The sequence below is a fragment of the Eschrichtius robustus genome, chromosome X (assembly GCF_028021215.1).
Source record: "Eschrichtius robustus isolate mEscRob2 chromosome X, mEscRob2.pri, whole genome shotgun sequence".
Taxonomy (NCBI): Eukaryota; Metazoa; Chordata; class Mammalia; order Artiodactyla; family Eschrichtiidae; genus Eschrichtius; species Eschrichtius robustus.
In genome coordinates this window covers 129849262-129921350 of record NC_090845.1, presented here as the reverse complement: position 1 = coordinate 129921350, position 72089 = coordinate 129849262, and the positions used below count along the sequence as shown (strand labels likewise).

The following is a 72089-nucleotide window of genomic DNA, read 5'->3' as shown; positions in this document are numbered from 1 at the left end:
ATAACATCATGAATCCTCTGGTGCTTGAATGGGAAAAATAGAAGTCACAGTTGATTCAGAGAAAGATCTGATCCATGTTTACCGCCTCCTCCACTCACTCTTGCAGGACATCTTTCTGGTGGCTTTTCTTTGTTTACATTGAGTTGAATTTCGTCTGTCACGCAAACATGCTTCCAAACCTCTCATCCAATTTTACCACCTCATCCACAAGGCGGGAGAGTGGAGAATTTGTTGTCCCCTATCTGGGATTGGCATGGGACACCAAAGTGTCTAGAAAAGTCCCCAATCCTTCAGGGTTTCTGAGGGTGGCTAAAGAGAATAAAATGCCAATCTTGGTGCCTTAAAACAACAAAGGTTTATTGCTTGCTTACACTACCTGCCCGCCACAGGTTGGCAGGGGCACTCTGCTCACTGTCATCACTGAGACCTGGCCTGACAGAGGTGCCACTGCCTTGTCATGCCACCATCTCCACTTGAGCTTCCAAATTGCCGTGGCAGGGAGGCGAGCGCCGAGAATCACAGGGCCCTGGTCTTCAACGCTTGGGCCCAGAAAGGACACCTAGCCATTCTCTTTCCACCTCAATGGCCAAAGGAAGTTACAGGGCCATGCAGCACTCGAGAGAAGCACGTGCCCGGAAGGAAGCGAGAACCAGGAAATTTGGTGACGCCTAGAAACGTCTAACAGCAGCATCATTACAAACGTTACATGCGTCCTCCTTACAGGCCTGAGGTAAGTGTCAATATCTCCATTTTTAGGGGAAACTGAGGTTCAGAGAGATAGACTGTGTGACCTTTTTGAGGCTGCAGGTGGTATTTAAGCTGGGGTCTGAACCTGTATGTCCATTGGCTGGCAGTCCAGTGCTGCCCCTCCTCCCACACACACCTGGCAGGTGAGTCTGGCCCTTCTGCGAATCACTACTGTATCACCTACGCTACACTGTAGTACCCAATGCCCTTTCCAGAACCCTGTGCTTTGGCACTTCTGATGCCCCTGTCCTGGCAAAAGTGGGAAAAGAGTATTTTGGCAAACTCCTGTTCACCCCTTGCGATCCAATTCTAACCACATCTCTCCATGAAACTTCTCCTGACTTCCTCCTGCAGAATTCATTGTCCCAGGCTCAGCTGCCCTCAGCTCGGATCCCTAGCAGGACACTCATCACAAGCGTTTATTATTATTATCTGTTAACCTTCTTATTTCTTCCATTAGACTGTGGCTCCTTGAACAAGGGAACCATGTCCCATTTCTCTCTGTATTCCCAGGACAGGAGCAGAATAGCTTAAATACAACCAACATTGGTTATACATACATGCCAGACACGGGTCTAAGTGCTTTACATACACTCACTAATTTCACTCTCATACCATTTCTTTTTTTTTTTTTTTTAATAAATTTATTTATTTATTTATTTTTGGCTGAGTTGGGTCTTCGCTGTTGCGCGCGGGCTTTCTCTAGTTGCCATGAGTGGGGGCTACTCTTCGTTGCGGAGCACAGGCTCTAGGTGTGCGGGCTTCAGTAGTTGTGGCACGTGGGCTCAGTAGTTGTGGCTCGTGGGCTCTAGAGCACAGGCTCAGTAGTTGTGGCGCACAGGCTTAGTTGCTCCGTGGCATATGGGACCTTCCTGGACCAGGGCTCCAACCCGTGTCCCCTACATTGGCAGGCGGATTCTTAACCACTGCGCTACCAGGGAAGTCCTCTCATACCATTTCTATAAGGTAGGTACTATTATTAACATCATCTGTTTTTTATGGATGAGGAAATTTAATGTATAGAGTTTAAAAAACTTGCCCAAAGGCTCATAAGTAGTAAAGAGCTGTGCTGAGATTAGGACTCAGGGAGTGTAAGCCCAGAGCCTAAGCCTGCTTACCAACTATGCTACTGCTCAAAACTTCTTCCAGCTCATATCTCAGCCCTTTGCTCCTGAACACTTCATGTGTTTTGTTGTTGTTGTTTTTTTTTAAAGAACATTCTCTTGGGCTTCCCTGGTGGCGCAGTTGTTAAGAATCCACCCGCCAATGCAGGGAACATGGGTTCGAGCCCTGGTCCGGGAAGATCCCACATGCCGTAGAGCAACTAAACCCATGCGCCACAACTACTGAGCCTGCGCTGTAGAGCCCGCGAGCCACAACTACTGAGCCCACGTGCCACAACTACTGAAGCCCGCACACCTAGAGCCTGTGCTTCGCAACAAGCGGAGCCACCCCAATGAGAAGCCCGCGCACCACAACGAAGAGTAGCCCCCGCTCGCTGTAAGTAGAGAAAGCCTGTGCGCAGCAACAAAGACCCAATGCAGCCAAAAATAAATAAATAAAATAAATTTATTTAAAAAAAAGTTCTTAAAAAAGAACATTTTCTTACGTAATCATAGTACAATTCTCAAAACTGGGAAATTAGCATTGTCCTACTATGTAATCTACTTTATTCATAGCCAAATTTTCCAATAATGTCCCTTATAACAAAAGACAACAAGATTTTCTGGTTCAAGAGCCAATCCCTGATCACATATTGCATTTAACTGTCATGTCTTCTTAGTATCATTTGATTGCAAACAGTTCCTCAGTATTTGTGTTTCATGACCTTGATAGTTGTGACGAGCACAAGCCATTTATTCTGTAAAATGTCCATTTTGTAAGCTTGTCTGATGTTTCCACATGATTAGATTCAGCTTATTAATTTTTTTAGCTGGAACACTACTGAAGTGTGTTGTGCCCTTGTGCATCATATGAGGAAGCACATATCTATCTGTCCTTGTAATTACCTTTCATGCTAATTTTTCTGTCTGCCAATGTCTTTTTCTTGTGTATCTCCAGCATCAAATGCCAAAGTCTGCCTGACTCATGGTATATGCTTAATAAACATTAGTTGAATGAATAAATCTCCCTTCCTCTAAAAGAAAGCTATAGGGGTTTCCCTGGTGGCACAGTGGTTAAGAATCCGCCTGCCAATGCAGGGGACACGGGTTCGAGCCCTGGTCCGGGAAGATCCCATGTGCCGTGAAGCAACTAAGCCTGTGCGCCACAACTACTGAGCCTGCACTCTACAGCCCAGGAGCCACAACTACTGAGCCCACATGCCACAACTACTGAAGCCCATGCACCAAGAGCCCGTGCTCCGCAACAAGACAAGCCACTGCGATGAGAAACCCGCGCACCGCAACGAAGAGTAGGCCCCGCTCGCCACAACTAGAGAAAGCCTGTGCGCAGCAACAAAGAAAGACCCAATGCAGCCAAAATTAAATAAATTAAATAAATTAAAAAAAGAAAGCTATAACTCAAGCCAAAAATCTGTGACTCATAATGCTAGTTTCTTCACTCTCCTTTTCCCCCACAAGTAATAATCACTAAGTCCCACTGATTCTATGTCCTAAATATCATAGTAATCCCACCTTTCTCCATTCTCACTGCCATTGCACTGGTTCATTATTCTAACATCCTAGCCTCCCTGCCTCCAGTCCTGACCCCTTTCATCTATCTTTGGAAGGTGAGTTAAAGAAAACACCACTATATCATGGAGAATGGGCACAATAATAGGTTTAATTGGGATAATTTACAAGCCCAAGTGTTAGTAAGATGAGGTAGGTGGTTTTGAGTTCTGTCAGTATCCCACAGTGAGACCTTTGGAGACGGAAATTGATTGGCTTTTTCAGTGGGGTTTCTGAAGTTGGTGAGGATGGCAAAGAAGACGTTGTGAAACAAGGAGGGTCCTAAATAAGAGTACAAAGTTCATCATGAAAACTAGAGTTTTCTGAAACCTCTAGTCATGGACTCCAGACCAAGCCATGAGAAAAAGATCCCAGGGCTTAGATGGTGAGTGGTTTAGAGCCCTGTGGCCAGCTCCTACAGCTTGCAGTGAGGTATTCAGCCAGAAGTTGGCCACAGTACACACTGCCTAGTCAGTAAATAACCCAAAGCTACGCAGATATCCAACACAATCAGAGGTAAGGAGGCAAGAGTATCTTTGGTAGTGAAACTCCCAGCTATCTCTTTGGTAATCTCCCAGGTGAGCCTTAGAAACACCTCTTGATGGGGGAAAATGCATGTAAAATGGTGACGAACTGCGTCCATAATGCCCCCAAGGACAGCCTACTGATTGCACCAGAGGCTGGGCATATATAGCCTGTGCCCACTGGATCTTTGATTACCGAAGAGTTGTGTCGCTACCTGCATGAAGAGGGTCACCCTGTGTCCAAGTGAGAGGCAGTGGAGGCAAGGGAGGCTGTCTTAGCACACAGAAGATCTAGTCCTGGAAGTCGGTGGGAAGCACATAATGTTGCTTTGAGTTGGGTCCAAGTTGGATCCTCTGCATCCATTTAGCATGGACATCACAGGATATGGACACATGAGTGTAGAAGGCAAAGGCAAACAGTGGCTGAGGCCACTGCCTGGTAGAAGTGATACCTGAGGCATTGTTTGATAGTGGGATGCTGATAAGATTCCCTCACAGACAACTGAAGTTGGGGGTGACATATCTAGCTTTGTGATAGTTGGCATTATGGTCACTGCCCCAGACAGGTACAGTCTGTCCATATCTGGATTAGGAAAACGGAGAAGTTATTCACTCCTCAGGGCTCTCCTTGCTTCACAGGCTTGGATCTGTCTGTGCCTCACCAGCTGGGGCCCGTGAGCTACCCTCAGGAATGAACTAGACCTGATTTTCTATCCTGGAATGAAAAGCTGTACAGAGACCTGGGCTAACAATTCCTTTACCCAAGGCAGTCTGTTCAGATTAAGGAAGATGGCTTCAGGACAAAGGCGACTTTGTTCATCAGCATAAAAATCACAGAAGTATCCCCCAACTTTCAGAGGAGGTGTGTGGCAAACCCAACGTCAGAGTTGTCTGCCCAGTGGGAAAGGACACCAGATGCCATTCCGAATTTGTGTTTATCTACATTTCTGTGATCCATGCAGTAAAATCTTCTTAGATACTCAGCATGGTCAGTGCAGGTCCAAAAAAGGCGGGAAATTATTATTATGTAGTATGGCAGCCAGGCAAGTGTGCCACTCCAGTCCGTTGTGGAGAGCACGATTGCCTGACAGCCCCCTGGTGATGCCCTGCAGGATCCACCACTGTGTTTGTGCCAAGGCCGTATTTCCTATAGACTACTTGCAGTCAGTAATTGAGCACGGTGGAGGTACTAATGCAGATTCGGCTCAAGAACTCCCCATCTGCCTGCGATACTTGGAACTGCATTATAGTCTAAGATCATTCTTACCCAATTCTCCTTACTTCCTCTTCCTTCATAGATGTCAGATCTGCATCATGGTCTGAAATCTCTATTGACCTTCTCTGGCATGTGGCAAAGGTAGTCCGTCAGAGCCTTCACTCTATGTGTGCTATGTGATTGGAGGAGGTGGGCGGCAACCCTATACCTAGAGAGTGCGTCCAGACTATGGAGGGGCAGGGGGACTGTGAAGTATATCTGCCAGTGTGAGCCAGTCCTGTCTTTTGCGGTATGACCAAGCTAACCCTGAATTACATGCTTGTGTAGCTGCCACCAAATGCAGGCTCTGGGGGTGCCAGTAGCTTCTTTGTATGTCAAATGACAACCCTTCATGGTGCTTTTGTTACTGTGGTGGGTCTGGATATGGATCCCGTAGGTCAATATGGCTATGATGGCTCACAGGCCCAGATGAGTTTCTCATTGCAGATGCTTTGCTTTTCTCAGGATGTGCTCTTTTCTAGGAGACAAGTGCATATGTGACTTATTAACTGAGCTTGTGGGTGAGTTGTATTTGTTTCTATAGGGTATGACTTCAATAGTCCTGTGTGGCTTAGCGACCTGACTAAAGAGTGAGGCGGTTGGCAGCAGCCCCTGGGTCTATGTAAAGGGATATTTCATTCATTGAGGAGTGGAATGCTTTATTACCAAAAAAGCACTGCACTTCCACCCAATGTGCAGAGCAGCCAGTGCCAGGGGTTGTCAGCATTTATCATCACATAACAAATGGCTTAGCAGTATTCCACTGAACTTGCTCACCTATCAGTGAAACAGGCTTCCTTGTTTGGTACCAAGTCTCAAAGTTGAGGCCCACTCGAGCCAGTAGCTCAGGCAAAGCAGGCAATAGGGCCATCTCAGTACCTACTGGCTGGGCAGCCACGTGTTCTTGCAGTTGGCTTGACCCCCAGTTGGATGTACCATTTCCATTTCGCATTTTTTTTGGCTTGTTGCACTTTGTCAATTATTAAGCTATTGTATCTCAGTTCCAAACCATCCTTCTACACTCTACTCTATGAGGCTGGGGCTGGGATTCTGCGCACCACATTTCTCCTTTGCCAGTGCTGCCTATTAGGGTCTGCCAATAAGAGGCTCTAGAAGGAGACTGGAAGACCATGGTTCTTCACTCTGGCAGGAAGAGTTTGCTCCAGTAGCAGCTGCTGAATCCAGTTTCCAGATTCCGACCCCCTCCCCACCCCTCTCAGAACCAGCATTATCACGTCTCCTCAGTGCTCTAAGCCCAGCCACATGGGGGTCTGCCTGCATGTTATCAAGGTACCTGTACCGACCGATAGTGCCCCTTCGCTTGAGATCCGGGTTTTAACTCTGTGGCCCTCGTTTTTGAGCCTTTGGGTTCTCACCATCCCAGCCTCCTCCCTTTGTTCTCCCAGGCCTCAGGATGGTAAATGCTTCCTGCAGAACCCACCTCTGTGGAAACTTAATGCTCCTGTTTTGCATTTTCAGTCCTTTAAGATCTGTTTAACTAATCCCTGTATTAAATTCTCTGTTAAAATCACTGGTGTGATTTCTGTTTTCCCAACTGGACCATCACTGAGACATCCATCTGATGGAACTGATTTCAGTAACAACCCCACTAGCAGGTTGGGAATGTTGGATCTGAGAGTCACACTTTTCCCTTCAGTGAGATAATCTGTCCCCAACAGGGCCAATAATTGTCATTCAAAACGCATGTACCATCCAGTAGTGGTGAGATGACCCACCCCCAATATTGGCAGAGTCTTCTTTTCAAGAGACATCAGATGGGAGACTGGTCACAGATAATTAAAACTCCAAGGGAATCAGAATGAGTTGGGGGCGGGGTGGAGCCGGTATTGTTTCATTGCTTCTGTGGCTGCTTACTGCTGGGGTCCCCAGTCGAATCTGGCTACCAGTCTGGTGACTTACAGATTCTTGAGTAACATTTCTATGTGCAGGATGTGCTGCCTCTAATACCCGAAGAGGCCAAACAGGCGATAAGGGCTCCTTCTGTGTAGTTAAGTGTCAGAAAGGTCAGCAGTTTTTCCTTATTAGGTTGTGGAATATCTCTTTGGGCTGCTGCTCAGATAGCCCCCAACTTATGCCCTCCAGTGGCCTGGCTCTGATTTCTATCTTCATTCAAGGCCCTGCCACTTGCGCTTAGAGAGCATGCATAATGGTGAAAAGTTTCCTCTGGGGGCCACTAGGGAGACTGTCATCAATGGAATGGAATGGGCTTTCCCAACGTATTATTGATATATTGCAGTATTGCTGGGGAAGTTCAACATGCCTGAGGTAGGACAGTAAAAGTGAGCTTCCTGCTCTGCCAAGTGAAAACAAAATAATTTTTTTTTCTTCCTGGAGAAATCTAGAGCAAGGAACATGAGCAATGTCTAGGGCAATTCTGTCCAAGAGTAGTATAATGTGAGCCACACGTGTAATTTTAAATTTCCTAGTAATCACTATATTAAAAACAAGGTAAAAAGAGACAGGTATAACTGATTTTACTAACATGGCTCAGTTAACCCAATAGATCCAAAATATTAACATTTCAGCACTTAAATATAAAAAATAGGTATTTTTCATTCTTTTTCTCAAACTAAGTCTTCAAAATCCGTCGTGCATTCTAAATACACTGAGAATTGCACATCTCAATTCAGACTAGCCTTTGATCGCTCAGCAGCTACATGTGGCTAGTGGCTGAAGGCCCGGACAGTGCAGCTGCCGGCCACATACTGAGTGCCAGTAATGGATGCAGTCAGTTCAGTCACCTATTGGTATATCAAGTGCTTTGAGTGACATGGTGGCCACTATTAAAGCCACAGTGATCTGCAATCAGGGGCCACAGACACTGGATTTACTCACTGGCTACACAGGCTGGGAGTTGGAAGGTAGTATGCACTACCACTCCCTCCTGGCAACGGAATAAGCCTTGCGGGTTGTCTTTCTCACCTACTGGTACTTGATACTGTTTCAGCTGCACAATCCTGGCAGGCTTTGAAAATACAAGAGGCTCTGTAGTCACCAGGAGCGATGGCGATGCCCACATCCACCCAGCAGATCAGGGTACTATGCTGGGTTGAGGGAACCCAGCATGTCTGTACCAATCCTGCAGTCTGACAAAGGGACCATGAGCACGGTCCCATCAAAGGGGCCAATGGCATCTGCAGCAATTGTGCCAAGTCTCTGGGTGTAAGTAAAACCAGTCTCAAATCCTGCCAGAGGAACTTACTGTGGACCCATCGGGTCCAAGAACGACAGCTCCTTGGGCTCCAGTGGCTGGTAGGTCTGCAGAATTCTCCCCGCACCTATGTTCCGGAAGACGTGGACTAGGGCACAAACTCAGCAATCCCTCTGAAGAGGGCAGAGGACTGGCCCCCAGGCCGAGTTTGCTTTTGAAGGGACTCAAATCTGGATTGAAGGGCCCTCTAGCACTCGGGCTAGAAAATCAGTCTCCTGGGTAGCACAGAGGCCTGTGGGGCTGGGGAGTCTCATTCTAGCAGCACTAATATGTGCTTAACTGCTTCACCTCCTCCCCTGCACCCTTCTCCAAGGACATAGGAGGAGGCTTTGGAGACCTGCTGTCCAGGTAGTGGGGAAAACTAACGGCCTTCATCACCCAGGATCTCCTTGCGTCAGCTCTCCATAGGGGTCTCCTTGATGCCCGCTCAAAAATCAGTCATTTTTGTTTCCTGCACCCCTATCTTCTCTCTGCAACCTCTTTAGAGTGAGTCGGGTTATCAGCTGACCACCCTCTTGGTTTTTCCCATATCTCTCCTTCCTTAGCAATCCCTTTGTTCAAGGCCCAGAGCCAGAACAGTGCTGCCTGAGGGAGGCTCAGAAGGAAGCCTGGAGTGTTCGCCCCCAGCCTTTTCATTTTTGCTGGGTCCTGGGGCAACTTACAGGGCCCCTTATCTCCTCTTCCTCTTTTGGGTGGGGCCTAAATCAGCACCGAAGGATTATCCTATCCCTCATTCCCTGGTAGAAGGAGCAAAGTTAGGGATGTCCTGCTCATGTAAGATCCCATTGGCTTCTCCAGCGTTCTCTGAATTAAGGTCATTTGCTCGCAAGTTATCCCTGACGCCCAGGATTTTCACACCGTCGGTCTACAGTGCCAACGTGCCTCAAAGCAGCTGCGACCTCAGTAGGGAAGTCTCCTCTTTGTGGCTATGTGTCTGATTTCCCCGAGCATCCGATGCAAGTCCAGGGCAGGCACATGTGCTCTCTCCCCATTGGCTGGACTAGCCAATTCATTTGGCAAAAGGAAATCTGGTGGTAAACCTCAAATGCTGGCCATTCAGTGCCACTTACGTCATGGGTGTAGCTTCTTCATCATGTAAGCCGTTCAAGCCTCATGGGACTGCTGTGACTATTGTTGGGAGTCCAGTTCCCTGTGTTTTGAAGCCCCTCGGTCTGGACCCCAATCCCTCACCCTCTGCCTAATAAGCCCCTGGGTGGTACACTGCACAGTGCCAGGTTTCATGTCTGAGGTTAGGTTGCATCTACTGTTCCAATGGCACTTGAGACCAAGGGCTCTTTTCTGTCAACTTCTTTTCCCTTAGGGCTCACAGGGCTGACTGACTTGTAGGGAGTGCCAAGGGATGGAACAGTCTCTATCTGCCTCACGTGGAGGACTTTCCAGAGCCTCTGTGGCACATGGTATGGCCCTAGACCAAGGCCGAAACAACATGTTCACCAGTGATTTCAGCTCAGCTAGGCCTCTCACCGCTAGCCCTAGGAGGGGTGTTGTGCAGCCCTCGTACGGCTTAGTTGATCCCTTTTGCAGTTTCCCAAAGGCCAGAGCTGGAATAAGTGGAGTTTGCCTCATGTGGGGCACGATCTGTGTGACTCGGTGGGTGAAGGCAAACAGCACACCAGCATGCAAGAGGGAAAGGTTTTAATGAGGGAAAATTACCAGTAAGGGTCAGGAAGAAGACGCACGTGGACGCCCATTCTCTCCCACAGAGACACATGCAAAGGCTGGGGCCCTGTGGGCTGCATCCCCAGGGCTGGGCTCCAGGGGAAGGTGTATCTTCCCTGGGAGTCTACCTTTCCGCAGGGCAACGCTGATGGTGGTGGCCTTGCAGGCAGAGGATCAAACCAGGGCTTAAATGCCAGCTGTCCGGGGCGCTGTCTGGGAACACAGCCTGCTAGCACCTGTGACCTTTGGGAAGCTGGATTTGGACTGTGGGGCAGAGGAACATCCAGGAAGTTGGATGTGGGCCCAGCCCCTCCTGCTAGGTGGTCACCAGGCGACTTGACAGAGGCTCCTGGAGTGGTGGGCAATCCTGTCTGTCCCTCCACACTTATTCAAGTGTAAACCTGATCTCGTTTAAAACCCTTCAAAGGCCCCCGAAAGTCAAACCTCTAACATGGCACCGTAGGCCTTCCTTGGCGGTATCTCTCCTCTCACCTCCCTCACTCTCCACCTCAAATTCTGTGGCCTAGCCACACCGAAGCTTCGGGAAGCTTCCCAAACTGACTTTTTCATGCTTAGATCAATGGCCCCAGCCCTTTTTCTCCTGGCTAACCTCTCCAACCTGTCCTCCGTCTTAGGTAAGGTTTCACTTCACCCGAGAAGCCCTTTACTGACTCCACGCCACCCCGATTTGGGTTGTTTCTATGTGCTCCCACCTCACCCTGGGCATCTTAGTACTTACTGTACCATGTGCTGGAACTGCCCACTGACTCACTGAGCTCTCCCACTCGACGCTGAGCTTCTTGAAGGCCTGAAATATTATCTCTGTATCCCCAAGAAGCCTGTGAAGTGCCTGCTATGTAGTGAATGTTCACTAAATATTTAATGAGAACCAGATGAAATCAGGTGGGTGCTTCGTTAACAATTACTCTGTAGTTTTCTCCATATAAAACATGAATACCTTCTTAATGCATATATGACTTCGGAGTTAGGATACCTTAGCAACCACTCACTTAACCCATGAAGAAACCGGAACCTGGAGAGGTGACATGACTCTTCCAGCAACCACCGAGCTAGTCTACGCCCCGGTCAAGTGTGGGATCTACCTCCTGATTCCTCCCTCTTCACAGCATAACTCCTTAGGTTCCTTTTTATCACGTAGTATCCATGCTGCACTTGCAACTTTTAATGATATATATTCCTTGAGCACTAGTACTCTGTTCTTTGATGTTAATACCTTACAGGTTTTGATCTCCAAGGAAATCTGACAAAGATGCCTTAGTATTTACCAAAAATAACACTGGAATTTTTTTTCTCCTCTTACCATAAGCCATCTATGTTCTGTATGATACTGAATAATGATGATATACCCCAGTTCTCAGGATTGCATGTAACCATCTTCTGTTGACACTTACATCTTCCTTCCAGTTCTGGACCTACTCCTGTAATCAAGTGTATGGTATATAGAAACTGGTGGGAAGACCTTCAGGCACTTAGTTTTGAAGCCTATCTTTAATCACTTAGCAAGTGCAACTTGCAAAGATTTTTAATGCCTCTCCCATTAACATAAAACTCATCAGCATAAAATACAGATTTCTCCGTTTCTTCATGGAAAGTTCTGAGAGAAATGGAAAGAAAATCTCTAAATAGCCCCAAATAAAATTTTTAAACAGCCCTCGATAAACACAACAGAGGGAAAGATGATCAAAATTTAAATACTGGTACACATGAAGCCTTCTGAGCAATCAAGACTAGCATCTGGTAATGGCTATTTCAGAATAACTGCTTATCAGAGGCATCAGAGGGTCATGAGGGAAAGATGCTATTTATGGCCATGAACCAAACTGGCTCAAAAGTGATCAAATCAGTATATTGACTCTAAAAGGCACTATATTCCTAACCACCAGGAACGGGAAGATCACGGTCAGATGGGAGAAATGCCTCTGAGTGAGCCAAGTTGAGTCTCAAGCCTGCTGCCGCCGATAGGTTGTTCACGTGTAGCAAGCACTAAAATGCGAAACCAGGAAAACCCAACAAAGTTACTTGAGGATGGCTGCTACTTACCACCTCTAATGGACTGTGCAAGAGTCCAGAACTAGGCAGAATGGGTAACAGAAATCCAGAAAAGTACCAGAATGAAAAACTAGAAAAGCAGAAAACAAAGATGGATTTTCCTCAAAAAAAACCACTTATGTAGAGAGACTGCCCTGCATCACTGGATCACCTCTCCATTTCTATCCACTTTTCCAGGCTGTGCCAGAGTTCCGTGAAGTTGATCACAATAGCCAATTCAGACACATTCTACCTACAAACCTGTCATGTATTTTATTACTGAGATACTGACATCAAAAAACATTTTTCAAAATAGACATATTTAATATTTTCCAAATGGCAAGGTAAGTTTATGTGTGCTCAGACAGGAGTATGTGTTTAACACGGTTTAGTAGCATCCTATGTAATTAATGTGTTCAAATCCTCTAACTGGGAATATGTAGAATTATTTTCAAATATCTACCTTTCTGCTTTTTAAGGGCACATAAAAGATTATTTGCAAGGCATAATGTATGCTTTGCATGATTAATACCTCCCCCCATCGTTAATTTTTGTTATATTTAGAAATTTAAGACCAGGAGCAAACATCTGTCAGACTAATTTTTTGCTTGTTCATAAGTGCAACTTTTTAATAAAAATTTACATCTAGATAAACAATCTTCAGATTTTTGAAACTTTAATAAGATTTTAAAAACATCATGACTTTGAACTGAAAAACATACACGTTTAGCACACAAATATTGTAATATGAATAAACTCCAACTCCGTTTGAAAACATGTGACTCAAATTACAGTTTTAGAAGTTAGTAATTCACATTTAAGCAAGTTAGCGCCTTGCTGAATTCAGCCTTTGTAAAAAAGAGACTTAGTGCATATTGTAATGGCACAATGTGCTTCTGTACCATTTTGTTGACTTTTTTCACCTTATTAAACAAGAACAAGTTCTTGAAAGTTGGTAGATAACGGCTAACTTCCTATGACATGTGAAATTTCCAATGGTAATACAGTTACATTTTGTAACAGAACGCTTTATAGATTTCTTTTCCTATCTTAAAATTTTAAAAGCAATCATTTGTAAGGATTGCATCAACGTCAATTTAGCAGAGGAAGATCAAACTTTATTGAAACTGCTTGCATACAAAATATATTGCACTATAACCAAACAAATGTCAACATAAAATCCAATCTGTTGTTGCTAATATGTACAGAGAATATTGCCCAAGAGCAGTTACATTACAAGGTCATTCTACCTTGGTTAATTATCTACAGTATTTTAAACCAAACAGCTTACAGATGATGTGTGCAAGGTACCAATTTCTGTTTTCAAATACTATACATTCCCAGAATAAATAACTAGAAATCAACATTAATGTTTGGCAATACTTTTAAAAGACTTTTTAATATTCTTGAAATCATGTGCAGTTTGTTGCCATTTTTATATGCTTATTTGTATGCAAGGAAAAGTAACCGTAAAATGAAAATTCAAAGAAACAAACTCACAGAATACATCAGAGGCAGAACTTCGGTTTGTACGGCTCTGTACAGATTCAGTGGTACCCCTACTTGGAGTTATTTTTTAAGAAAAATATAACATCTTAGAGTGAAGGTCCTTCACATATTTTTCCTCTGTAAATCTCGTTCGTAACAAAAAAAAAAAAAAAAAAACAAAAAAAACCAAAGAGACTCAAACCCAAAATCCAACATGTCAAAAAACTAAAGAAAAAAAGTATCATTTGTTAACCAATCCTAGTCTGCTTTCCAATTCTGCTTATACATTTGGACCTAATATTTCAAAGTTTACAAAACATTTAACCTGCTTCCATTGTTTCTTAGACAAAGTACCTGTACTTCACAGGATTATTATGCACACATGGAAATGACCTTCCTATCTCCCCCAAATAAGCTTGAAATTAAAATATGAAAAACTTCACAAAACTCGGGGAGGACAAAATAAAAACAGCTCTAATTTAAAACTGGTCATCAGGCCAAAGAGCAGGCATATCCTACTAACTTTTGACCAGGAAGATTTGTTCCTAGCTGAAAATGTTTTAGCCTCTCTCAAATGAAAAGACAGTTATTTCTTCTCCTGTCTATATAGAAAAATTACACATCCCTCTCAATAACACTATTTGTCAAACTTCAGTGCAACGAAACAAAAACAAAAACAAGTCCTAATCTTTATACTGCCTAACCTGATGTTTATGTAAGAAAAAAAAATATGGAAAGCATGCATTCTTCTATAAAGTACTAATGTTTGACAGGGTTTGCTACATCTTTTAACATTTAGTGTTTCCAACTTATCTTCCCTGAACTCTGCATCCAAATATAATATTCCTACCTGCCAAGATATAAAAAAGGCACAGATCATACAACTTTTTTTTTGCTAATGAAAATGACAAACGTCACATCACACACATCTCAGGGTCCACTAAAATACTGGAAAAGTGGACCAAAACATAAACTGACACAGGACATGAAATGTCATTGGCCTTCCGTATGAGACTGAAAACAGAAGTGTAATATGATTACCATAAATGCTATTTATTCAGAAAAACTGAAATGTACCAGTGAGTTATCACCCAACGCAGGGTAACGGTCCAAATTAAGAAAGAATACCACTGCTTGGTATTTAAAAAATAAACCAAACGAAAATCCTGTCCTGAAGTGCTAAGTATACTTAATTACTTAAAAGTAATGTTTCAAAATTTTAAGATCTCTTTCTTTGTGCCAATCTGAAAACTGTTGCTTATGGCCAATATGACAAAAAATAAAATTCTTAACAGAATTGGTGTTCATTTCATGCCCTGTGCCACCTTGCCTACTATTTGTCTTTGGCCTAACAAAGTTTCTAATATGGAATAAGAATTACGGAAATGGTATAGGGAATATAACTCCAGAATTACGCCGTTTAGGGTACTCCGTTCACAAGCGGTTGCTGCCCATCCATGCTGTCTGGCTTCTCCTTCTTCTGGTTACGATCTTTACCCGTGCGCAGCCGGTTACCTTCACTGGAGGTATTCTGTAATGTTTTAGTGTGGACACTCCTTTCATTATTGCAGTCAACTCTGATCTAAAACAAGTTACAGTTGTTATATACACAGACCATATCCTACTGTAATCTGTAATTGGCCTGACGAGAAATTTAAGCCCGAAGGGTAAATTCCACATCTTAAAAGGGGGATATAGGGGTGAGAATAGAAGAAGTGCAAGAAATTATGGTCAGGTAGGATCTTTATTTGGTTTATGATTTAAAAACACTCTTCTTCTTTAACTGGAACACACTGGTCATCTCACTGTGTCCAAAGTTAGATAAAAACTCACAATCCTACTGTGTCTTCTTCTAAGTAGAACAAAACAGTGAGAAACAAATAGTTAAAATGAATTACTATTACTGATTGCAAAATATACATGTCTATAATACTAGAGTTCAAAAAAATGGGTTATTCTTCAAAGACTGTGAAACCCAGGAGGAGAGACACAAATTACTGTCTTCCTATTCTGATGTTACCAGAGTAACAACTTAACTAACTTACTTCTTAACTAGCCTTTAGTTGACATCTTTATGTCTATCATGAGTATAATTAAGTTTCCTTACACTGAGGGCTCCCACTGTCTTACATAAAAAAAATACGAGCGTTGGTTTCTAGTAGCTTCAGTAAGGCTACTTACTTGCCTTCAATGAGGCAAGTGAGATGATCATACAACTTGAACTCTGAAGAATAAGAATGGTACAGGGAAATTTGAAGACACTAATGTGTGGAAGAACTGGAATCCCAGGAAGAGTGTAGAGATGAATACAATTTAAAAAATAATATTCTGAGATTTATGTAATATTTCAAGTGCCAACACTGAACACTTAAACACTGCTAACAGACTTCTAGATGCTGTACAAAAGGAAGATAATATTGACAAATGGGCCTAAAACAATTACAAATATTGATCTGCTTCAAGTACAAATGTGACATACAATCCCAAAATGGTTTGCTGTAATTTCAAAGTGCGTTTAAGTGTTGGTCCTGGGTGACTGTTTTAACTGTTGGGTTGTGAAGAGCGGAATTATAAAACTGGTACAGGAACGCCTTACATCTCTGTAAGGCACATGTGTGTGCATTATTTCATCGATCTCTATCTACGTCTAAGGTCTTTTCTATGCTGGTCCTTAAGAACCAGCCAACAGTTAACACCTACTTACAACCGTTATGAATTCTAAGAAATACTCCATCATGGAGTTTCTGCTCTTAAAAATCATCTCTCACTAATCTTGGGTATTGGTCCCAAACCAATAGTCCATAGTCATGAAGGAACCCTAACTACTTGGATTAAGTCTTCAGAATTAAAGAAGCAGCAGAAGAGAACATGGGTTCTGGGAATCAGATACCAGTATTCAAATATCACTCTACCGTACGCCAACTATGTGATTCAATCTTTCTAAACATCAGTTTACTCACCTATAAAACAGAATAATAAAACTTTTTACACCTCAGGGGGCTGCTAAAAGATTAAGTAAGATAAAACACACACAAAGCACTCAGCAAAGGTGTCTGTCTGGACACGCTCAGGGGTAATTTTAAAATTACTTAACAATGGGTTCGGCACAGGTGATTACCACTTGAGATGGGGTTCTCAGACTAGAGGCTGGCTGTAAATAAGCAGCTGACTGATTCAGCATGTACCAGCTGAGTGTCATGCAGTGCCCTGTGTATCATGATCATTACCCTTGAGACAGACACCTTTTTCCCCTTACTTTCCACTCAAAGAGGACACTCTATCCCTGCAACTCAGGGGAGGAGGGACCCACAGGGCTGACGCAAGTCCCTCTGGGTACATTCCTGGATGTTTCTTTTCTTGGGCAGTTGGTGGGGGGGCGGGGGGGGGGGTTGGACCACCAATGTGGTATTGAAGTCACACTGTGGCTGCAAAGTCTTCAGAAATACTGAGACTGCATATTCTCTAGAGAAATCTTCTTTGTATACTTGTCACAAAGGACTAAGACTGCCCACAAATGTAATGTTGAAAGGAAAATATTTCAATATACCAAATTCACAACCTTTGAACATGTTTAAAAATCAAGTAAAATTAACTTATAAATCTCAAACTACTGTAACTCAAACAATTTAGATGAAAAGAGGCACACAGGTTTACCTGGAGGGATCCATCTGCTGTTCTTCCTTTAGCCTCTCTTGGATTACGCGGACGATTATCTGTTCGGGAGTGATCATCGTTTCCTATAGGGACGTTTTTAAAAGGTTTGATGGTCACTGATTCTGACATGCTTATTGGAAGTTCTTTGTTCCCACATCCTCAATTTATTTAGATCCACCACAGAATCTAACACAGAATCAACAACCTAGTGATTCCAGTTACACACTGGCTAATAATCTAGCATGCTACCAAGGAACAGAAAATATTTCTAAGGCATCACAATTCTGCATCCACTGTTACAGGTCAACCTGAGCTAATGATCAGATGTGATGTTTAGAATACCCAAAGAAGTGAAACTAGTTATCAGTGTTTATTCATATATTTATTCTATGTGAACCAGAGGGAAGGCTGTCTAATATTGCCAATTACATGTGCCTTTCCCATGGTGACCAGTACAAAACCAGAGAAATGGGGGTCTTGGTAATACATCATTGAATCAGCAAGGTTCTTCATAGAACTTCAGACAGCTGTTACAATTCACCTTCATTTCTTAACAGATGAAAACCTCTGTACCTTTGAAGCCGCCTCCGCGTCCTCTTCCTCCCTGTCCTCTTCCTCCACCTCCACGCCGTCGCCCGTCTCCTCTGCGCAGGAAGTTCTCCCTCTCTTCCTCTGTTGGAGCTAATGACCAATCACTGAGTTCATCTCTGTGGTCAGATTCTGTTTCAGAAGCATTTGATGCTTCAGAATTAGTTCCTATCGAGAGTTAAAAGTTATATACCGTTGTCCGACTTAAAAAAAAAAGTTAGGTTAACAGAAGCTTCCAGAGATGTTTCAGGGGTAATCCATTACTCTTCCCAATTTATAAGCCCACCAAAGAGTATTATCACCTTCCATTTTGTAAAACAAATTATCTTAAATTCAAAATGAAGGTTTCCACAATATTTGAGGTAATTTTTGTTTCAAACATTTTTGGTTCTCATTAAAAAAAATAAAAGATATTTTATTAGCCATCTAAGTTCAAACCTGAGTATGCCACATCATTTAACAGCTGTGCTCCTTTAAACATCTGTGCTCTCTGGAGGAAAAGTTGTCTACAACAGTTAAATGCAATACCTTGATCAACAAAACCTCTATAAAGAGGGTTCCTTTTAACAAGGTTTGGCCCAGGGACAGAGGGGAATGCATACATTTTGGTCACCTCAGAGAGGGTGGCAAAGGTGGCCACCATGGCTACTACTATCTCAGGGAAGGGTCTCTTGTGTGATCAGGGATTGGACCTAGCTGAATGAGGATACGCTTGCCTGATGCTTGGTCCACAACCTTCCCTCCCACTCCCACTGGAATAATTGATCATTATAAAGGATTTATTGTAATAAACTTGTTATGCCTGAGGAGCTGGGTTAATGATATAAGGGATGGGAGTGGGGAAAAGAGCTCCACGGTGAGGGGGGACTTCAACAGCATAAAGAACAGACTGCTGGGAGAGGGATTAGGGGTTAGGTTCAAGGTTGGCCTTAGGAGTAGGTGTCTCTCTCCCCCACTCCAGAATATCAGCTCTACTACCTCTCTCTCTTCCTCTGTTGGAGCTAATGACCAATTATAGCTTCACCATTATAGCTTCATTCCTGTGGATCTTGAAGGCTTTTCCATCTTAAAGAGTTCCTTTTTGAAATGCAAATATTTGTGAGATGGATTATACCTTATACCATCATTAGCAAGTTACATAGTAGATACACAGTTGAGCAAGAAAGACAGTAGGCACTGGCAGTGGGACAGCGTTCAATGAAAGGTACTGGGAGAGGAGAAAGAAGCACTGAAAGAAGAGCTGAGAAGGCAAAGAGAAACTTCGCCTACTTCTTGACTGTGCCTAGGGCTGACTTTGGCCATGCCACTCAAAATCACCTTACGAGCCACAGGATGCAGACCCCTGATTTACACAGTCCATCCAGCAAGTATGACCAGCACATGCCTGACAAAAAATGAGCCACAGTACACAAATGAAAAAAGTTTTGGCTATACAGTAATAAAATCAGGAAAGGCCTTAGGAAAGTCATCAACATACAAGGGCTTAAGCAGATTTATCCCCAGCCAGAACGTGGACAGAACTCACACCTGCCCTGTGAACTCTATGTGCTATTATCAGGTTTTTACTCTATGTCTCTTGCAACACAATTTGACCCACTGTGAATTGGAAACCATGTAGTGAGAAACTGTTATAATGGGGTTCTAATGAGTATTAGAGATTAGCAGCTATTAAGTCTAGGAACAGATAAAGTTACTGAGTAAAATGCTTAGTTTGTACCTGAAGTATATCCAGGACCGCGTCTGCCGTGCCCCCTATTTCTGTAAGGTCTACTACCTCGACCCATTCCTTGACCATCATCAGTCACATAGCCTTTTTCCTTATCTGTACGATTTGGTGGTGGTCTAGAACTAGCTCCAATCTGTCGCAATTGCTCATCAATTTGTAATCTCTCCAAACGCAACTGGTCTACTTCCTATTTAAAATATACAAGATAACAGTAAAAATAGTTTGACATTTTACTTAATAATACCTTTCTCCTTTTCATCAGATAAAAAGTATACTGGAAATATTTCAATTTCAGTTCTAAATTTATAGTAAACACTGTTACACAGAATTATCAGGAAATTGAATGGTCTCCTTAAAAATAAAATTACTATAGATAACATATTATTGATGTCCAGAATTAGAGATATAACAAAAATACTGAGCATTAAAATTATACTGACAGAATTTAAAGTTATTTAATTTGGCACTATTATCCGACAGATCCGCTAAGGCACAAATATGCTAGTTTTGGGACTTCTTGATAATAGGATATTGAATAAAACAACTCTAAAACGTATAAATACAGATAAATGACATTTAAGGTTTAACCAGCTAACCTTAAAAATCACACATTGTAAATAATCTTAATTGAAATAGATTTGCCAGTTAATATCTTTAATTAACAAAACATTGAGTCCGGGCCATCTTCTGCTTTCAAAGAACATATACTACGGCAGGTCTTTGGACGTGACTATACAATTAAGAAACAATTATCTTCAATGAACTGAAAACGTTTATATTCCTTATATAGGGGAACTATTTAATAGTTGACAAAAACAAGTTGGATACCTTATATCATGCCTTGAAAACCTCTTAAAGACTACGACTCTGCTAGAACAAGTATGACGAACAGTATAGTCAGTTGATCAAAATATACACCTGGGGTCCACTAACAGACCCTCACACACAATGCTTCCAATATGTTGGGTTCTGTCAAATCCAGATGAAGTCTCAATTCTAACCCTTCTTCTTCCAATCTACCCATCTATTTACTAGCTACAGGGAACTGGATCCACAACTAGAGTAGCACTGGGTGTCTCAGTCAAGCAGAGGCCGTCATAGGGGCTGCCCACATGAACAGTCACTGGGGAAGCCTCTGTAAAGCTAGGTTCCTAAAATCTTGGTTATGGCAGCCTCAGGAAAAGGGCAGGTAAGAATCTAGATGAGCTTCATCTGTGCTCTGAACCAGAATTTGTTTTACAGAGGACTTGAACAAAGAAGAGACTGCAGCTGAGTGAGTGGCTTACTCCAAAAGTACAGTTAGAGCTCATGGAATGGGTGTATCTTGCAAAACAGAATGGTAGTCCGGGTTATCCCACTGGGGCAAAGCAGTCACCTTTTGGTGAGAGATGCCAAGCCCACTCGAGGGAAGATCTGGTGATGGAAAGAATGGCAACAACAGGACAGCTGCTGATAACCAAAAAAGATACTCAATTGTGAAGAATAAATCAAAAGATCTAAGGAAGAACATTAGTCAAAAGAACAAGGGACTGATACAATGCAACCCTAACTCTCCAGGTCTTCAAAATTATTTAAGCTAAGAATATGAAGAAAAACACATACAACAGATTACACATAAAACACACTTTAAAGCAAAAGTGAATAAGCAAATCAATGGGGTATCCTATCCATGCAAACCTTGCTGGATGAAACCTCCCCACTTGCAATTATTAACTGACCACCATAAGAATGATAAGAAGTACCTAGCTATTGAATTTTTCTTCCTTATTTACATATAACTATAAATTATTTAATTTTATTTCTTTAAGAAATCAGCAAAAAAATTCTTATTAATATAGCATCATAAATAAAATAGAAACTTGGGTTACTTTAAAAATACTATTTAGTACCAGTTACAATATATTTTTGATACATATGGATACAAAGAAGAAATTATAAAAGTGACATGGGTGAAATTCTATTTTATCGAATTACAGAACATTTGGCCAAAAGAAATTTTAAAAAGCACCTAGTCTAGGGAGGTGATTTGCCTATAGACACAGAGCTAGTTCATGGCAGAAGAGAGACTACAAGCAAATCACTGGATTGCCAATCCAGTGCTCTTTCTGCTATGCCTTGCAGCCTCCTGGTTCCTGCTTTCCAGTTTGTAAGCTAGAGGAGGCATAACCATACAAATACTACCTAAAATGTGCATTTATAAGAAGACACAAATTGTTTCTATTTTGTAATAAGAGTATAGAGAAAATTACGAAGGGTAAACATTTAAACAGAGGACTTCATGAAACTCTGGGGTTTCCTTGATAAATGACATAAAAGGGACAACAAAGGCAAGTGTTACAGACATGAAATTTGTCCTGGAAAAAACTCACAAGGGCTAGAAAGGATCAATGGGATGAAATGTATTTTTGACAGGATTGTCTAAAGTGAGTATAAGGGTTTAACAGAAGAATAATGGGAAATAGGGGAGTTTCTTGAGAACTGGGATACTGGTCCTTAAATTTATAATGATGGAAAACTGACTTGTGTTTTCAGAAGGAATATAATAAGCTAAACGAAATGAAAATTTTTTTCTATTATCTTTTACAGGTCTTTCATTATCATGTACAGGCTAGAATGAAACTTAATTGCTTTAAGATTTACTATGGAGTTTTTATATTTTAGTGCAAAAGGTTTCGACATTAAAGTTCTTCCTGTTCTCACCTTTAAATAGTTCAGGTGATAATCCAGAAGAACAGTGGCATTAGCGATGCTGTCTTTTGTTCCCACAAAAACAAATGGTACCATACCCTGAAAAAGAAATGGCAACAATAATCCTATAAAATTAATGATGAATTAATCTGAAAAATGCAAATAATGACTAAATCCCTAGCACAGGGTCTGACAAACAGTAGGTACATGAAAGTTTGTTGAAAATATAAACCAATACCTAAAAACAAAAGTAGTTGGTATATTTTACACATCTACTGTGTATAAGGACAGATCAATATAGCAACCCTTAAATGCATCAGGTTACTATGATATAAACACTACTATTAAATGTTGGTAAACTCATAAATTATGTAACTCAAAATTATATAAGCTTTAACATGAGAAGCATAAACAAAATGAATACTTTAAAATACTCTAATTCATTTACTACAGATTTTATCTAGATCAAATTCTTTAAAAAATAATTCAAAATTAGATACCAGGGTACAAAAGTAGAAACTAAATCAACTTTGCTAACCGAGTCAACAGAGTACAAACAAAACACAAACAAGAAGAATAAGAAATTAAAATGCACTTAGTAATTATTCTGTGAGGGGAAAAAAAAAAAACTAGGCACATCCATGAGCATAAAATTTAGCATTTCAATATACTTCCATAATGCGCTCTGAACATAGTAAAGGACTGAATCATCAGGAAAGTTTGATCTCCCTATGGTACTACTTTAATATAAGGATAGATTTTAAAAAAGGAGTAGACTAAAAATGTATACTTCTAGCCCATCAGTACAAATGAGAAAAAAACTATTTCTTGTCACAGTTATAGGGAAGCCTAGGCCAGTTGTGCAAACTAAGAGCTGGCAATTATGACATTCAAAGTTGAAAATAATTCAATATTCTGCTACTGATGAAATTCACATGGTGACTGATAGTCACACGTGACTAAAGAAAAGCACACAGTAGCTTTGATGTAGATACATTAGAATTCTCTAGGTGAAGTTTCTAGGTGTGAGAAGCCAAGAAGCTTAGCAAGTATCACTCTTTTAAAAAAAGCATTCATTTGATAGGTGTGGGTACTGCTGGGCTGCTTTTGTTTGCTTGAGCTCAGTACACAGCGTCTTACATGCATGTGGGGTTGGAATAGGTTTTTTCTTTTTCCTTCCACATGAACATGGCTGTTGATAGGGTACAAAACTAAACAATTAGGAAATACTGCTTGCAGACTGACATCCATCTGGTAAGCAAGGCACTGCTTCCTAGCAACAACAACCACCTAATCAGGTGCCACTGAAAACCCATGGGTTTCATATGGATTTTTTTTTTTGATTGAATAATATATGAACTATGGAAACAATCAGGCCTATGACTCAGATCTCTTTTTCTCAAAAACATTTCTGACGGTTGAGTTTTTTCCCCAACTTTGTTACAAAGCAGTTAACCATATTATTTTCCAAAATGCCCTATGATGAAATGCTACGCCCTTCCCCCTGGATCACATATGACCAGAATAAGCTTGAAAACCCTATGTCACAGATTTAGTTGATCAACTGTGGAGCAAATAATGAAAAAAAATTCTCTTTCAACATTTCCAAACTGTTGATGTACCCAAGTGCCACTCTAATTTAAGCACATTACTAGTGGACCAGAATGGTTAAATTACGACAAAGAAAGGCAAGAGCAGACACCAGGAAAAAGTGATTTCCTGTTCTGGGATGAGAACTGGCCTGCCCAGCAGAGAGGAATATCCAATCCACTTGCGGTTATATTTCTCTTTACAAAATGGCATTTTTGCTTTTAAACTCTTGTGAGTCATAATATTTTCCCCATAAACAGTTCTCACAGGCCAGGTTGAGGGCGGGTGTCTGCCCTCAAGGAACTAACAATGTGACTAGATAACTAGTAAATATCTATGTAGTAAGCACTACGATAGGGGTGAACACATCGGAGCATGAAAGGGGGAAAGGCTCTTGAGCCCGTCAGGGGGAGGGGACCTATGGAAAGTATACAAGGAAAGCTGCACAAGGAGTAAGGTCAAAGCAAGGTGGCAGGTTGGAGGAAAAAGAGTGCTCCAGGCAGAGAAAACATGTGCATACGTCTAGAAGCAACAGAGAGCAGAGAAGCGTTTCAAGAACTCTAGGTACTTCAGGTATGGCTCAAGCCTCTCTCAGGTACAAGGGAGAGGAGTGGTAAGAGATGATATTGGTCAGGGGACTGTGAAAGAAAGGCCTTATAAGCAGCAGGAAGGAATATGAGCTTTTTCCCAGGGCAATGGGTCCACGAACCCACAGACACTCCTCCACATCCCCCAACTCTGACGATCATTTGTAGTCTTTCTTAACCAGGGGAATAAACATTCAAATATAAAATTAAAATGTATTTTTCAAGGAATGTTTTCCTACCTGCCAAGCCTTGAGTTCAGGTTTCTGGGATTCCCCTGCTACAGTTGATGAAACCACTAAAACCTAAAGCAGTATAAGGAATGCAAGTGATGTCATTAACTATAACAAACGATACACAGAAGCCTGAACGCAGGACTTTCACTGTAGGACTTCTAAATCCATTTCTAAACAATTAGGTTAGTTCAAATGTTGAAAGTCAAGTTTTAAAAATACGGTTTTAAGTAGTAACTTACGTATCTAACAGAGGGTACATTTTGAGCTACTACAATCTGTAAAATTTCAAGAGCTACAGCATGAAAAAATAAAAGTCCACCCTCAAAAGAAAAATGTGACCACTAAATGCAACCCTGTATTTTATGTTTACAGCATAAGATTTGTCACTGTGAATAAGCTGAAAAGTAGTTATCACTTTGGTTTGTAATATCTCATAAGCTGGCAATCAGATTTGAAACAAATACAGCATGAGTAGCCTTATGAGCCTAACCACAGAAAATACCCAAAACACCAACTGTGACATTTGGGTTGAAGAAATTACTTCTAGTATAATTCAAAGTGACAATTATTTCTTACCCTCTGGACTTTTGTGCTGTTAGGCTGAGAAAAATGAGTGCTGTTTTCCTTTACATCTATATGCTTTTTTTCTTCTGAAGGAGTAGGTCCAACCCTTGAGTTACTGGAAGGTAGGGAATTTGGTGGCATAATTTCCTTGGTGAAAAACACAAAACACAAAAGAGAAAAAAAAGGACCAATTTTTAAGACTTTATTTAGCTCCATTATTGTATCAATGATCATATTTTTAAGAACAGAAACTATTATAAACAGTCTTGGTAAACAAACTTACAGAATGCAAACATTATGCAGTAAAAACGCACAAAGATTTAACTTCACTTCAGCTAAAAGAACCTTGACAAAAGACTATGAAATATACGAAAATTATGGCAATTTGAAAGGATTTTATTTTAAACAGTACCATTGTACAGACGAGCACACCCTTACCCCCCCACCCCAAATACTTTAAAAAATGTAAAGCACACAAAATAAGCAGACATACAAAGTGAAAAAGCCAAAGGATGAAAGCCAGAAAACCTAACTAGTGTCCCAATTTTGTCTCTGTCAGGAACATTAAGTAATATGTGAAGAGTGCTTCAGACATTTTTTTTTTTTACATTTGTGATTACTCATGTTGAAGATCAAGAAATAAGGCTTAAAGGGGTTAAAGTGACTAATCCACAATCACAGCATTAGAGAATAAACAGAGGCCGTTATCTACAACTGCAATTAACTGGCATGCCTGATAGAATTTTTACATTCACATTATGTGCATATTGGAGGCCTCTAAGTTACTATGTCAAATAAGACAATAAAAGACTTTTACTTTTATTAGAGAAACCAGAAACATACGCACTAGAAACATACCTCTTCTTGTGGAACATTTTTCTCATTTTCAGCTTCAATTCTCACCCTCACAACTCCTGACTTGTCCACAATCTCCTGAATCAGTTTTCCATTTTTTCCTATTACTTTGCCTAAGGTAAGAAATGAATAATTCATGTTTGGTTTTAAAAACACATACCTCAAACCAGTAAGCACACCCCACCATAAACTATCACATTTTATATATACGTATAAAATTTCATATAATTTCAATTTTTTTTTTTTTTTTTTATGGAGGAGGGGAGCTCTTGGAATTCCTGCACTCCCCTATTGCAGGCTCCTGTCTGACTCCCCACTGCCCATGGCTGGGGCCTTCAGAAGGCTCAGCTGGGGTCTGGGGAGGCTGCCCTTTGATGGAAGTAATGCCAGCACCTTTTTTTTTTTTTTAATTTTTATTTATTTATTTAATTTATTTATTTACTTCGGCTGTGTTGGGCCTTCGTTTCTATGCGAGGGCTTTCTCCAGTTGCGGCAAGTGGGGGCCACTCTTCATCGCGGTGCGCGGGCCCCTCACTATCGCGGCCTCTCCCGTTGCGGAGCACAGGCTCCAGACGCGCAGGCTCAGCAGCTGTGGCCCACGGGCCCAGCTGCTCCGCAGCACGTGGGATCCTCCCAGACCAGGGCTTGAACCCGTGTCCCCTGCATTGGCAGGCAGACCCCCAACCACTGCGCCACCAGGGAAGCCCTAATTTCAATTCTTTCTTTCTTTCTTCCTCCGTATCTGTCTGTCTGTCTGTCTATCTCAAAACCAAAACAGAGACTCTTTTCAAAAAGACAGAGTCAAACTGGCTTTCCATTTTATGAGGTCATCATTGTTCAAACTCCTTTGGTCAGGTATTAGAGTTGATTAATACTTGTGAACTGATAATACTTGTGAACTGATACGGGTAACTTTGAATTTTTAAGGCAGTTCAAAGATAGGCTCTTATTTGGCACAAAAGGGCATATTTTAAATGTTCAGGTATAGTGGCATGTATCGTTCTTTCTGCAAAGTTCTATAAAAGGAATTAAGGAAAAGGACAGATAATAGAAAATACATTCGCTTCTTTCTTTGACAATTTCGATTCTATCTGTACCTGATTTAAATCTGCTTCTTTGCCCATGGCAAATATTTTTAGAATTTTATATGGCATATTTATAAAAGGTACTCTAAGTTTAAAAGTGGCTTAAGCAGCTATACGTACATCTAAAAGTACACATTCTTCAGGCCAATGTGTTAGCGGACTACTACTCTTGTGCATTACTCACAAATTATATTAGTATGTTAAAAGGTAAAGGGATTAGTCAGAGCAAAAGATTAAGAAATCACACTTTTAACTTAAAACCACAATGAAAAAGCTTAAAACCAGTTCAAGATTAAGTTTTATCAGTATCATGTGTTAAAACTCCAAAGACTTCAAATACCAGTAATGAACGGGCGCTTGATTCTCTCTCTCATTTTATAAAATTTAATCATATACTTAACTGGGAAATGACTGCCTTCACAGCCATCATTATGCATTAGTGTAAAGCAAGACATTACAAATATTAAGAACAACTGATTCTACAGCTCTACATGTGAATTACATCTGATTCCAAGGGCTCTCCCAAGGTTCTTAAAGCACCCAGCACTGGCCACGCCCATCATGTGCCTCCCCCACCATTTCACCTGAGGTAGGGATGGGGGAAAAAAACTGGAATCGAAAATTTGCTGAGCCAATCCTAAATAAGAATGCAGGGAAAGCCCTGTCAAAGCACGACCTTGTGGTTCTTCTAATCAGCATAGCCTTGGCACTCTTGCTGTGTGTGCCAGCCTCACTCACCCCCATAACCTCTTTTGACTGGTCAGTGGCCAGGGAAAAGAACTGACACCACTAAATCAGGACTCCTGATTTAGGTCTTTCTGTCAATTATTTCAGCTCTTCTTCCCTTCAAATGAAAAGGGGTGGAGGGAGGAGAGAGTCTTCCCACGGTTTTTTTCTTTATGTCTATAACACTTATTAGACCAAGTCACTGTCAAAGTGGGTGAAGAACAAGCAAATTTTTAGAAAAGAAAGATAAATCAGTGTACGTACCAAAGAGAGTTTGTGGGAAATAAGAGAGATCATAAGTCATATTGTGGGACTTGAAAACTCATACAATACTGACTAGACATCTCCCTATAGATCTGCCTTGCCAAATTTTATACAAAAACGCTTTCTGAAAACTCCCAACATTCCCAGTGCTGGAGGAGACAGCCTCTAAAACAGAACTGTCTTATTTTACTAGGTAGGAACAAAATGAAAATCAGGCTTTCTGGTGAAAGGTCACTGCTGGGATCCTCTTCTCTTCAGGTAAGACCACAGGTAGAATCTACTTTTAATAGCAAATAATCCAATTCTACATTGCGTAGTTATTTCCAATTCCCAACTGACAGTTTACTATAATTCTGCTCTACCGAACTGGAATTGTTTTGAATAGGGGAAGGAAAGAGAACTAACATTTACAGAGTCCCCTACTATATCCAGAGCTTATGTAATTATATCTTTATCTATAACTATCTATCTATATCTTCCTATTTAATTATCACAATCCTATACGGTAGACACTATGATCACGTTTGTTTCAGAGGTGAGGAAAGTAGACTCAAGGAGGCTAAGTCAGTTGCCCAAGGCCAAATAGCGACCAAAAAGTGAAGTAGAGCTGAAATCTGGAGCCAACACCTACACCCAAGACCTTTCCCTATCATCAAGCCATCTCCAAAATGAACTTTCGTGAATCTGACACATTAGTTTTTATTCAGTAATTTTTGAAAAAACTGTCTAATAGTTATATTTTCTAAGAATTTCTAAATTTAAAATAACTTTTCTAACTATAAAATGTATGCAATTGCTTGACAAACTGTAAATAAGAGGAAAGTAAATATCATTCACAGCCCCACTTATCCTGAGGTAACCAGGATGGTGCTAATCACACATTTCCCATACACACAACTGGTGTGCAAGTTACCTCAATAACGTTACACAGTCATGCTCTTCAGTTGTCTGTAGTATATAGTTGAGAAGATAATTCTGCATTATTTCACTAGTCTTTTATACTTCATCTTCAAACTAATTGTCTTTGGGAGAAAAATACTATTCCAAGTGTTTTTTAATGGCATAGGAAGATGTTTATAATTCTATGCTGACAAAAAGAGCAGGCTAAGTAGAACTGAAAGTATGTGGAAAAAAATGCATAGGAAGTCCTTATCTTCTCCTTCTTTAAACATTCCAAAGGGCATCCATTACCTTTTATAATCAGTCATGATATCAAGTTAAAAAATTTTTTTAAATGTATAGGCAGTGTGTCCCAATTTTATTTATAAATTTAAAACATACATAGTATTCTTGATAAAACTGCACTTTGTTGATATGTTCTACTAAAGATAACTGCACCTTTTAAGGGCACTGGTGAAGAGTTCCTATATATTTGCTGGTACTCATGATTGGTGATGGTCATGAAACAACTCAAGTCAAAATGAAGAATTACAGTTGATGTTGCAGAAAGCCTTAGAGACATTCGGAATTACTTCTAGCTTTGGAACTTATCAGATTTAAGTAACCTATACTCAGATCTTCAACTCTGAGATAATGAAGAGTGCTATCATTTTATAGCCCCATTAGAGAGATCAAATACCAGTCTACTCCAAATTATACAAAGCCCCCAAATGTTATTAATTTTGAAAAAAACATATTTAAGATATAAATACATATAGTGATGAGGCTGTGCAAAATTTATCCTTCCAGGAACCAGTAGGTTTGAACTAGCAAAGCAGTATCCTTTGCACACCTTCTGAAAATGTAATCTTTGAGTGTATTTACCAAATAGTTTTTGTACACTGTAGTAATAGACTATTTCAAAGATTAAGCTTCAGCTAAATGACTCCCCAAGTGAGTGAAAATGGAATTCTATCGGTATAAATAAACTGTTTACCTAACTTTTGTTTTTGTAGTGTGTGTCAAAAGCAATTGCCGACTCACCTACTAAGTTCCTTGGAACTTGTATGACATCTTCAGCAAATTCCAGAAAGCTTCGAGCCTTTTTCACTGCATCCTGATCCTAATAAAAATGGGGAAAAGATTTAAATCAACAAAAGATGAGCCAGCTGAAATACTATTTTTTATTTTAGAAAGACACTATTTAGTAAAATATTTACCTCCCCATAAATATGAAATGTGCAGGTATCTTCATCTAGATCGATGGCAGTGACCCCAGGTACCTTTCTAGCTTGCTGAATATTAGCACCATGAGTACCAATAGCTAGACCCATCAGATCTTCTCGTACGATAAACTGTTCGTGAAACCTTGAGGCAAGTTGCCTTGAACTCTGAAGAGAAACACACATCTGATTAGTATGCTTTATCGACTATTAAGACAACTGTATTTAGGTCAGCCATGTAAATTATCTTGACCCTGTATATCAGGGACCTATAAATCAGTTTCACTTAGAAACTAACAGGTTTAAGAAAATATTTCGCACAGCGTAAGTACTTTTTAGGTCACTAAAGGTCTATGCCATTTGATATATTTTTGTTAACAGGAAAGGGCTTGTTGACAATTTTCCAAGGTAACTTTTGAAAACCTATTTGCAAGGCTGCCTTAGTTAACCAATGACATCAATGTAATACTTAAGAAGCAGATCAAATGTTCCCAAATAAAAACCAGCTCACTGGGTCTGACAGACTCAATATTAATTAAGTAAAAAAAAAAATTTAAATACCATCTTTACAGAAAATTGTACTCATTTCATTTTTTAATTCATTTTTATTGGAGTATGGTTGCTTTACAATGTTGTGTTTCATCTCATTTTATTAAAGGATATCGGTGTGTGTGTGTGTGTATACATTTTTTTTTCTAGAAACAGTGCCATTTACATAACTTATCACTAGATACCGTGGGTCTAGATAGTCCTCTGATGAAGTGATGACATTAAAAGGACACCCTCCCACCCCCACCCCTAACCTGAGTAAAGGAATCATAAAAATTTTGGTATAGTAATTAAATTGAATGATCACAGAGTATCAAAGATTTACAGCTTATCTTACATATGTGCCTGCAACCTAAAATGAGATCAGAGTCTGTAAGACCTTGTGATCTGGATCCACAAGTAAGATGAATTCTTTCAAAATATTCAGTGATGACTGAACTAGGTTATACTGACACCTCAAACTTGTGGATAATCACTCTCTTTAGATAGTATTATCAAAATTTAATGTTTAGTTCTAGCATGCCATTAATGAAAACCAAACATATTAGTGGCTCATGTTGAAAAATGGAAATTTCGTATCTGAATATGTGGATCTCTTTAATATTAGTAGTGAGAAAAGATAGGCATGCATGCTAGTTTCTCATTATTCAACATACCTGATAATTTGAATGAATGAGTGTAACTACTATAAACAATTTTAAAAGTATAAAATCCTTTTTTGTAGATTAGAGCAACAAAATGTATCAAATATTCCTAGGACTTTTCAAGAGGTCATGTTTTTTGAGTCCTGGTTCATTCACCTGGTTCATTCTTTTCAATTGATAATTCACTGATAAATGATAAGCCAAAGGTATGATAACAGATCATTTAAGAAGAATTAGATGTTTAAGAAGAGGTAAATGAGTATATTTCCACAATACTCACAATGAAAGTAAGGAGGCTGTTCTGGCCTAAAAGCTATGAGAGAATCACTAAAGAAACCACAAACTTGTGAACACAGGGACATCGAGAAAGAATGAGAGTAAAAACCAATTAAATAGACCTCCATATGGCCGTAAGGAAAACAAAGTAGCAAAAGGAGATATGAATGTCTCCTCTCCTGCTAAGAGTTCAGCGATCACATATTAAGTTGGAAGGTGGCACGTTTCACAGGGTTTTACAAGAATACAGCCTTTAGTAGTAGTCACCTTTTCTCTTAAAATGCAGTTTGGAACTCCTTTTTTTTCTTTACTATTTCAACTGCATGGTGTTTTCCCTCTAGCGAAATGAATAATGATGAGGAACTCTGGAATCTGACAATAATATACCTGAGTTGGCACAATAAACTAAAATCCATTTAGTTTCTATGGTAATGGATGGAAGTACTAAATAGTTATCAATGAAAATAAATGTATGGTGATGGAAATTATTGGAGGATTAATAAAAGTAGATAAAATGCACCTTAAGAGACGAAATAGTAAGTTAGGGAAATAGCCTCTGGCAGGAATCTGAAGACAGGAGTTTTAAAGAGTGACAACCAATTAGAATGAAGAAGTTCTATACCCTTTTAAACAGAGATAAACATACATAATGAAAGGAATATGATTAGATATTTAAATACTCTCTAGTACTTTAATGATAACATGTTATATGGAAGAAGCATTGCTTCATTTTATTAGCAGCTTTGATGAACTTCTAGTAAAAAGTGAGTTGGCCAGAAGTTCCTTAGCATACATAAACTGCTGCTTAATTCTGAAACCTCAGGCATGAAAATTTTAGTATGATTATGCATTGCACAATTTAATTTTTCAAAATATAGAATATAAGGAATTGCTAAGAAACAATAAATAAAGGACAAGCTGCCCATATTCAAGTTTTGTAAACACACAGTTATTTCTAGATAATCTTACAACCATCCCTAGGGAAAGCCACATACCTCTAGCTGCTTACTGGCTTCTTCATTTCTCAGTATCAGAGACAGCTTAGTGCGCAGACTCCGAAAGTGCATGTCAATCAGCATGTGTGCGCGCTTTGAGGTGACTTCATTGATAGACTAAAGGATATAAATCAACACCATTATTATCAAAGCAAATGCCCTAAATGAAATACACCAAAATAGACAACTCAAACACACTCACCAAAATGACAAGCTGATAGTTTTCTGCATCATAAGTTACAGAAAAGGCACCAACTGCCTTTTTAAAGTCCTTATGTGCCGATTCTTTGGCACACCTAGAAATAAAACCAATATCCACTGTGAAGTTCAGATGACTGATTACCAACTACTGGTACAAATATACGCAGAGACATTTGCACTTAGTAGAATTGTAGATTCATATTAAACTTGATTTATGCAAAATACGCTATATCCATTTAACCGTTTAGTTCCTTTGCTGTACATCTCTGATATACTCAGGCCAATCAAGCATATGAGATTACAGAGAAAGGAAAAAACCAGTTATGTTCTTAGGGGATTACTGGTGGTCTTAGATGACCAGAGGTGACATCTTTAGGGGAACCACTCTCCTCTGCAGGCTTCCTGATTTCAGTTACATACGGTAGGTCACTAATTTTCTTGAGTCAACTGCTGAACACTTTTGGGGATAGCTACAGGATACCCAATTTTGTTTTGCTGTTTCTTTTCTAAAGAGAAAGTGCTGACCAATTTAAGGGAGAGAAGGAAATGTATAAGAATCAGAAGGCACAAACATACATATGCAATCTCTATAATCAAGAAGCAGGATTTCTATGTATTGTGAAATACAAGTTACTGTTTATCTAAAGTGTGACATGTCCAAATCAAACTTAATATACGCCCTTGATGAAATCTTTAAAAAGGAATTTCTTCTCTAAAAGGTCTTTAAGCATTACTTCAGATCAAGGATTGTAAGAGAGATGACCTTTTGAAGCTTCTTTAAGCTCTACTTGTTACATATTTATCTGAAAATACTAACTAAAAGGGAAAAAACCTGGACAAATCTCCATTGCCTAGAAATTGATTTGTGACTTAGGACAGAATATCTGTATTAACCAGTTTCAAAATCTTAAAATTCTATGAACAATGTGTATTTTAGAAAACAAATGTACATTAGCCATGTATGTAACCAAGTAAGTTTAAACAAGTGGAATGTTGGCTTGATTATATAACTGGAAAAAGCTAAACATGTTTTTTTCACTACTTTTGCAAACCATTTTTGCCAAAGTTCACTGAATTTAAAAATTGATTTCTATTATTTGAAAACTTATATTCTTTTAAATTAATTGCATAGCACCTCTAAGTTCTCAGCCTTTCTTGCATACCAACTTACATTTGTCGTAAGTCTTCTGGCACGTCCAGTTTGATTTTATGGAAAGTATCTTTTGTGGCAGGTTTGTTGGGATTAACTGATCGTAAACGTTCAATTGTGACAATTTCATTGTATGTAGCATCACATGCTGCATATTCTATCACATAAAACTGTGAGAAATAAATGAAAGTCATTCCTGGTCACAGCGTTTGAAGTAAGAACAAGAAGCTATACCTATTCAGTTGTTTTTGAATGCTCTAGAGGAAAAAAAACTATTTGATCAACTAACAAACACATGAAGTAAACTGAACATGTAAACATTTAAATAAAATGCTCAAGTTAGATATTACTTTCAAATAGAAATCCAGACTGAAATGTAGTATACCTGGCTTTAGAAAAGGGAAATAGCATAAGAAAAAAAATTTAAATAGGCATTTTCCTACCTCACCCTTTATCATCCTCACTTTAGCTAACCACCAACAGCAAGGCTCTTTTTCATTTGCTCTGGAATAAACCTACACAAAAATTACAACATAGAATATTTCATGATTAACATCATTCAGAAATCTATAAATTATCAGACATCAAGGAAAATTTCTTAAAATGACCTTAGGTGTCTTTCAAACCCATAAGCTGCAGACTTTAAGCCAGATTGCACCCCTACTTCTAGACATAGACACACACTCAGAAACTACCTGATTACCTGGGAGAGTCCTGTAAAAAGTGCTTTCCTGTTTCTCTATGCTGCCTCAGTAATAATCAGTAATCTGAATATGAATGCTCAAGAAAAGCTGACCATTCATAAACCTGGGCATACTTTCCTTGGGTACTTTGTGAGCTATGAAAATGTATCTAAAAAATGTAAAGACAGATTTGTTTTTGTTTTACTCTAATAAGCAAATAACAAATTGGAAGTTACTGACCCTGGCCTACTTCCTGGCTGCATGGTCACTGAATGGGTAAGGCCTCTGACTACTCAGCCCACTAAAGATATCACCTGGCATTCATGTATCCTGGGAACTAAACAGACAGATCCTTGGTCACTCTCTGGTCTCCTGTCCCCTCTCCACTAAAATGGACAACTCCACGCTGGCAATCCTCTGGATACCACGTTCCTGCTCTCACACACTGTGGATCAGTTCTTCTAAACTGACCTCTCTGGCGACCACTTCACAGTTCACTTATGATGTGCAGCATGGAACCTTTTGTGAAGACACTAGCAAATCAAGGTTAATAGGAAAAGAGACACATGGAGAGAGAGACAGAAATACTCAGAAGTAGAAAGACAACACAGGGAGGACAAGGAGGATGGGGAGGAGAGGATAGGAGAGAAGACCAGCAACTCAAGGCTCCAACTCTCGTCTCCGTTTTACTACTGAAGTTAACTGTTAACACAACACAGTGATGAAATACAACTTAACTCAACCTCCTTTCCCTCTTGCCCCCAACACTTCCTCTCACCTCTGCTCTAGCCAGAGGAATAACCTCAGTTATTTGTTAATTGTTATGTAACACAATGAGGTCATCCTGGCAACTGTGGTTCATTGGTTCCCATCTGTTGTGTGACTAAGTTGGGAAAAAAGTCCCCTCTATTCATCACTATTATGAGCGTTCGTGGTACAGACAGACCAAAAGACCTAAGTTAATGGTTATACAATACAGTGACTCAGTACAACTTGATTTAACCTACATTTCTCTCTTGCGACCATCAATTCCTTTCAGCTCTGCTCTAGCTAGAGCGACAACCTCAGTTAGTGAGGTCACTGTAGCAACAGCATCTCACTGGTTACCACCTGGCATGTGACTCAGTTGAGAGGGAAAAAAAGAAAAAACAGTCCCCTTTATCCATCCAGACACTATAATGAGGCCTTCTGATACAGACAGACCAAAAGTCCTGGTCCTTGACTTCAGAAAGCTCGTAGTCTCCTGGGGAAGTGAACAGCTAAAGGTCCTCAAGTACAGACACTGTTTGTGCTCCCTACTGGGATCCGTCACAAAACCAAGCCCAGTTCCTTTCACCTAGTAAGTACTGAGTACATTTTTGGTAAATAAATAGCACTTTATTCTATTTCCACTATAAAGCTGTAGAGAAAAGAACACAGGCCTGGACATCCAGAGACCTTCTCCGAGCACTCTCTAAAATAGCACTCCTGCCCCTACATCACCTTTCATCCTCTTTTTTTCTTCCTAGGACTTACAACTGCCATAATATTAGCTATCCTCACTAGAATGTGACCTTGTCAAGGCTGGGGCCTCTTCTGTTTCGCTGACCATCTGTACCTAGCACAGGAAATAAGAATTCAAGGACCTAGTACACCTTACCTGACCTGTACAAATGGATTCTTAGCTGCTTCCATCATACCACAAATGCTCATGAAATTGCAACTGTTAACAAGGCATCGTGGAGAAGAGAAGAAGCTTAAAATGGAGTACATGAAGGGGGAGGAAGAAAAGGATACTACATAGACCAACTACAACATAAAGCAGACTCCAAGTGCCTTAAGTGCCACAACAATTTTCAGTGGCTAGAGAAATCACAAATACAATGTTTTTGTCAATGTGCTACATCTCCATAGCACTTTTTGGTCAGACATCAATGGCACATAAGCAGTTGGTTCATAGCATCTCCTGTGAAAAGATGTTTTACCTGTATGTGTATATACTAAAATTCGCAGGTGAGTTTTTACAAACATCCCAGGAGGATTTTCTGCTACTTAAAGAAAGCCTAGGATGCTGCTCTATCGTTACGGAATGATTTTTTCCTAACCCAGTTTCCTTAAAATGGGGACACAGTTGTAAACTAACAATATATTATTCAAACAAAAGATTCAGAGAATGAGGGAAGGGGGAAAAGAAATACTAGTGGGCAAAGGAAATCAGTGGTGACTTTCAAAGCTGCACCCTGAGTGCTGCTCAGGCAGCCACACTTAAGCATCAGTAATGTATTATTTCCAATCATTATTAAGATGGCGCAATCAAAAGCACATATGCATCAGAGCTATAATTCTCAATGCAGATTGAAAAGTGTTAAAGACAAGGAATACAAAAGGCACAGGCAAATTACATGCTCCCCCTTCTTCAGTGCTTAATAACTTGACGGCAGGGGAAACTTACCTCAACTTCATCGCTTTCATTTATATCTTTATTATAACCTACAGGTGGTGGGAATCTCACATCATGGAATGGAATCTGCCTCTCTGGCTGCCAGCTGCAAATAAGCAAATGCAATTATTTAACATGCCTTTTGGTTTAATGGAAACAATGGCCATGCTGCCATCAGCTTTTGGTTAAGTGTGACCCTTTGGTTTTCTAGTTTAAAGAAGCAAATGCTTTAAAACTGTCAGTGTTTTGCTGAGTGAGGCATAATGGCAATATAGATACATTTCAACAAACTCTGCATGCAGCACAGCAGCCTTGTAGTTCTATTTGGAATATTTCTCTAAACACAATAGATCAACATTACAATTTTCCAAACAAGTCTTTCTTCCAATAATTTCAACCTCTAAGAGTTCTAAACTTAGGGCCACAATAGCAATTTCCTTTGATGCTGAAATACGTTAGTATCAGTAAGTGTTAGTAATGTCATCACCATACTTCCACTTGCAAAGGAATTGTAACCACATTCCGATGACCACAGAAACTGGTCCTAAATGCCCGCTAATTCCCAAGCAAAATGGGGCAGTCAGCACATTAGCAATTCACAACTCACTTTTCCCCCTTTAAATTTTAGATCCCACGAGGTGGTCAGTTCTTGCCATGGATAGCTGGCTGCTGATCAGTATGACGTGCCAGCACGCACTGGCCTGGTGGGGTCTCCTAAACCACAGAAACCCGATGGAGACAGCCTACAGGAGTTCAGTAAGTTGCCTATGTTTTTTAATTTAAAGTTATGTGGAACAATTTTGAAAAACACCAAATTATTCTTTTATATCTACAATGATATAGAATATTAAAAGATAAACTTTGCAAAAACACTGGAGGATTCAACTGCTAGAGCAGTCATTTCTGGGTTTTCTGCTAAAGGGCTCTCTAAGTAAAATCCTATTGAGAAAAGTGCTTTTTTTTTTTTTTTTTTTAAAGAAGAGCTATTATATAAGATAGCAGGGTAGGTAAGGCAGCATTTGTGGAAATATGATTAGGGCCTATATTACACTGAACCCCTTTTCTGCATTATTATACACCCTTGAAAACTCTGAAACTTAAAAAAAATTGTCTTTAGGGAATTCCCTTGTGGTCCAGTGGTTAGGACTCGGTGCTCTCACTGCCAGGGCCCTGGGTTCAATCCCTGGTCAGGGAACTAAGATCCCGCAAGCTGTGCAACGCGGCCAAAAAAAAAAAAAAAAGTCTTTACTTCAGAAAAACTTTTTAATATACTTACTGAAATCAGTTACTTAACATGTTAAAGATTCATTGCTAAATTTGATTTGTAAAGCATATAATAATAAAGTTTCTTCATTCCAAAGAATTATTTTGTCTTAAGTATAGAGATAAGAATCAAATTCTTTATTCAAAAAATGCGAAATATGGAAGGCAAAAAGAAAGCATCTAAAATAATGTGGTATTATAGGAGTTTCTTTATGATTGAAAGGAAAGAAACGGTAAATATAGTCTGAAGTTTTACAAAACATCAGGTTTGTTTTTTGTTTGTTTTAAAAAACCAGAAAAACAAAAAGGAAACGCAAGGAAAGTACTACTTCGATAGGGATCTATCAAATCCTGGTGACATGCTCAAATCCAGTGTTGAATCTCATACATACTACACAAACACAAAGAAAAAGTTGATCAATTTCAAATTCCCAGGATGACAGCTAGAAGAGAAACTTGTACACAGCTACGGTACAGGAGACAATTAGGAGGTCCATAGAAAGAATAATTTTAAGTTTATAGTAGAAATCTGATTGAAAACAAATGAGAACTGATCTATCACTGTATAAACAAATACAGATACATTCTTGAATGCATAGAGGAAATAAGTGTTTGCTTAATACCTTAGATTAAGGACTATAGGAGAAACTAAAAGAGTAGCAAATAAAGATAACTCTCCCTTTATGGGAAACAGTGTTTACCTAGTGATGGAAGCAAGCAGATAAGAGTACAAGTACAAGAAAAGAATTACTCTCCAAGTTATCCAAGATTCCTCTGTTAGAGGTGTGATGCTGTTATCTAGTGTATTCAGAGAAAGGTATTCTATTATCCAAACTTGTATTTGGGACCAAGACTATTTGTCTAGAGCTGAGAATTGGGCTGGATACTCTAAATCCTTTTATCTGTCTCCCTAAATGCGTTTTAGGCATCCGAGAAAACTACAGTTGGCCCTTGAATAACTCGGAGGTTAGGGATGCTGACCCTCTGTGCAGTCAAAAATGCTCGGATAACTTGTAGTCAGCTCTCCGTAGCCACAGTTCCTCCGTATCTGTGGTTTGCATCACGAACTTAACCAACCCTGGATCGTGCACTACTGTAGTATTTACTACTGAAAAAAATCCACATATAAGTGGTCCTACGCAGTTCAAACTCATGTTGTTCAAGGATCAACTGTACTTTGCCCTGTTGGCAGCTAAAAGATTCTGCTAACATTCTAATTATAGCATGTCTGGGTCAGATACTGTATTTTAACAGATTTATTGAGATATAATTCACATAACCATATAAGCATCCACTGAAGTGTACGTACAAGCCAATGGGTTTAAGTATATTCACAGATATGTGCAACCATTACCAGTCGATTTTAGAAAGTTTTCGTCACTTCAGAAAGAAATCCCATACTCTTTAGCTATGGCTCTCCATCCCCTACCAGCCACTAAGCAACCACTAATTTATTTCTTCTCTCTGTAGATTTGCAATCTGCTTTTGATACACTATTAATTTCCCTTGGTAAATAAAAGCCAAACATTGTAACTGTTGACCAGGCTTCAGAGTTCAGTAAAATCCTAAGATCATGACCACATCTATACTCTGGTTAAGGAGTTTATACGTACTTTAGAATCTTGAATGGCTACTCTGAACATAGCCGTTATTAGCATTAAAAAAATTTAGTCAAAAGACCTGTCTCCCCCAATAAAATGTTGACATCTATACTACTGATGCCTTTGTATAGCTAATGTTCCTAGGCCTCTAAGTATTTTTATTTACTCACCTAGCAGAAGAAAGCAGAAAAGATCAGTTACTGCTATTAATGATTATAAATATATGAAACAGATAAAAATGTAAATGGGCAAACACAATTATTTCCAATAAAATATACCAGATGACTAAAACCGTCAATTTTAGATTTAACATTACAAAACTCACATCGACTTTCCCAGTACCCGTGAATCCATTCATTTTCATCTTTTAACGTTTACAAATATTCCTATTCAAACCCTCAGTTACTAATACAGAAGAATCTGGTTTCTTTCTTCACATTCAAGGGGACTGAGATGTAAGGATCAAGATTATACAAAAGGGATCTCTGAGGTCATTAGCAGGAACAGTCATTCCATTGGTTTAATACTGAGTTGTTCATGAACTTCCTGGTCAGTAACATGAAGAGCCATTCCTGAAAAACACTCAAACTACACTTGAATTTTTTAAAATGAGGAGTAAAAGGAAAAATTAGCATAAAATATTAAAGAACCTGAATATTAGAATTATATCAAGACACTTACTTGTTTTCAAATGCCACTGTTATTGAATCTTCATGAACATCTTTTACAAATGCCTGTAAGAAAAAAAACCCACCACAGTTAAATTAACTTCTAAGCTTAAACATCGTTTTTGTTTTCAGTTACACTTTACAGAGATACCAAACATTTTATGTTTAACAACAGAATGAAGCTTCAAGTGAAAGTGTGTCAGTTTGTGAGGATCACTCATTCATGAATCACATCTATATTTAGATACCTACTATGTGCTAGGACCTAGGAATACTCATTAGTTAAAATAAAACACAAAGAATTGCTCCAGAGTTCAGCATCTCATAGGACAAAGACAGACAAGTAAATTGAAAATTACAATGCAAAGCTGAAGGTATACTTCAGGCTAGAAGTACTGGAAACTAAGAAACTTGTTCCAGAGCTATATACCAGTCAGCGTAGATCTGTTGTAACCTATCTTTTTCTCCTTAATACAATTTTAGGAGAATACAATAGTAAATAACTAGATATAATCTCAAATCTATATATGCACAAGTACACTAAGTTCTCTTTAAAAACAATGTGCTGCTAATACCGCTAAAAAGTCCAATTACCAGAGTTTAATTAAATTCTCAATCTCGCAGGCGCTTGGCAAAAAAATATAGTAATATAAAGTACAGAGGTTTAAATCTTTTAAATCTGATGATGCAATTGCTAATAAACTGCAGAAGGACATAACAAAAGTAATAGCTAACTAATTATCAAGAATTCTTTAATCAGCATGCTGTCCGTAATTCTATAAAATGACATAACAAAAGTAACAGCTAACTAATTATCAAGAATTCTTTAATCAGCATGCTGTCCGTAATTCTATAAAATTAAGTTTTTAATAGGTGCAGGAAAGGAGGTTTTGTTTTTGTTTTGACAATTAGAGGAGTAGGATAAAGCATAAAGAAACCCAAGGGGCTTTATATCTTAATTCATTTTAAAATGGCTTTAGAGATTTAAGCTTCTTACTCCAATGTGTTCTGTACATGTTTCTGTCCTTTCGTGGTTTCTCCCTGTCTGCAGGATTATGGTCAAACTCCTCTGCCTGAAAAAGGCCCTTTGTGACCTGGCCCCACTGCTCACCTCTCCAAGCTTCAGCTTTCACATCCTTGTAGGCTGTGGTCCAGCAGTGCTAAACTACTTGGGCCTCTCTGTACGTGCTGCTGTTCCTTCTTTCCTATTGTCCTTCCCCTCTTTTCACCTAGCTATCGCCTACTGGTCTCTTACATTTCAGTTCAGATGTCAGCTGCTACGGGAAAACCCAGAACACTAAGTTAAATTCCACCCTCTACATTCTTACAGCATCTTATGAATATCCTCACTATAAACTTATCCCACTATAGTCTTTTGCCCATTTTCCTACCAACAGTAAGCTTCCTGAGGGTGGGCGATATAGGTCTTTTATTTGCTGTTGAACTTCAGAGTACCTATTAAGGGTTCAATGAATAGTTATTATCATGGATCACTGCCTAAGGGGTTCCTATCCTAGCCTCGGAGGAAAGGTATGTGTTCGGTGGGGTGGTAGTATGTTGATCAGGAAAGACAAACAAACAGAAGAGGATGAGGTTCCTATCCAACTTAGGGAGTGGAGGATGGGGAGGCACAGCAGGCCTAACGGGCAGCAGGAACAAAGGCTTAGACCTGGGGAAACAGCTTGGGGTGTGGTAGAAGTAAATCCTTTGTGGACAAGGAAGCCAAGACAATTCAGTGGGGAAAAAGAACACGGTTTTCAACAAATGGTGCTGGGACAACTGGATATCCACATGTAAAAGAATAAATTTTGGCCTAACCTTATACCATATACAGAAATCAACTAAAAATGCATCAGAGACCTAAATGTAAGAGCTAGAACTATAAAACTCTTAGAAGAAAATACAGTAGTAAATCCTCATGACTTCAGATACTGGGAAGATAACTAGTTCGGATTAAGACCATTCTTTAACTTCTGTATCCTCAGTAACTGGAATAATTTCTGGTATATAGTAGGTGCCCAACAAATGTGTTAAACAAACACATGATGCAATGCAAATCTCTTGGTAAACAAATACATCTTCAAAGGCCACAGATTAAAGCATTTTTAAAAAACTGAAACTTCCCAAAATATCAAATTAAAACATATCAGTCAAGTATTAAATAGCTGCTCCTAAGAAAAACAATGGCAGTTAAGGCAGGGTCCTGGAAAACATTTACAGTTGACCCTTGAACAACATGGGTTTGAACTGTGAGGATCCACTTATACTCAGATTTGTTCCCAATTAATATAGTAACTATATTTTCATTTTACAGACCTTTAAATTAACTAAGTGTGGGGAAAAGTTTGTGTTCAATTAGAGATCACAGTATGTGGAATCGAAGAACTAGAGTTTGAGTCCTGATTCTATCCAAACTGTTTCATCTTCCTGCCTTTGGGTGAGTCATTTATCAATTCCTTTGTTTCTGAAGCAAACTGTGTGGCGGGTTGGCACCCCTAACCCCAATGTTCAAGGGTTGACTGTACATGGAAGCTAAACAGAGACACCAAACTTCTGCAATTTTGCTTAAAAGAATAAACGCAAAGCTATGCTAGAAGACAGTTTCCTTGTAAGATCAAGGTGGACTATAATGGAATCTAGGTGTTCTGCGGTACTCAAAATGCCTAAATTATTATTTCTAAATTAAGCATGTGTGTGTATCTTTATAGTTGCTGGTTTAAAGTGGGGGGAAAATCCACATTTTCTTCCTATCATTTTGATCTTGCTTATTTTTCCTTAGCCATATTTAAATCACACCCATTCTCTACAGAGTATTACAAGAACTCTAGTTTAATACTGACCATGACATTTTAGAATATACTAGATTTTATAAGGGCGCATGCCCCCAGTGCTATCAGGGGTTTGCCTATTACTTCAGCAACAGAAAGGCTTGATTTTGAGTTAAAGTTGGAGGAATTCGACGTTTAGTTTTATAAAGCAAGTCCCACAAATTACGGAGAAAGGAAAAACAGACGCCCCCCCCCACCCCAACTTCTCCCTTGTGTTTACATGATGGCGAATACCAAATTAACAATCTGCTTTTTGAGGGTGGGACTCCTATTAGGACCTAATCCCTTATTTACCGAAAAATGTCTTTGCTCTGTCTTCATCCTTGTCTAAAATTTTATGTTTGCATGTCTTGGCAGTAACTACTATTAGTTCTTTACTGTATATTATATGCTGAAAATGTTAAGTCCTTTAGTCAGCTAAGAGAACCTTGTTACAGCTGGGTGAAGAACTGTTCTCACTAAATCAGGTCCCTTTCCAATACTACTGCCCTTGTCTAAAACCGTGCTGTTGCTCACCATAGAAGCTGCTGGTCATATGTACATATATCTATTTAATTAAGTACAATTAAATAAAATTAAAAATCAGTCTCTGAGTCATACTTGCCACATTTCAAGTGCTCAAAAGCCACACAGGGCTCAGTACCTACTGTAGAGGACAGCACAGGTAGAGACCACTTCCATCATCACAGAAAGTTCCACTGGATAGCACTGATTTAAAACATTCACAAATGTTGGGGACTGTTTTCAAATCCACCTTGAAAGCACTCTAAAAGTTAGTCTCATTACTTCATTGCTGTATTTTAATTTTTTTCTATTTGCCAAAAAGTTATTGTACAGTTTAATCACACTCAGTCACCACATTTGCCTATTTCCTAAAATTAAACGTCCCTTCAAAGGAGGAAGATCTGCAACTGTTGTGACTATTAAAAACCAAAAAAGCAAAACACCAAAAACAAAAAAAAAGCTTCCAAGCTTTCAAAGACACTAAAAGCAATTCCAGATGTAGAGTGTCAAAAATGGTTTGAGTAATCATCACAGCTTACGGCGGCCACCGCCTCGAGTTAATGAGGCTTACCTGTATATGGATGTTGGCGTGACTGTTCCCAAACCAGTCATTTTTAGCCACTGTTTGCATATTATGTGAATACAGAAGGCATGGAATACCTTCTTGTTGCTGCTGTAATAAGGGGAATAAAAGAAACTCATAGGTTGCCTCTGGCTCGCTCTCTCGCCAAGGACAAAGGTCTCCTCTGACTCCTGAGGCCTTTTGATAAAATTCCAACAAAGGTCCCATCTTTCTGCTTCTCATCATACTTTCTCCAATAACCCTCCTTTTCGGCCCTGCCCCTGCCTTACCCCAACACTCATACCCTTCCCTTCCCTGGCCATCCCAGAGCACTATCACCTCACCCACCAACAATTGGGAAAACTATGTTTTGTTGTGCTCTCTACCTATCTACATCAAGCAAAGCTGATGAGAAGATAGGTTCAGGGGATTCCTGAGGGGTTGGTTACCAAAGAAGGCAATTGAATGGGTTTGAATGAATACAAGAAGGGAGCTGCCTGGGACTGGATGAGAGCTAGGGCTCTTATAAGGGTCAGTAAACTTAGTGGTTAAGAGTTTTGCTGTGAATGAGGTAGGTTCAAAATCTTGGATCTAAGACATAACAGCTGCGGGACTCTCCAAGAAACGGTCTCTGGGTCTCAGATGCCTTGTCTGTGTAAGTAAGGAATGGATACAGGGGAACTGGACTTGCCTCCTAAAGCTGTTGTGAATAATGAAATCACACATGTCTAGTGCCTAGCACGATGGCTGGCACACAGTTGGCACTAAATAAATGAGAGGTAAAGCAGAGAGGGGCATATTTTATAAAAGATGCAGAACCATAAACACTCTTGCATCTGAGAAAGTTACATCTCCACAAAAGAACACTTAAAAAAAGATTTAAAAATTAGGAAAGAGAAAAGGCTGTTTTTCTCAAAGATACTAAATACTAAAAGGTTATTTAGACTTTCAGAAGAAAAAAAAAGTGATGAAAATCTTTGGGGTTTGAGAAAGGTGCTAAAAGTGCAGTTAAAGACAGACATAGTGGGACTTCCCTGGTGGCGCGGTGGTTAAGAATCCGCCTGTCAATGCAGGGGACACAGGTTTGATCCCTGGTCCGGGAAGATCCCATATGCCGCGGAGCAACTAAGCCCGTGTACCACAACTACTGAGCCTGCACTCTAGAGCCCACGAACCACAACTGCTGAGCCCATGTGCCACAACTACTGAAGCCCACACGCCTAGAGCCCGTGCTCCCCAACAAGAGAAGCCACCTCAATGAGAAGCCCACACACAGCAATGAAGAGTAGAGAAAGCCCGTGTGCAGCAACAAAGACCCAACACACCAAAAATAAATAAATAAATGGGAAAAAAAAAAGACAGACACAGGCTCCTTATCAGGGGGAATAAACAGAAAATCAAAAAATCATTATGGGATCCCCCACCTGGCAACTGGGCCAAAGAGGCAATCATAAAATCATACTAACCAAAGTGTGTAATGACTAGAGATGTCTAAGTCAAACATTACATCACCGGGATTGCTGAAACTAAAAGAAAGTCCGTCCCCATTTGGGTGAACTCTTACTCTCCCACTACACCTCACACCTTAGATTGTACAGAGAAATTTCAATGTAAGCCCCTGACCACCAATGAACACAACTACTACATTATCACTGAAGACAGCACATGTAGTGCAATGATAATTCTCATTAGAGAAAACTTAAAAGCATTGCAAAATATCCCTCCTAAAGAAAATCTGTAGGAGATAGACAATAAGGACATATGAAATGTGATAAAACACAATTCAAACCCAAGGCTTCACATATAAAGCGAGTTATTGCTTTGCCACCCTTTGAATGTGGGAACTAACAACATATGAGAATGAACAACGGGAAGGGAAAAGTACAATAAACCTCATCAACAATTCTTCCAACCACAGTGCATGTCTAGGAATACTCGCCTTCACTTGGGCATTTACCACAAATTCTGAGAAAAATGCACCCTTTCTGGTTCACCTTGACGCAAAGACAACACACAGGTACAGAGAGAATAGTAGTAAATGAGTTATTAATTTTCCTGTGTGTATGTATTCTAACTTTTGAATGCTTCAGTTCTTATGGGTTCCCAATGTAACAAAAGCAAACTTCATAGGAGGATTAAAGATTTCTAACTTTATCTTTCATTAATAGGCATTCATATGAAGAATTACAGTGTAATGTGTCAAGGTGCAAGAGTTAATAAAAAGGAAGCTAATACATAAGCTGAATATTTTGTGACGTCTTTGTATCAATGGTAAAAAATGGTAACATCCTTGCAACTATACTTACAGAATAATGCTAAGGCACTGTTGCAGTAACAAATACAAAGTGACAATGAAACTTACAAAACTGGGCACGAAGTCAAATCCAATTCGTTTCTTTAAGCTGAATGTCGTCATTTCAGGAAGTCAGATTACCTGATCTCAAAGCCCAGATCTGACCCTTACTAGCTCTGACACTTAGTAATAACTCACTTACCTCACCTCTCTGTACATCTATGTCCACATCTATGTCCTCATCTATAAAATGGGAATAACAATGGTACCTCAGGGTTGTGGGAGTGATTAAATTAAGAGAGGTAAAGCACCTAGAACCCTGCCTGGCACCTCAAGAGCTCTCAGCACCTGTTAACAGTTAAAATCAGGATTGTAGTCATCTCAGGAAGCACATTCCCATAGTGGGCAGGAATCAGAAAGCCAATTATTATACCACTGAATTTTACATTTAATTAATAATTTGGAGGTTTTCAGAGTGTGTGGGTATGAAGTTGGAAAACGGTCAACTCAAAAGAGGAGTACTGATGCTTCCATAAAGATACTAAACACTAAAAAGGTTATTTAGACTGGGAAGAAAAAAACATGTGGTTGACCTGAACAATTTACTTCCTTGAAGTACAGAAGACTTCAGAGAAAATGTGAAGAAAATTTTCATTACATGACTTTTTCTAAGTCAAAGAAATACCTAAGCACAAAAGTAGTGGCTCTGACAGTTACTAAATCCAACTTTCGAGTTTTTAAGAATAAACACCAGAGGGAAAAATAGAAATGAGCTGTTACAATCTTAGGGTTTAGGTTTCATGGTTTAGGTAATTCTGAATCCTAAGTTTGAGTTAATTTTTTAGAGGAAAAAACCCAACTGTTCCCAGCATATACTCTATCCAGTTTATACTGCAAATTTGGACCATGTGCTCAGAAGATGGAGAACTGTACCTTACAATATGGTGGTTCTGTTAGGCAAATCAAAGTCTGAATTCAATTATACCGAAGCTGTTTGAGTTGTTTAGTTCTTTAAGCCTTTTCAATCAATCTGATGAACCCAGGTTCCTAATTTTTTCATAAATGTAACATTTCTCCATAATAGTTCATTTTTTATTCATCTTTATTTCCCATCTTTTCTGCCCATCCCACTGGACAAATAACTCAGTTTACTTGTGCTTTACTTTTATCACTCACATCAATGTTGAGCCTTATAAGAATTTAAACCTTTTTCATTATAGAAACTATTATTCTACCAATTGAGGTTTTCTTAAAAACAAAACCTTAATTAAATAAACATAACAGCAATTTCTCTGCACACGTTTGTTCATGTTTAATACTTCCCCTGAAGGAACTAAGGGACAACCCATTCCTTGTATTCACCTTCAAATTAAGCAACTTCGTTAAAAAACAAAAACAGGGGGGATTAAGAGCAGAGATAGAGGGCCTTTCTTATATTCCAATCAGTTTGCAAGCAAAATCACAGAAGCAAATCACAGGTTGCTCGAACAGAACAATACATCCTTCAAGACCACGATGTACTACTTGCCCTCTGTAGCAAGCAAACTCCACTAAAAGACAGTAAGAGTGGCATCTAATCTAAGCTAATATCACAGATCTATTAGAATACCGCTCAATCATTAGCCCCTGCTCATATTTATTATAGTTAGTGCCCCAAATCTAGTGAGCAAAACTACCAATCTAGGAAGCAGAACGATTCTACACAAACTAACCAGCAGAATTATGGATCACTGAAAAAAATGCAACCAGAATTTTGACTGCAGAGTCAACTGAAACAATTTTATATTGGTGAGACTGTTAAGAACATAAATGCTGGGTTATTGTTCCTCCTTTTACAACTAAAGGTTTTATCATTTTGCTAAAAGTATGGAACAGTTTACATACTTTACTCACTCATTAAATATATTGATCTCCAAATATCTCCATAAAATTGGTAAACACATATATAGTTAACTCAATGTTTATTTTCCTATATACCTCGTTTGAAACGTTTATGTAATCCTATATAGATTTAAGCATTGCATTTGGACAACGGCAATATTTAATTCCCTTGCTTCCTTCTACATGCACCTTCTGTTGCCAAGATACTGTAGTAAGGTGGGACATTACTTACAGAAGTTATAGGAGACATTCAAGAGGAAATGAGAACTTATAGACTGCTAGATCTGCAGCAAGTATGGACCAAGAGACGCACTACCGACATATGAAAATATTTTTAAGCCTCCTTTTGAAAATGTAAGATATTAGTAAGATCTGCAATGGTGTAACAAAATAAGAAAAGCCCGCAGCAAAACCATGCATGCCTATTTAAAACCTCAACAATACAGTTCACTGCAACATTACACAGAGGAGATAGTCAAACCCTTGGAGCACAGAACAATTATTTCCACTCACTTAAAAAAATTCCCCAATAATGATATACTCTTAGTTAATTTCCTGAAGTTTCATGGCATATATCCAGGCCTTTGGAGGGTTAATTTTTTTTCTTAAGTAGCAGAGTTGCCAATGTTTTTAGACGCTGAAGCATCTGTATTCCTGAATTTGCCCACATTTATAACAAGGGAGGAGGGGCCACGAATATTCAAGATCACCAACTTCTTTAAACCATTACTCGGATATGCCTGGGTCTTCCTGAAACTTTTGAATCTAAAATCTTTTCTGAAATCCACAAAGAAAGGTCACTAATAATCAGTTGCCATTGTGATTTGGTACCGACTACAGCTTCTTACTACTCTTTCTTCACACCGCTCGCCCAGAACAGTGGAGCTCTCCGAAGTCCCAATGCTGGACAGGAAAAGAGAAGCCAAAGGAGATCGCAAACCGTCTTTGCAAGGCAGGAGGCGGCTTGACGGAAGCGCCCCCCGCTCCTCGGCAACTACCCACACGTCAGGCCCGGATCCCACTGGGAGAGGATATTTAAGAAAACAGAAATAAGCCGTCACCGTCACTTAGCGCGGATACCGGCCCTTCCCGCCCGGATCTCCTACCTGCCGTCGGCCCTCGCCCATCCCCAGCTCTCCCTGCCGGGGCTCGGCCCCCGAAAGGGCACCCTCTTTTCCTTGCCCGCTTCTCATTCCGACAGGCGCCGGGGCCTCATACAGGAGAGGCAGCGGGGCTCAAGGGGCTTCCTACAGGCCCGAAGTCCGGTCCTTCCCTCCCTCCCAAACAACATCCCGCCGAGCGCGCCCTGACCCCGGGCGCGGCGTTCGGGAAGAGGGCCCCAGGCCTGCCTCCGGCCGAGGCTAAAAAGAAAAGGGAGGGAAAGAAGGGCGAAGATGGGGCCTGCCCTGGAGCCAAGTACCTTGTAGAAAGCGCCATTGGAGCCCCGCACTTCCACCACCAGCTCCTCCATCTTCTCGTCCGCCCTGATCGCTCCGGGAGCCCGCCCCTGAGAGGTGGGCTGCGGGCGCTGGAGGCCCAGCCGCCGCTGCCGCCGCGCTGCTGCACGCCCCCCGGCAGCGGCGCCGCAGTCACCGCCGCCGCCTGCGCTCGCCGTCGGCTCACCGCCCGCTCCGAGGCGGCCCCTCACCGGAAGTGAAACCGAAACGGAGCGGAGCGCCTGACTGAGGCCGAAAGCTCCAACCGCTCCGCGTGTAAACAGTGAAACCGCGTCACATGACCGACGCCGCCTCTTCCCCAAAGGGTTCGGCCCCTCGGCCCCCCCCTCCTTCCCCTGGCGGACCCAGGAGCGCGCGCCTGCGCGCTGCTGGGGACGGGCCGGGGGGGCCGGGCCGAACGTAAGGCGCGCGGGCTCGGCGTACGCGGGCTCGGCGGCGGGCGGGAAGGCGGGAAGGGTGGAGACAGGTCGCGCCGGTGGCCGAGGTCGCGCCGCTTCGCGTCGCCTGGCGAGGACCAGAGCGCCCATTCCTTTAGCGGGGGCAAGCCGAGGCGTGGGAAAGGGCCTCCCGTAGCAAACTAGTGTGTTCACTTATCCACGTCCGGGCTGGCTTGGGTTGGAGGTGTTTTGTTTTTTGTTTTTTTTAAGTGGGGCAGAGCCTAATTGAGCTGGAGGTGGAGTGGGGGACAAGAATGAAGGTGAAGAATTAGATTGAAGAAGACTTTGAACTAGTGACAGTGGCAACCGCGGTGACTCAGGCTTGTGTGACCCTTAGAGGCTGAAGGTGAGAGTAACGCCCTCCCCCAAGAGATTTTGGGCCGTCCTGTGGATGCATCCTGTGTCCTCGGAGGGGCAGTGGAGTGTGTCAGGACCTCTGGAAGTGTTAGTCCTTCCACAGACCCAGCACTGACCCGCATACTTCCCTTCCCTCGATTCAGTTTCATACTTTTACTTGACATACGTAAAAAAAATGTGTTAAACACTTGTTAATTTCTTTAGTTTATTTCCCTACTACTTCACGCCTACTGTATGCCCACCCTGCACCAGAGGCGACCTGTCTACAAGGGCCCGTGCACCTGTTTTCTTGCAGCTCTTTCCCTTTACCCTCCATAGTACAGCAAACCCCAGTTCTTTCTCATTCCTGCTTCTGCATCCTGCTTGTATCCACCTTGACCTAGGTTTCCTTTGGAAGGCTTGTATTCAACTGAGAAGTTTATTGAGCCCCTACCGTATGCCAGACACCATGCTGAGTGCTAGTGAGACATTGGTCAGAGCTGGGAAATGACTCCAGCTGGAATGTGACCAGTGAGAGTTAACTGGCAGCACTGAGTTGGTGGGGGCGGGTTGAACCGCCCCAGGCAGGTGCCCCAGAATGTGAGGCATCCTTGGGCCTCCAGTTCCCTTCCCACCTCACTCCTAGCCAGAGCAGCAGCATTGCTGCTGGTGGAACTCCAGCATGAAAGCCTCAGATCAAGGGCCACATTCCTTGAGGCTATGGTAAACAGGGATGATCTATTGAACTAGGGTTTCTGGAGTAGTCACAAGATGCAAAGATTCCAATGAGGCTGCAAGAGAATCTCACCAGTTGGCTGCACAGAAGCAGAGCAGAGCATGAGCTTTAACCCCAATGTAGTAAAGGGGGACAGATTGATTAGAATGGTTATACCTTCCACGTGTAGGGTGTTGTTCAAATATTCAAATATTACCAGCTCTTCATAACCACTACAAGCTGCACTAAACCTGGTGGTGTCCCCTGAACCGCTGATGCACTTTCATGCCTTCATGTCTCCCCATGCTTCTTGGCCCCCTGAAATATCCTTCTCGTTAGGGTTATTGGCTGGATTCCCATTAGCTTGTTATTTGTATCTCAGGTGCAGAGAGTTAACTTTGCTCCTCAATTCTCAGCACATTGTCATCATCAGTCCCTGCAAGGCCCCTCTCTTATTTATATTATTTTACATTGTTTAAATTATTTGTCCTCGTCTTTCTCAATACCCACTCTCATTCTTCTTCTAGACACAAGCTGCAATATGTTTGATATAGATCCTTGATCATTTAAGACATGCGGTGTTTTGTGTATGCCTTTTACATTTACAAAGATGGTACTGGACTGTAAATCTCTATTTCCCACTGTTTTCACTCAGCACTGCGTTCTTGAGCTATATCCACATTGCTGTGATTTCCCTAGTGATGGGCGTCTAGGTTACTGCCAACTCCCTGATGTCACACTGTGGTGAAAATCCTTGTGAATGTCTTTACAAACCTTTGCAAGAATTTCTTTTGTGCTCTTAAAGAACTTTGTACACACCTCCTGCTTCCTCACCATACTGCTTGGCATATAGCAGGGACTCGGTAAATGTTGAACACCTCACCCATGATGCTTAATGTACTAGCATCGCTTATTTATATTTCTGTTTTCCTCGTTGGACTGTTAGTTCCTTACGGGCAAGAGAGACGTCTTATTTATCTTTGTGTCCCTGGCACATTCAAAGTGGTTGATTTTAGGAAATGTTGGATGAATGAATGCATGCCTATCCTCACTACCTGTATGTGCTATGATTTAGTCTTGCCCACTTAACTCTGAGTCTCAGCTCAGCTGAATTCAGACACAGGCTCAGCCCCGCTCATGAGCTTGTTCCTCCCACATTCTTCTCTCTCTCTCTCTCTCACTGGCAACCCCTTCTTCAGGGTGGTTGCTCAGGCCTAAAACTGGGTCATTTTGGCCTTCTCTTTCTCTCACACGTTGAATCCATCAACAAATCCTTTCAGAGTCCACAATCTAGTTCTCACCACTTGTGCTGCTAAAACCATGGTCCAAGTCCCTATCCTCTTTTACCTGGATTATTGTAACAATTTCACTGGTTTCCCTGCAGCCACTCTTATCCTCTGTCTATTCTCAACACAGAGACAGACTCTATTCAGGTGTCAATCAAGTCACTCTGCTATTCAAAACCTTCCAATTGTACCCTAAATGCCTCAGGGTAAAGGCCAAAGTCCTTATTAATTCTGGCCTCAGTGCCCTTCACCCACTGGCCTCTGTTATCTCCTTGATCTCACCTTCTACCTCCTCCCTTCACTCCATTCCAGCCATACTGGCTTCTTTGCTGTTTCTTGAAAACATCAGGTAAGTTCTGTCTGTCTCCTATCACTAGAATATAAGCTCAGTGAGAACAGAGATTTTTGTTTCTTTTATTCACTGCTTGTCCCCAGTGCCTACCACAGTGTTTGGAACATAGCAGGTGCCTACTGATTTATGAAATGAATGAATAAATGAATGAATATGTGTTGAGGATGCAGCTTGGGTCAAATCTGTTCTCGTGCTTATATTTATCTGATATTGGAATGATGCTTCAGAACCTCTAGACTTGCCTTGGCCCCTAGCTTCCATTAAATTGTTGCCTGTTGTCTTTGCATTGATTTATTCTGTGTTATTTCCTGCTCCTTCGAAATTTGAGCCCTTTGAATCTTTTTCATGCCTCAATCCCAACTAAAATGCCCTTTGCCCTTTCCAACTCTAGAAATCTTATGTACCCGCTTGGAGCCAGCTAAAGCCTCACTTCTTTCATGACACATTCTCTGACAATCTCACTTCGCTTTGACGTCTCCTTTGAACTAGATATTAGAAAAAAAATTAAATAATAGTCTTTATGTTTTAGAACAGTTTTAGATTTACAGGAATATCAAGCAGATAGTAGAGAGTTGGCATATCAGTTCCCTGATATCTCCCTCCCAGTTTCCTCTGTTGTTCACATCTTGCATTACTGTGGTTTATTTGCTATCATTGATGAGCCAAATTGATATATTTTATTAGCCAAAGTCCATACATTAGTTTACATTAAGGTTCACTCTTTGTGTTGTATAGTGTATGGGTTTTGACAAATGCATAATGTCATGCACCCCCCATTATAGTATCATATAGAATAGTTCCACCACCCTAAAAATTCCCTGGGCTCCACCTATTTATTCATCAGCTCGACCCCCTAACCCTAGGCAACCACTGATCTTTTTACTGTCTCCATAGATTTGTCTTTTCCAGAGTCATAGAGTTGGAATCATCCAGTATGGGGCCTTTTCACATTGGTTTCTTTCACTTAGCGATAGCATTTAAGGTTCCTCCATGTCTTTTCATGGTTCGATAGCTCATTTCTTGTTAGGGAAGAATAATATTCTGTTGTCTGGATGTATCACAGCTTATTTATCCATTTGCCTACGGAAAGACATCTTGATTGCTTCCAAGTTTTGGCAATTATGAATAGAGCTGCTATAAGCATCCATGTGCAGGTTTTTGTATGGACATAAGTGTTCAACTCATATGGGTAAATACCTAGGAGTGTGATTGCTGGATCCCGTGGTAAGAGTATGTTTAGTTTTCTAAGAAACCGCCAAACTGTCTTCCACAGTGGCTGAACCATTTTGCATTCCCACCAGCGATGAATGAGAGTTCCTGTTGCTCCACATCCTTGCCAGCCCAACCCAACTTTTGGTGCTGTCAGTGTTCTGGATTTTGGCCATTCTAATAGGTGTGCAGTGGAATCTCATCGTTGTTTTAATTCGCAATTCCCTAATGACTTATGATGCCGAGCATCTTTTCATATGCTTATTGCCATCTGTATATATTCTTTGAGAAGGTCTCTGTTCAGATCTTTTGCCCATTTTAAAATTAGGTTGTTTTCTTATTGGTGAGTATTAATAGTCCTTTGTATATTTTGGATACCAGCTCTTTATCAGATTGTGTTTTGCAGATATTTTCTCCCAGTCTGTGGCTTGTCTTTTCATTCACTTAACAGTCTTTCACAGAGTAGAGGTTTTTAATTAAAAAGTCCAGCTTAATCAATTTTTTTCTTTCATGGATCATGCTTTTGGCATTGTACCCCAAAAGTCATCACCAAACCTAAGTTCACCTAGATCTTCTCCCTTGTCATCTTCTAGAAGTTTATAGTTTTGTGTTTTACATTTACGTCTGTGATCCATTTTGAGTTAATTTTTGTGAAATGTATAAGGTCTGTGTCTAGGCTTATTTATTTTATTTTTTATATGCATAAAATAAAATGCATATGGATGTCTAATCATTCTTAGATCTTCTTTGATTTCTGTCTTCAAGGTTTTGTAGTGTTCCTCATATAGATACTGTACATATTTTGTAAGATTTATGCCTAAGTATCTCATTTTTTTTGGTGCTCCTGTAAGTGGTGTTGTATTTTTAATTTCAAATTCCAATTGTTCGTTGCTGGTATATAAATCTCCCTCTAACCACTGCTTTTGCTGTATCCCATAAATTTTGATAAATTGTATTTTTTAAATTTAGTTCAAAATATTTCAAAATTTCTCTTGAAACTTCTCCTTTTACCCATGTGTTATTTAGAGGTGTGTTGTTTAATCTCCAAATATTTGGGGATTTCACAGTTATCTTTCTGTTGTTGATTTCTAGTTTAATTCCATTGTGGTCTGAGAGAAGACATTGTATGATTTCTGCTATTTCAAATTTGTTATGGTATGTTTTTGGACCATTCTTGGTGAATGTTCCATGTGAACTTGAGAAGAATGTGTATCCTATTGTTGGCTGAAATAGTCTATAGCTGTCAATTAGATCAAGTAGATTGATGGATCTGTTCAGTTCCACTATATCCTTACTGATTTTCTGCCTGCTCAATCTATCAGTTACTGACAGAAGGGTGTTGAAATCTCCTAATATAACAATGGATCTATTTCTCCTTGTAGATCTGTCAGCTTTTGCCTCACATATGTTGACACTCTTGTTGGCTGCATATACATTAAGAAATTTTATGTCTTCTTGGAGAATTGACTTCTTTATCATTATGCAATGCTCTTCTTTATCTCTGATAATGTTCCTTGCTCTGAAGCCTGCTTTATCTGAAATTAACATAGATAATCCAGCTTGCCTTTGATTCGTGTTAGCATGGTATATATCTCTTCACCCCTTTACTTTTAATCTAGTTGTGTCTTTTATTTATTTATTTATTTATTTATTTTTGGCTGTGTTGGGTGTTAGTTGCAGCACGCTGGATCTTTTCGTTGTGGCGCATGCGCTCTTTGTTGCGGTGCACGGGCTTCTCTCTAGTTGTGGCGCGTGGGCTCCAGAGTGCATGGGCTCAGTAGTTGTGGCTCATGGGCTCTCTAGTTGTGGCATGCATGCTCAGTGGTTGCGGCGCACGGGCTTTGTTGCCCCGTGGCATGTGGGATCTTAGTTCCCCGACCAGGGCTCGAACCCGTGTCCCCTGCATTGGAAGGTGGATTCTTAACCACTGGACCACCAGGGAAGTCCCCCTAGCTGTGTCATTATATTTAAAGTGAGTTTTTTTTAAACAATGTATAGTTGTATCTTCTTTTTAAATCTACTTTGTTAGTCTCCATCTTTTAATTCATGTATTTAGACCATTCACATTTAAAGTGATTATTCATATAGTTGCATTAATATACCATTTTGTAACTCTTCTATTCACTAATCTTCCTCTCTTTTTCTGTCTTCTCTGGCTTTAATTGAGCAATTTATATGATTGTATGTTTTCTCCTCTCTTAGGATATCAGTTATACTTCTTTTAAAAAATTTTAGTGCTTTCCCTAGAATTTGCAATATATATTTACAGCTAATTTAAGTTTACTTTCAAATAACACTATACTGCTTTATGTGTAGTGCAGGTACCTTATTAAAGAGTATTCCCATTCACTTCTGTCTCTCCTGCCATTTAATTTCACTTATCCATATACCATAATCACCAATGCATTGTTGCTATTAGTGATTTGAAAAGATAGGTCTATTAGATCAATTAAGATTAAGAAAAAATAAAAGTTTATTTTATCTTCATTTATCCCTTTCCAAAACTCTTTCTTTCTTTATGGAGATTTGAGTTTCTGACCTGTGTCATTTTCCTTCTGTCTGAAGAACTTGTAACTTTTTTTTAAACATTTCTCTCAATCTTTGGCTGAAAAGGTCTTTATTTCTTCATCACCTTTGAAGGATAATTTCACTGGATCCAGGATACTAGTTTTTCCCCCCCTTTCAACACTTTAAATATTTTGCTTCATTCTTCTTGCTTGTGTGGTTTCTCATGAGTCCCTGGGCTATGATCTTCAGAAGCACTTCTTAGCTTTTTTTTTCTCCCTTTAAGTGACACAGAAAGGTTAGAGGGGACTACACTGGCTCATAGCTCCTCCCCCAGGTTAGGAAAGGGCTCTGGTAAGGTAATTTCCCTTGGAGGGCAGGCCTTTGTTATGGAGAACACTGGGTGTATTTCAAAATGGTTGTGCTTTCCATCCTCCTGCACACAACAGGGAATTTTTCTCTGAACTTCACTCTGAGAACCTGGAGGGGGGGTGGTACCTGGAGGCAAAACCCATGAAAATGTAGGCCTTCCCCCAAGATTCGTCCCCCAGGAGTTTTCAACTCTTCAGCTAGTCCACACTCAGCCTCAAGCAATTCATCAGAACCAGCATTTAAGTATTCCTACCAATAATTGGCTCCAGTGGCTTCTGCCTCAGGTAATCAGATCTCTGTTGTGATTATCTATATTCACCTCTCTCCACATTTGGGGCTGGCAGTTTGCCCTGTGACCTCCGTTCTCTGGGTCTAAGAAAAGTCATTGCTTTTCTGTTGGCTCAATGTTTTTCTGGTTGTAAGGCTGGGAGTGATAACTTCTAAGCTCTCTACACTTCAGAGCTTGATGTTAAACGTTTGGGTTAGAATTTCTCTTGTAGCTTGGAGTTCAGTGTCAGGACTCGTGTTCATAGCTGAAACATCACCAATAAGCCTGCACAAGTGGAAGTACTAATGCTCAAGGTCAGTTCAAGTATCTACTTCATTATGAGATAATCACATTATTTTCTCTTTATCCTTTAAGAACAATAAGCATGCGATCTGTGGCAGACACTGGGTTGGTTAACTCTACTTCCATTCCCAGCCTCATTCTCCCCTGCCTGCCTCTACCCTAGAGGCTGGAAAACCTAAATGTGCACGTTTCCAGACCCCCTGCAGCTAGAGTGGCCACAAGACATATTTCTTTGCAAATAAGATGTAAACATAAGTTTTTTGGGAAGTTTCTGGGGAAGCTTTTGCTTTTTTGAGAAAGGGGGACAAATATGGCTGATGTTGCCTCCTCCTCTGTAATGCCTGCCTTGATTGTGGATGTGATGCGTAGGGAAACCTAGGGAAACCATGAGGGGCTAGCCAAGAGAATCACAGTGGTATCAGTGAGCCATTGCCAGCAGCCACCTACCACCAGACTTCTTGTGTGAGAAAAAGAAACCTCTATTCGATTAAGCTTTCCTAAGGTGGCTTTTCTATAACCTGCAGCCATATGCACTTCTAACTGATGGAGCACCTAACCTATATGGAATGTGAGGTACAAAACCAAGAAATCAGTCTAATAGGTAACCGCTAGGAAAAGCAGGAGTAAGCTTGGCTCCAGTGAAAGAGTGATATTGACACCTACCCTGTTCAAAGAATGAAAGGAAGGATTAGTCTTGATGTTGAAATACTGAGGACTAGAGCTTTGCTGATTGCCAGTTGTCATATACATACGTTACATGAGTTGTGGGGGAAGGTTGATTCTGTGTGAGTTCAGTGCCAGTGACCAGTAGCAGGAGAAGAAGGCAATCTTCATGGGGTGGGGGGGTCGTAGCAGTGTCCCAGTGCTGCACACAGGGAACCAATCAAAGGACAGATTGCTCAAGTTTTCTGAATTCCAAAGAAGAGGCTCTTTGTTAGCCAGTCTTCTTGGGCAAGTTACTTGATCTCTGTTCAGTTTCCTTTTGTAAAATGGGGATAATAAATAGAATGCAGCTCATTGGGGCATTGTGAGCATCAAATGCGATAATCTGTGTAAAGAGCTTAACCAGTGTCGACAGACAACGTGTTGTATCAACGATGTTAAGGCTGGACTGTGGGTCTCTGCTTGCTTTTGCCATCGCCAGCCACAGACTCACAAACTCCGCCTTACTCTGCAGAGCAGCATACACGACTGGCTTATCCTCCTGACATCAACAGAGCACTCCAAGAAGGGCTTTTAATACTAGGGCAGAGAAACGTTTCTAAGCTACAGTGGACCTTGGTTTGATCATTCATTTGGGCTCGATGAGCTGCCAAAGTCAAGTGAACTTCCACCTGAAAGGCAGTAAGCAAAGTCCTTCAGAAGTGTGAATTTGTTTAGTAAGAGTCGTGTTTAGAGTCCTGCCGGGAACTGACTAAGTTTGGAGGTTCATATGTCCTTTTTGAAATGTGGAATATTGTCTGTCTCAAATCTCCTGGCATTCTTCTCATCCTCTCGATTTCTCAGAGATGATTTAAAGTGGTGACTGAGGGTCACTGTCTACTGCAGTACTGGGTCAGTGCGTGTTGCAAGTGTGGCTTCGTTTATCAGTATGATTACGTTAGATTACATATCACTTAAACCTGACAAATATTGACCTAATTAAAGGGTTTTATTTTTATTTTATTCATTATCACATGTAATAAAAAGTCTGGAGACAGGCCGTGTGGAACTGATACAGGAGCTCTTTCTGCTTCCCCCTTACTGTCCTTGATGTCCCCATGCTTGCAAGTTGACTGCTCCTCCTCCAGGCCTTGAGATCACATTTTATGCAGGGAAAAGAGAGAAGAATAGAGGGCACGAGGCATATGCCAGCTGCTCGTTTTTTTCCTTTTTTTTAAAAAATAAGAAAAATAATAGCTTTCTCAGAAGCCCCATCTAGTACACTTCTGCTTACATCTCATTGGCCAGGATGATGTTGCCTGGCCACATAGAGCTGCAAGGAAGCCTGAAGCTTGCCATTTTTTTAGCCAGACACATTGCTGCGGTAAACAAAACTGGGTTTCTTTTGGAAGAGGAAGATGTGAGTGGTGTTGGGTATGTAGCTAGCAGCGAGTGCCGCACTTGGCGTCCATGGTGTTGATGGTGGAACAGTAATAGCTGGGGAAACCCTGGCTCACAGTTGCAAACTAGTCAACCAAGCAGAGGGTGTGTGTAAAGTGTAGAGATTTTTGTTCCTGGCCTCCATGAAAAGGTTGCCTGTTTTGAAGGAGTAGAGGAAAGCCCAACCTCAGAAATGTAATCTGTGATTGTTATATTATAAAGCAACACTCTAGAGCTTTCTTGCTCCTTTCTTTTTGACAAACCTGCCTTTTCAGAATTAATGGGAAGAAATATTTTCCATAACCTTTAGTATCTAGGCAGAGCAGGGCTCAGACTCTTCTTAGAACTGACATGAAAATATTTCAACCATTTAAAAATTAAGGGGACAAGGAAAGACTGAGGGATGTTAACAGACAAAAGGAGATTAAAAAGACATGATGACAAAATGCCATGTGGTATTCTGGATTGGCTCCTGGGAGAGAAAAAAGGGAGGTAGAGTGGGAAAACTAGTGGAATCTGAATAAAGTTTGTAGTTTAGTTAATAATTACGTGCAGAAGTTGGTTTGTTACTTGTGACAAATGTAACAAGGTACTGTGATACCCTAGGGGAACTTGGCACCCTAGGGTATATGAGAACTCTGTATTAGCTTGGTAACTTTTCTGTGAATTGAAAATTATCCCAACATTAAAAACTCATTGAGGGCTTCCCTGGTGGTGCAGTGGTTAAGAATCCGCCTGCCAATGCAGGGGACACAGGTTCGAGCCCTGGCCCAGGCAGATCCCACATGCCGCGGAGCAGCTAAGCCCGTGCGCCACTAGTAACTACTGAAGCCCGCGCGCCGTGCTCCGCAGTAGAAGCCACTGCAGTGAGAAGCCCGCGCACCACAACGAAGACCCAACGCAGCCAAAAGTAAAAATAAATAAAATAAATTAAAAAAAAAAAAGAACTCATTGAAAAATTAAGGGAACGTTGGAGGAAAAAATTGTTACATGACAAACAAAGTATTTACATTTCATTAGTAGCAGCTGTAATTATTCAATGAGTGGGATCCAGATGCACTGGTATGAGTCTAAGGTATTTTCACAGCTGGAATTGAGGCACGTCCAGAAAACTGATGGGAGGAAGGCCCACCGTTAGTCTGTTTTTCATGAGAGATGCGAAGCCTATTAGGAAAAACTTAAGAGTTGGAGTAGAGAGATCAAGCAAATGTGGTCCAAGGACTGAGGCCACCATGGGACAGGACTGATTCTTAGTGCGGTATTAGTAACTCAGATTGTTTCCTGACTCTAGCACCCTGGGCATCATGCCAGAATTCTAGATATAAGAGAAGCAGTAAAAGAGCTCATAGAGCTGGACTACTGAGGATGAAAGCTGTCAACTGCATTGAGCCCAAGATTTTTTCAAGCGATGGACATAACACTGGCTGTTTTAGCAGTGATGGGAGTCGCGTCTTCAGTTCGCTTGTCACAGGACCTTTAGCAATGGGCCCGAGCATCACTGGCCTAATGGGAGGGCAGAGATATTAGCAGTAATGTTTCCAGTTGGCAGTGGTAGCATAGTTTTAGTGATAGGAGATATAAGTACAGGAGAAGGAAATATAAATGTCTCAGGAGCCAAGAAGGCTAGTTCTAAGAGAACACAGGAGGCACAGCCAGGGTACTCACCAGAAGTATTTTTGAGAAGCTGAAGAGGCCACCATTTTCTCATAATTGTACAGGAGCATGGTCAGAGAAACGCTAATATGCAACTGCCATTGTGATTCTCTTTTTACACCTAGGTTGGTGTGACCTGAGAATCACAGTTTATATGAGAATGCAGTTTGTAAGACCTTACTGTAGAACTGATTGCTATTTGCTGGGTTCTTTTAGTACATGAAATCTGATTTATGGATGCTGACCAAAATACAATATGATTAAAAAAGGAAATGAAAATCAGTTTGGCTTGAAAGATGTGTATTTGAAAATGCTACTTTCTCCAAGTAAATGGTGATCTTGTCTTGTAAGAAAGAAAATAACAAGCTACATTTTAAGCACGCTATTATTATTCTTGGAAACTGACCAATTAATTATTCAGGAGAAATTAATTCTTCAGCACTAGGGTTTGGGGCTGGTGTAAATCTGATCACTGACAGGACTTGTGATAAGACTGTGAAGAGCACCAAAAATGTTACAAATCTTGTAGTTTTTAAAATCAGAGGCTTCTTTACCATAATGAATTTCTGAAAATGCTTGCACTAAACCTAGCAGAAAATTGGGCAGAGTTTTCAAATTGAAAGTCAATTTATAGCTTGAAATAACACATTCCCTAATATTAGTGGAGTTACAAAGTCCTGGGAGTGGAGAGGGAGACTTTGGAATATAGGTCCCAATTCCTATCTCTCTACTTCTCTCTTTTTTTTTTAATTTAATTTTTATTTTATATTGGAGTATAGTTGATTTACAATGTTGTGTTAGTTTCAGGTGTACAGCAAAGTGATTCAGTTATGCATATACATATATCCATTCTTTTTCAGTTTCTTTCCCCATGTAGGTTATTACAGAGTGTTTTTAGAGTTCCCTGTGCTATGTAGTAGGTCCTTGTTGATTATCTATTTTATATACAGTAGTGTGTATCTGCTAATCCCAAACTCCTAATTTATCCCTCCCCCCCACCTTTCCCCTTTGGTAATCATAAGTTTGTCTTCTAAGTCTGTGAGTCTGTTTCTGTTTTGTAAATAAGTTCATTTGTATCATTTTTTTAGACTCCACATATAAGTGATATCATATGATATTTGTCTTTGTCTGACTTACTTCACTTAAAATGATAATCCCTAGGTCCACCCATGTTGCTGCAAATGGCATTATTTCATTCTTTTTAATGGCTGAGTAATATTCCATTGTATATATGTACCCCATCTTCTTTATCCATTCCTCTTCCATGGACATTTAGGTTGCTTCCATGTCTTGGCTATTGTAAATAGTGCTGCAGTGAACATTGGGGTGCATGCATCTTTTCGAATTATGGTTTTCTCCAGATATATGCCCAGGAGTGAGATTGCTGGATCATATGTCTCTCTACTTCTCTTGAGGTAAACAGATGCTGAGACCACCAGCTCTTGGGTGCAAGTGAAGATTTGGGCTCTGTGGGAGCTCCAGTGGAGAGAACTGGTATAGGACTTTCCCTTCCATGGGCTGCAGAAATGCCTAGAGACCAGCGTCCAGGAGCCATGGGCTGAGGGGGAGGACACTGTGCATCCTGGGAGAAGCTTGGTGGTCAGAGCCAAAGGCAGAAATCTTCAGTGGCTGCTCGCAGGGCACTGGCAATCTGTCTGCTTCCGAATTCTTGACCGGGGAGTCTGCGTCTTTCTCACCTGCCTCCACCCGGAGGACTGCTTCAATTTAAGGCTCTCTAGAATCTAGAACTGAGCCCCAGAGAGGGGACAACAACAATAAAATAACTACCAGCCCAGGGGCCTAGCAGCCATAGAGGAAGATCCATCAGGACACATCCCAATAAAAGACCTGCTGGAGGAAACAGGACAACTTGAATAGAAAATAGCAAGAGCATTTGAGGAGATTCAAGAGCAGAACATAGGAGAAGTCTGAAGCTATACAAGTTGATTTCCCAACTAAACAGTACAGTCAGTGAATTAAAGGAGAGAACAGTCCCTGTTGAGATCCAAATTTGTGGCCTGGAACATCAACTCAAAGCACACAAAAATAGAGAGAGATGGAAATCATGAGAGAAAAGAAAGAAACATTTGGAGGACAGATACAGGAGTTTAATTAATTAATTAATTAATTAATTTGTGGCTGTGTTGGGTCTTCGTTGCTGCGCAAGGGCTTTCTCTAGTTGCAGTGAGCGGGGGCTTCTCATTGCGGTGGCTTCTCTTGTTGCAGAGCACGGGCTTTAGAGCGCAGGCTCAGTAGTTGTGGCTCGCAGGCTTCAGTAGTTGTGGCTCGCAGCCTCTAGAGCGCAGGCTCAGTAGTTGTGGTGCACGGGCTTAGTTGCTCCGCGGCATGTGGGATCTTCCCGGACCAGGGCTCGAACCCGTGTCCCCTGCATTGGCAGGCGGATTCTTAACCACTGCGCCACCAGGGAAGCCTGATACAGGAGATATAATGTGCAAATTATTAGAAGTTCTAGGAGGAGAAAAAGGAACAGGTAGAGGAGAGTCCACAGTAAAGAAATGAGAGAGTGACCAGAATCCATAGATTGAAGGAGGTCACCAAGCTTCCAACTGGGTGATTGGAAGAGTCACCAAGGGGAAGTTGTCTTTCCAGGACACCAGAAAGCTGGGGGATGAAGTATTGCCCAGGGACACCGGGGCACTGACTGTGCTCCTGGCAGGTGCCAAGTTCCAGTCAAGAACCACGAGAGCTCATCATTTGTAGACATTGCCTTAAAGGAAAGCACCAGATTATACAAATTGTCCAGAAGGTGATGTGAGCTTGAGAATAGAAGGGCAGTGGTGTAGCAACTCTACAGCTACTTTCCCTGATCTGGGGGACCCTACCTGCAGGGAAAGTGCCGCCAGCAGCTGCACCCGCAGCTGGAACTTAGAAACAAGGGAAGAGCCATGGCAATTTAGGCTGCATCTGCTCCCATGCTGTGGTGGCCATTAGTGCTGTTTACCATATATTTGTAGTTCTTTCCTGTTCTGGGAACATAGCAGTAAACGACGCTTCTGCCCTCTTTTTTTTTGTTTTAGTCGATTTTCTTTCTTATTTCTCTTTTTTAACAGCAAAAGAGAGTTGGAACCCTGAAGGAAAGGAAAGCCTTGATATTCAGGCAGAGGCCTGAATAGGTGTCTCAACTGGATACCCCAAGTTCTGATAGGGAATTAGGGATGTCTTGAGGACCACCTTGAGACCCTAACAAATGAACAGTTGCTGACTTTTCAGGCAGGGATTTGATTGCAAACAGGGCTTTTAGAAGTGGGAAGTGGTGACAGCAGAAAAGAAAAAGCTTTAACTTTCATGGAGCTAACTCTCCTTGTAGAAATGCTGTGAAATACAGAGATTACAAAACAAGGGGATTTCAATCAATATCTGAAGTTGTAAATGCAGGAGGGGATAATAGTAATATCAATAGAGTTTTTTTTTAAACATCTTTTTTTTAACATCTTTATTGGAGTATAATTGCTTTACAATGGTGTGTTAGTTTCTGCTGTATCACAAAGTGAATCAGCTATACATATACATATATCCCCATATCTCCTCCCTCTTGCGTCTCCCTCTCACCCTCCCTATCCCACCCCTCTAGTTGGACACTGAATAGAGTTTTAAAATTTTTGTTTTTATTAACTTTCCCTGCAAAAGTGGCTAAGGAGGAAATGGACTTCAAGTTAAAAATTTTTTTGTTAGAAGTAATTCTTTTAAAGAATGCTTTAAAGGCAGTTGGAATCTTTGAGCTCTGTGATTTATGTAAGTGAATTCTTTAGTTTTTAAGTGATGGTCAGAGGACAAGAATTCAGAAATGATTTTCTTCATGGAATGTGACCCTCCACCCCAAAAAACGTACATGTAAATAAGGCATAAAACTTCCATTGGTTAATAGCACAAAAGACAATTTGTGACATTTTCCTTCAAAGACAAATGAGTGTATGCCTTAGTCTTGGGCGGGGAGATAAGACAATGTTTGGGCTTTTAATAGGTGTGAGCAATTGATCTCTGTTTCAGCATTTCCATGATGATCTGTGCTCTCCAAGTATACTGAACTGAAATGGCCTTGAGACAATTTACCTAAAGGATTAAAATAAGTGTAACTTTTTAAAATGAAGCACTTTCTTTTACTTCAGACATGACTTTATTTAAGGGAGAAGATGATCCTGCTGGAGTGGGATGCAACGGAGACTGGGGTGTCTTGGGAAAGGAATAGTTTGTTTGCTTTTCTTTCGCTTTCTTCCTCTTAGAATGTTTTAAAATCTTGGCTTGAGGCTGAGGTATGTGAGCTGGTGAGTAGAGAATTTGGACTGTCCCTTTAATAGAAGGTGGGGAAGTGAAGCTTGGAAAAGATCGGAGGGGTATGAAATGGACAGTATTGGACGGGATGGGAATCTGTTGTGTTCATGATGCAATAGTAGTTCTAGCACTGGGCACACAGGAGAGGAGAGGAGGGGGAGGAAATCCAGCCAGACTTCTGAGACCCCCCACCTTCCCATCCTGCCACGTCACAATGTGCTCCTCGTGCATGCACAGCCGGAGCCAACCAAGGTGAAAGATGTCATGAGTCAGAAAGGCAAAGGGAAGATGTAGAATTAGGAAAAACAAAACTGTTCTGAAAACTGAACTCTGGGAAGACAAGCTTGACTGAGCCCTGTCCCCAAGTCAGATTGCTGCTGACAGCAGGTGCTGATTGGACATGCAAAATGAGAACTGCTGGTATTACTGGCCACTAGAAAAGGGTTAATCTCAAGCAGTTAAATTCCTGAAGAATGCATTACTGGCCCTGGTCCCACCCAAGTTTGAGTAGGAATTTCAATCCCTAGTTGGCTTGTTATGGTTCTGGCAGAACCACATCCCATACTTGAGTCTCTTATGGGTTGTATTCATTAGATTACTTGGAAGGAATGAACTTTGTGCTGTATCACTGTGTTGATTATGAGTTAACCACAGAGAGCAAAATTGGGTTATTTTGTTTCTTTGGGTTGTTTTTATTACTGAATTTACTTTACATAAAATACAATTTACTCTTTTCAATGTATGGTTCTTTCTATGAGTTTTGACAAATGGTTACAGTCCTGTAACTATAATCTCTGCCTCTCACACCCAGCCTCTGGCAAGCACTCTGACATGTTTTCTTTCCCTATAGTTTTACCCTTTCCAGAATGTCATATTAATGGAATCATACAATATGTATGCAGCCTGAGTCTGAATTTTGAGTCTGAATTTTTGCACTTAGCAAAATGCATTTGATATTGCATGTATTAGTACTAGTTCCTTACTTTGTATTGATGAGTAGTATTACATTATGTGCATATGCACATGTACCACAGTTTGTTTACCCATTCGCTATTTGGAGGCCATTTAGATTTCCATTTACATTGTTTCCTGTTTGGGGGGATTATGAGTAAACATGGTATAAACATTTGCATGGAGATATTAGTATGAATATAGTTTTTTATTTCTCTCCAGTAAATACTCAGGAGTGGGATTGCTGGGTCATATGGTAAGTGTGTACTTAACTTTATAAGAAATTGCCAACCTATTTTCAAAAATGGCTGTACTATTTTGCATTTCTATCAGCACTGCCTGTTGCTCAGCATTTTTGCCAGCACTTGGTATTGTTATTTAAAAAAATAGCCATTCTAATAGGTGTGTAGTGATATCACATTTGGGTTTTAATTTGTATTTCTCTGATAAGCAGTTACATTGAGTTCACGTGTTTATTACCCACTTGTGTATCTTTTTGGTAAAGTGCTCCAAAATCTTTTCCCCATCTTAAAAATATGTTGTTTATTTCTCTTATTATTCTGGATACATGTTCTCTGCTAGATATGTGTTTTGGAAATATTTTCTCCCAGTCTGTAGCTTATCTTTTCACTATTTTAATATGTCTTTTGAAGAGCAGTGGTTTTTAATTTTGATGAAGTCCAATTTATTTATTTATTTATACTTTATAGATTGTGCTTTGTGTTTCCTACCTAAAAAATCTTTGCTTACACCAAGGTGGCAAAACCTTTTTTCCTGTGTTATCTTCTAGAATTTTTATATTTTTAGCTTTTAGGTTTACCTCTATCATCCACTTCAATTTAACTATTGTACAAGGTGGGAGATATGGGTTGAGCTTCAATTTTTTAAAAAATGTATATTGAATTGTTCCAGCATAAAATGTAGGGGTTAGGTTGAAAGATATGAGGTGAGACGAAATGAAGGCCTTTCAGAGGATAGGCAGAAGAGCGTAGAGTAGAGTGAAAGTATACTAACTGTTTCATCTTACTGGGATGGGGAAAAATGGGGGAGGAAATGGAGCATTTTGATGGAGACAACATTTGATGTCTTATTTTAAATAGATAGTAAAGAAATATGTGTATTAGAAGAAAGGACAAATAGCAAGCAGCAATACAAAATAAATAGTAAATATAAAGCTACATGCAAAACACAGAATCAAGCACATCAGACTTAATGTTATATTTGAATGGACTGACTTATCCCATTAAAATATAGAGACTGTCCAGTAGATTAAAAATACACTTAAAATGATAAAGATTGAAATTAAGGATATGAGCAAAAAAATCATGCAAATACAAATAAAAAGAATGCCAGAGGAATTTAAAATTAAAAGAACCAAAGAGGAGAAGAAGGACATTATGTAATTATAAGGGGCAAGGCTATAATAAACACAAACCTATATGCAGTAAACAATATAACAGCTAAATACATAAAGTAGGGGTGGTCACTGATCTATAAACAGAAATCATTGAGTGGGGGTTCTAGGAAAGCTCTTTAGAGAAGGCTGACTTAACTATAAGATCTTTTTTGCCCCTTCCCTCCCCTCCTTCTTCTGCCTGGAATACTGGATGTTATGGTTGAAACTGTAACAGCCACCTTTTGGCCATGAAGCAACTTTGAGGATGGATGGTGGCACTAAAAATTGCAAAGCAGAAAGATAGAAGGAACCCAGAGCATTAATAAATTCATAGAGATGCCATATCAGTCCTGGGCTATCTCTTGTCAAATTTGCTGTGTGTGTGTGTGTGTGTGTGTGTGTGTGTGTGTGTGTGTGTGAGTGTGTGTGTGAGAGAGAGAGAGAGGGAGACAGAGACAGAGACAGAGAGACAGAGGGAGAGAGAGAGAAAATAAACCATTAGCTTGTTGAAGCTACTGTTGTATTGATTCTCTTTCTAGCAGCTGAGCGTTATTCCTGTCTGATACATAGAGGACTTGAATAACATAATAAATAAACAAGTTAATAGCTATATGTGTATTGGTAAGTATACTATTTTGTGAGGGTAAAGACAGGGGAGTAAGGAAACATTTACACTGTCAATCATGAGTTGGTCCAAAAAGAAATTCGAAGCAGAATTTTAAAAGTAGTTCCTTTATTGGTTATACTCATTGATAAAACTTAAATAAAATTTGAAATAAATAATATAAAGGTGACTCATCTACTTTGATATCAAATAAACCCCACATTTCTAAGTAATCTTTGGATCAAAGCAAAAAAGAAAATTGAAAACTTAGAAAGCAAGGTGTAGTTCATACAAAAATATATATTCTCAGAGGAAAATTCATGGCCTTAAATGTCTTCATTTTAAAAAGGACCATGAAAAATAAAGAAACTAAGTACTTACCTAAAAATATTAGAAAAAGACAATGGAAGAAAGCAGAAGAACTAGGAAAAAGCAATTAAGAAAAATAAAAGCTAACAATAAATTGGGAAACAAAAATGGTGGTAGATAGGGTAAAAATCCAAAAGCTTATTCTTTGAAAATAACTATAAATTAGATAAACCCTTTACTAGACTAAAGGAAAAAAGTAGAAAACAACAAAAATTGGTAAAATTCATAAGCAGAAATGAGACAAACTTGTGTGTAACATATAGTGAAAGAATTATAAGTCAATACATACATGTGTTTGGCAGCAGATCTGAAAACATAGAGGGATCACTGATTTCTTTTTAGTATATGATGACCAAAATTAACCAAAGTAGAAATGGAAAACTGGAGAAGATCAATTTCAGAGAAGAGATTGGAAAAGTGATTTAACATGTACCATGGCAAAATCCACCAGAGAATGTTGGATAACCTCTCACAAACATCCTATCCAAAGCATATCTGAGCTCAAAAGAAAGTAAGGGCAACTCCCAGGGAATAAACCAAGTGGAGCTGAAAACCAGAGGGGTAAGCTGGAGCTGAAGTTGAACCTATACTGTCATCTCAGTAACAAAGTGTTTAGAAAGATTGACTGTGGCAGGACAGGAGATAAGCCCATGGGACGGCATAACATGGAGAGTAGAAGTGAGATCCTCAAATAAAGCTGAGGCACTCTAAATGGAAAGTGAACTGGAAACATTTCATCTTCCAGTAAATGGGGAGAACAAGGAAAGTTGTCTGTTTTAGCCAGGGCTCTGCGTGGTCCATCCACCTGCGTGCTCCTTCCCTCTCCCATCCTCAAGCTTTCCATAGGTATTATTCTGAATTTTGTGTTTGTGTTTACACAAATACCTGCTTGTTTTTGAGCTTTATGAAAATGAAATACTGAAGTCGTCTTGTGACTTTTAAAAATGCAACATTGTATTTATAAGATTTATTCATGTTGCATGTAGTTACAGTGAATTTATTTTCTCTGCTACATAATATTTCATTGTCTAGATTTACTACCATTTGTCTTTTTTTTTTTAACTTTTTTTTAAAAATTAACTTATTTATTTATTTATTTTTGGCTGTGTTGGGTCTTCGTTTCTGTGCGAGGGCTTTCTCTAGTTGCGGCGAGCGGGGGCCACTCTTCATCGCGGTGCGAGGGCCTCTCACTATCGTGGCCTCTCGTTGCGGAGCACAGGCTCCAGACGCGCAGGCTCAGTAGTTGTGGCTCACGGGCCTAGTTGCTCCGCAGCATGTGGGATCTTCCCAGACCAGGGCTCGAACACATGTCCCCTGCATTGGCAGGCAGATTCTCAACCACTGCGCCACCAGGGAAACCCCCATTTGTCTTTATTCACCTGTTGCTGGATGTTTTTTTTTTCCATTTTTATTTTTTGCTGTTATGAACTGTGTAGATATAGTCATGGTGCACATATGCAAGAACATACATGCATATATATATGTAGGCTATATTCCTAGGAGTAGAATTGCTGCTTTAAAGAATATGTGAATGTTAAACTTTATAACATGATGCAAATTGTTTTTCAAAATGTTTATACCTGTCTGTACTTCCACCAGATGTTCCTAGTGATCTGCATCCTGACAAACATTTGGTGTTACCAGACTTCTTAATTTTTGGCAACCTAGTGGATATTAAATGATATCTAATCGTGGCATAATTTGCATTTCTCTGGTTATTAATGAGGTTGAACATCTTTTTACATGGCTATGTGCCATTCATTTTTCTTTTCTATAAAATGTCAGTTCAAGTCTTTTGCCCAGTTTTCTTTCTTCTTTTTTCAAATTAATTAATTAATTAATTTATTTATGGCTGTGTTGGGTCTTTGTTGCTGCTCACGGGCTTTCTCTAGTTGCGGAGGGCGGGGTCTACTCTTCATTGCAGTGCGCGGGCTTCTCATTGCAGTGGCTTCTCTTGTTGCGGAGCACAGGCTCTAGGCGCGCAAGCTTCAGTAGTTGTGGTGTGAGGGCTCAGTAGTTGTGGCCCACGGGCTCTAGAGCACAGGCTCAGTAGTTGTGGTGCATGGACTTAGTTGCTCCGCGGCATGTGGGATCTTCCCGGACCAGGGACTGAGCCCATGTCCCCTGCACTGGCAGGCGGATTCTCAACCACTGCACCACCAGGGAAGTCCCTGCCCAGTTTTCTATTTGGTCATTTGTCCTTTCTTTTTTTTTTTTTTTTTAAATTTATTTATTTATTTATTTTTGGCTGTGTTGAGTCTTCGTTTCTGTGCGAGGGCTTTCTCTAGTTGTGGCAAGTGGGGGCCACTCTTCATCACGGTGCGCGGGCCTCTCACCGTCACGGCCTCTCTTGTTGTGGAGCACAGGCTCCAGACGCGCAGGCTCAGCAGTCGTGGCTCACGGGCCCAGTTGCTCCGCGGCATGTGGGATCTTCCCAGACCAGGGCTCGAACCCGTGTGCCCTGCATTGGCAGGCAGATTCTCAACCACTGCGCCACCAGGGAAGCCCTGTCCTTTCTTTTTTTTTAATAAATTTATTTATTTATTTATTTATTTATGGCTGCGTTGGGTCTTCGTTGCTGCGTGTGGGCTTTCTCTAGTTGTGGCAAGCGGGAGCTACTCTTCGTTGCGGTGCGCGGGCTTCTCATTGCGGTGGCTTCTCCTGTTGTGGAGCACGGG

The 72089-nt window shown here is 40.4% G+C and overlaps 1 protein-coding gene across 12 annotated transcripts; it reads right to left on the bottom strand.

The window, feature by feature from the left end:
* Positions 1-13802: 13802 nt before the first annotated feature.
* FMR1 (fragile X messenger ribonucleoprotein 1) lies at positions 13803-50528 on the bottom strand. 12 transcript variants are annotated; one of them, XM_068533096.1, is made up of 17 exons: positions 50247-50528; positions 40772-40824; positions 37239-37332; positions 34568-34639; positions 34146-34294; positions 32976-33069; positions 32774-32890; positions 30307-30477; positions 30131-30209; positions 26136-26245; positions 25290-25424; positions 24720-24782; positions 22316-22402; positions 19607-19802; positions 17875-18057; positions 17302-17384; positions 13803-15229 (listed from the first exon to the last, which is right to left on the bottom strand). In XM_068533096.1, exons 1-17 carry the CDS (start codon positions 50295-50297, stop codon positions 15068-15070), a joined length of 1899 nt encoding a protein of 632 aa, XP_068389197.1. In that variant the 5' UTR covers positions 50298-50528; the 3' UTR covers positions 13803-15067. The 12 variants fall into 12 exon arrangements, with proteins under 12 accessions (XP_068389197.1, XP_068389200.1, XP_068389199.1 ...); XM_068533099.1 differs by having other exon boundaries at positions 13803-15178; XM_068533098.1 differs by having other exon boundaries at positions 17875-18021.
* Between the last annotated feature and the right edge of the window lie 21561 nt (positions 50529-72089).

Coding starts and splice junctions, on each gene's coding strand:
- FMR1 (XM_068533096.1), bottom strand. CDS start 50,297: ATGGAGGAGCTGGTGGTGGAAGTGCGGGGCTCCAATGGCGCTTTCTAC. Junction 40,825..50,246: donor CCAATGGCGCTTTCTACAAG/GTACTTGGCTCC, acceptor TTTTTCTTACAG/GCATTTGTAAAAGATGTTCA. Junction 15,230..17,301: donor CAGCAGATGGATCCCTCCAG/GTAAACCTGTGT, acceptor AACTTGTTTTAG/ATCAGAGTTGACTGCAATAA.